The sequence below is a fragment of the Trachypithecus francoisi genome, unplaced genomic scaffold, assembly GCF_009764315.1.
Source record: "Trachypithecus francoisi isolate TF-2019V2 unplaced genomic scaffold, Tfra_2.0 Lachesis_group10, whole genome shotgun sequence".
In the NCBI taxonomy this organism is placed as follows: Eukaryota; Metazoa; Chordata; class Mammalia; order Primates; family Cercopithecidae; genus Trachypithecus; species Trachypithecus francoisi.
Window position 1 is genome coordinate 23,144,785 of NW_022681455.1, and position 72,089 is coordinate 23,216,873.

The following is a 72,089-nucleotide window of genomic DNA, read 5'->3' on the forward strand; positions in this document are numbered from 1 at the left end:
ACAAAAGTGGGCCTCTAGGGCTGAACTCCCATCACTATCCTATAATACTTCCAAAACTCCAAAGTGAGGGTGAAAGTAGGAATTGAAAAGGGAAGGACGGCCAGGCACGGTGGCTCATGCCTGTAATCCCAGCACTTTGGGAGGCCAAGGGGGATGGATCACCTGAGGTCAGGAGTTTGATACCAGCCTGGCCAACATGGTGAAACCCCGTATCTACTAAAAATGCAAAAACTAGCCAGGCATGGTGGCGGGCACCTGTAATCACAGTTACTCGGGAGGCGGAGGCAGGAGAATAGCTTAAGCCCGGGAAGTGGAGGTTGCAGTGAGCCTGGATCGTCCCATTGCACTCCAGCCTGGGCAGCAAGAGTGAGGCAGAAAAAAAAAGGGGGGCGGGGGGAGGAGATAAAAATCACCTTAAAAAAAAAAGATTGGAAGGGAAATGTAAAGGATCATGTAGTCTCTAGGTTGACAAGCTTTTTCTATAAAAGGCCAGAAAGTAAATATTTCAGGCTTTACGGGTCACACATTCTCTGTTGCAGCTACTTAACACTGCTGTTGTAGCACAAAAGCAGCACCAATAGATCATATATTAAAAAAGTGAACAAGCTTGGATTTCAATATAACTTTATTTGTGGACATGGAAATTTGAATTTCATGTAAGTTGCATAAGTCAAAAAATATTATTTTCTTTTTGATTGTTTTTCAGTCATTTAAAAATATAAAAGTCATTCTTAGCTCATGGGTCATGCAAAAATAAGTGGTGGGATGGATTTGACCCAAGTGTTGTAGTTTGCAAACCCTGATGTGATCTCTTTCTCTAGATCCTGGATTAACTGTGAGGGACAATCTAAATCTACTAGCTGCTAATTTAGCTATTAAGGAAACTTGAAAAACTAGGATAATGAGGACTTTGCAGTGAGAGAATATAATTCAAAAATCAAATAACGAAAAAATCTATTTATACAGATAATTTTAAAAAGACTTTATTTAGATAAAAGGGGTGATTTACACATACTGTGCCAAAGAAAATGAAGACATGTACTGGACCTCCACTGATAAGAATGTCCAGCTAGATTAAGAAATTTGCTAATTGACACGTGTAAGTTTAGAAAAGATAAACAGAGCTTCATCTGTAGGACACATAAGCTGTGTTGTCATGCACAGACAGACCAAGTTCACTGTTGCTAAGAATCCTGTCAGATTAAATCAACCTGCAAATATATAATTGTGACATCTTGTTCTCTTTGGTACAGTGTGTGCCACTGTAGTCATTATCTCAAAGCTCTTTCACTCTGAAGAGCATCAGTGTTTAATTATATTCTTTTATGAGAACTCATTTGTAGACATCATCCTCTTTCAGAGTTGGCTTTGCTGAGGGAAAGTAGGTCATTTTTTCAAGACTGTCCCAGTAGTGCTGAATAGTAAGCCTCTCAACAATGTCCTTTTAAATAGAGCATCTTGTGGAACCAAAACTCCTTGTTCTTGCTTTAAATTCTTTAGCTGTAAGTTGACAGATGAACTCATATCCCAATTCCTACAGGCCCTCACTGTCCACAACAAGGCCCAGGGGAAGATTATGGGCTTGTGGTCTGTTCAGTCTAGCATGTGGGTCAAACTCTTCATAACAAATGGAGAAAAACGTATTTTATTTCCATATCAAAAGCTAAAATTATGAGTTATATGAGAATAATCTCTAAGAAACTCTGTGAGAAAAGGAATAATAGTTAATATGTGATATGAGGGTTGAGAAAGACAAAAGGTTGACAAACTATGGCCCAAGGACCATATCTGACCCACTATTGTTTTAATAAATGTAGTTTTATTGGAACATAGTCATGTTTATCTATGTGCTGTCTATGGCTTTCTTGCTACAACAGCAGACTTAAGTAGTTGAAACAAAAACGTACAGCCTATAAAGTCTATAACATGTACTGGTCCATCAGAAAAATGTCTTGCTCACGCCTGCTAAAGACTGTCAAAATCACAAAGTTAAAACTATAAATGAACTTTAGTTAGCTATTCAAGTGTCGATAAAACTTTCAGAATTACATTCTATTTGTTATGCTATCTTCAACTTAAAATGAGACATAATGCCAAAAGTGCTTTTATTCCCCTTTGTTCATCTAAATTAATACATCTGGCATAGCACTACTGTGTGTTCTCCTGGTACTTCAAAAAGAAAAAAAACCACAAAGTTCTTTCTGAGTGTGTGTGTGTGTGTATGTTGTGTGTGTATGTGTCTGATTATGTATGTTTAACAAAAACACAGTTTCTGAGTTTTTTATTTTAAATTGAAATGGGAGATACAGGTTCCTGCTCTCAGCATACCCAACCTGCATGGGCCTGAATATTCATTCATAAGCACCAAACCTGGGAGGAGATGCTTCAGACCTAAGAAATTCCCCAGATTCTTGGTTAAGGAGGAACTAGTGCCCTTTACCTGATATAAGATTTCTTACCTTCCTAGAAATTTTTTTTAAGACAGGGTCTTACTCTTTTGCCCAAGCTGGAGTACCATGATGCCATCAGAGCTCACTGCAGTCCTGGACTCCTGGGCTCAAGTGATCCTCCCGCCTCAGTCTCCCAAGTAGCTTGGGACTTCAGGTGCATCACCACACCTGGTTCAATTTTTAAAAATCTTGTTGTTGTTTTTTTCATAGAGGCAGAGTTCTCCCTATGTTGCCCAGGCTGGATCAAACTCCTGGCCTCAAGTGATCTGCCCACCTTGGCCTCCCTAAGTGCTGGGATTACAGGTGTGAGCCACGGTGCCTTGCCTCCCCAGGATCACTTTAGAGTAGGAATCATATTATATACTATCCTTGTCCATATCTCCAAAAGTAGGGAGGGGCTACTCAGGAGAAGGACATTATATAGGTGCTAATCAACGTATCTCATGGATAATTCTACGAGTTAGCCAACTTCCTTATCCTTTCTTGGAGATGGTCAACACACATTACAATGTGCTTGGAGAAAGTAATAATCTGGTTTGGTAGAAGGTTGGATTTAGCAAATAAACTACTGATATTTTTTAACGAAATTAAAATACAATTGTTTTCCTTTACTTTCTCCAGGTTATTTTTACATGCATACACCATTAAAAAGTACCACCGACTCTCTCTCTCCCAGTCAGCACGCAGCTGGAAGTGGGATTTCCTTTGGCAGTTATTGAAGAACTTGTTTTAAGACTGAATATATATGAGATTTTTGAGTTCCACAAATGTGGTTGTATTTCTAAAAAGAAACTTTTCCTAACTAGAATCCGTTCACCAATGCCAAATTAAATATTTGGTCAAATATAGCACCAGGGAATTAAAGGTATATATAAGTATCTTTTCTAGAAATTCTTATTTTTATCATATGGTTTTTCTTTTGAAAGTCTAAAAGTAATCCAAATGCCCATCTCCTCACCCACTGAATACTTACCATTAGTTATGATTTACTTATAAAGGTCTTCTGTTAAGTGAACAAGGGCTTAGTATGTGGAATGGCAGCTTGATTTTTCTTCTTTTGACATCTGTTAAAAATGAGCTATGATATCATCAATCATATTAACTCTGTGGTATTGTGTTATTCCTTGGGTGTTCTGATTTCATATGACAGCTTTTTCTAGGATTCAAACCATAAACATTTCCTCTAGAGAGTGTAATGAGAGGTACAATTATAAACCCAGGGGACTGTACATGATTTAAAAAAAAATACATCCTTTTGCACACTCTTCCCTAACCCACAAAATTAACTCTTTACCATAATTTTCTACAAATAGAAGAACAAGTGGAACCACTAGAAGCTGAAAAATCTAAAGGTTTAATTGCCAAGAACAATTTGGAACCATAGTAATTGTTTCTAAATTTATATAAAGCATGTAAGAAAATATGTATTATCGATTTGAGCAGAATATACCAATCTGAAAAGTGGTAACTAAAACTGGTAAACATGGAAACTGTATCACTTCATTTAAGAATAATGAAGTATTTTATTGTCAAATTCTAGTAGTATTCTATTTATACAAAAAGGAGCATAGAAAATAATTTTGTTTAAAAAGGTAGCATTGATAGGAAAATGGTGGAGTATTTCCTCATATCTAAATTATTTATATTTCTTTTTGGATACTCATACACAACCTAATAGTTTGAAACCCAATTCTCAACTAAACGTCAAAGTAGGGTGTGTGTGTCTGTGTATGTACGTATGTGCATTTTAGGCTACTTAATGCTTATTTGTATTATAGACAACAAAATAGCATCAGATGAATTTTGTTGTTGTAATTTATACCGTGGATTTTAATGTTGCTGAATGATTTTCAAATTAGCTTACATTAAATACACTTATACCTCTTTATTGTTACTCATATCAAAAATAAGCACTAAAAGAGACTTTACCAAGAGTTTTGTGAAGGAGACTAGCTGGATTTTCATCACACTTATTTCCTCTTCCTCTTGAGCAAAGTGCAACCATGCTAGTAATTATGCCCAGCTGTGGGAATGACTTCTGCCAGTTGAATATGTATAGGTGGAAGTGATTTGTGCCATTTCTAGGCTTGGCCCATAAAAACTTCCCATTTGCAATTCTCTGTGTTATTTTTTCAGTGACCGTAGAAGCTGTGTGTGGAACGCGGTAGAGCCACAGGATGGAAAGGTATCAGTTCCCTAATCAAAGAGAAGAGCCGACTACCAATCGGGAACACCCATTTTGGACTTTAGGTGAGCAAGTAATAAACCACTGATGTTTGAGGATTTATTACAGTAGTTGGAGTTACTTTCATAAATTCAAATTTGAATTAATTTAGATGTGATTTGGAATTATTATTTTTTAAGTCTGCATGCTAACCAATCTATGGAAATGTTGGAATGAAGTTGTTTCTTAAGAATTTTCACAAAGTAACTCAAGTTACTAAAACTTCCACTTTCTGATAACCTACTAAACAGCTTTGATATAGGGAATTTGAAAACTTTAAGAATAAAAATAACACATACATAAAACAAAGCTCAGGGGCTTCTTTATACTACCAGCTACATCATATTTCCATGATAAAAATATGTTAGAAGAAATTTCAGGCACTTACAGGCTCTACTTATACATGAACATCAGGATCTCATTGAAACTTATTTATGTTCAGACACACACAGTGAGGAATGGACTCCCAAAGGAATGGTTTTCAATACTGTATAACCTTTGTATCACACTCAACCCCTAGTATAATTAATCCACTTTAGGTAACTGGGGCTAGTGACCATTGGGGAAGAAGGAAGAAACAAAACTAAAAAATATTCACATTAACTCAAGTTCCACGTCCCAGTCCACTGTCCTCCTTTTCTTGGACATCTCAAGAAACATTCACCAAATATAGAGATAAAAGCTATAGAAAACAACCTCAGCAAATTTAGGTTTGCATTGTGCAAAAGGTAACAGTGTCATGTTACATGACCACAATCTCTTAGGAGCATTCAATATAGAATTATTATAAGTTGTAGATAACTTTTGGAGCAATGCTCAACCCATGGCCTACCTATGCGAGAATGTCCTTCCCTTTCAATGGAATTTTGTTTCCAGGACTTGTATCTGTACCGTGTGATTCCATTCCTGACCACAGTGCATTGGATCAACTGGGCAAATGAGATGCTCCCTCTAGGAATTTTGGGATATAGATATAGCAACCCCAGTAAGTCTGGACTATTACTAGATATGATGAAAACTGTAATATCTTAGTACAAAATGGTGCCATTCTTCAGAGAAAAATTATTCAGACCTAAAGATGAGAGAGCCTGAGCTGGTTAAGGAGAAGGAGGAAAAAAGAAAGAGAAAGAGAGACAGAAACAGGGACAGAGACTGAGGATGAATATATGAGAGAGTGCCTAGGTTACTAGTCGCTTTCCATTTCCTGGTTCTAAACCCACTACTGAAATATGTTTAGCTTCTGGATTCACCCAGAATAAAAGTGCAAATGAATTGCACATTCAAAGCTCCCTATTATGGACCAGTTCTGGCTAATATTAAATTACATCTGTAATGGGCCTTCCTCTTTCAACCCCACCTTCCCAACATTCATATTTTTTTCCTCTGCTTTACTAATTTTTCAACAAGTTATTTTCTCCTTATCTGTAAAGATCTGGATCAAATATCACCTCCTCTGTGAAGTTTTATCCAATTCTGTTAGACAAAGTTAGTCATTACTGCACCTGTGTTTTCACAGTACTTTCCACATTCCTGAATTATAACTATTTGCTTATGAAACTCCCATCCATCAAACTAGAAGGACTTGTGGGTTCTTGAATCTCCAGCATCTAGCGGTTTCTGGCACACCGTGGGCTCTCAATAAATGTTTATTAAGTGAATGAATCAATGCAGCAATTACTTCCTCTACGATGTTTTAAAACACCAAGACACTCCTAAAATTCTGCATCTGTCCTCAACCTTTTGAAGGGAACTTTCCCTTTCTAAGCAACGATTAGCTTTCTTGCTCTCCATCCATACCCCTCTTGAGACAGGCTTGTTCTAGAATACTTATTACTCTATAACTCATATATTTTTCATAAGAAGTGACTCAATCCTGCTTATAGCTAGGGTTCATTAGCAAATGAGGCTTTCACATTGCAAATACTACTCCTAGAGTGAGTTTACACATAGTGAAGATATACAGAAAAATTAATAGAAAAGCTTCAGAAATTACTATATCTTGGATTTATTCATAGGCGGTAGCCTACTTTAGTGTTCAATGGAAAAAGATATGTTAGTTTTACCATGAAACATCAAACTGATGTGAAGAAAAGTATGAATTATAATATAGAATTATTTAGAGGCCTAAATAAGCCTATAGCATATCAGAATAGCAAGTGAAACCACTCAGATACCCTAAGTTTCAGGAATACTAACTCTTTATCACTTTGGAATCCAAATTTCCAGTCTCACTATTGTGATTTCACAGGGTAGCTACATAACTAAAACTCATATGCAGCACATGTAGCTACAGGGCTTCTGTTTTCTTCCTGTTTCAAAGAGGCATGAGCTGTTGACTCACCAGATTTTTAAATATCTATGGAGGGAAACAAGAGAGAAACAAAGCAAAGGGGTTATTTTTTAACTGCATGTGTATGTGTTCTGTCTGTTTCTCTTCCGTGTGTGTGTGTGTGTATGTATGCAAGATTATATGACATTGTATACAAGTATATATACACAACAATATATATGTATGTGTATGTTTATGTGTGTGTGTGTGTGTGTGTGTATATATATATATATACATATATATATATATATAAAAAACAGTCTGAAAGTGCTTTTTTGATTTTTTCCTCCAACCCTTCATAAGGTGAAGCTTCATCAAATCACATCATGTGACTCTCCAGGAACCTCACTGAACGGGTCTGACTCATCGTCTGGGAATTTTAAATAGGCATGTGCTTCCATGAGAGTTAATACTTAAAAATACACATACACACAAACTGGCAGTGAAAGAGAGCAAAAAAAGAAAAAAAATAAAAAGAAAAAAAACAAGTGAAGCTTTTGCTTGGCACAAACACTCAGGTCAGACACTGGCCACTCAATATTTCACAGTTAATTACCAGGTGGAATTACCTTTAGAGTGAAGGTGGTGGCTCAGTGCTCAGGGGGCAGAGGCAGTAAATCTACAGTTTATATCATTAAGTCAGCCAGGTTGGATTAAGCAGTGAAAGGGACTGCCCCTGAAATCGTTGACCCTGATTCCCCTCTGTGATATAAAATTTTCCTGAGAACCGAGGGCTGTGTCTGCCCACTAGTGGTCAGGTGGCAGAGCTGGTGGGACCCAGACATTCCCTAGAGGATTTTATGCCAAGTTCTATCTGGATCAGTTGGGAGTTGGCCCTGGCCATCCAGTCTGCTTTTTAAAAAGCATTTTGAGATCTATCAGCTCAGCCCCACAAAATAAGTCAGTAAGAATAATACAGGCTATGTCAATCTTGAGGGAAGGTTTCTGTTTGTGATAGTTAACTTAAACTCTTATTAAGGACGAGTAATTGCACTAGGAACTAACATTTCTAATCTATTACCAAAAGATCACCTGAGTCAGTAACACTAAGTAAAGACTAATCACTTTTTTCTCTCTTCCCAGACCTTCATAGAATACCACAATGATGTTTTTCTATTTGAAAACTACGAAATGTTCTCCCATCGTTAAAAGTATTAATTTAGAAAATTTTAAGTTAGAATTAAAAGTCTTTTACTTAATTGGCCCCAAACTATAATTTACTCTTAATCTTTATTAAACTCCTAAATGAAACCTGTATTCTGGCTAAACTCAAACACTATTGTTAGCTGACTTTTCAGTTTTTCCTCCATGATTTACAGCATGACTGCCTACTTGAAGCACCCACCATGTTCTAATATCTACCCACTTACCTACTTACCTATATAAATATTACCCTTGATTCAAAGCCAAATCCTATATCATCATCAAACTCTGACATGCCTGAGATTAGCATGTACTAAGTATATGAAACTTGCTATAGCCTCCTTTCATTGCCATATTTGTATCTCGAGCAATAACTTAGGTATATGTCATCCCTATAGGATTTATGTCATATACTCCTTTTAACCCTTATAATGTTTGATAAAGTTGTTTTTTTTTTTAAACCTTGGAATAGGGCGTCCACAAGTATTTGTTAAAAGTAAAACACAGAAATAAATCTGTGATTAAATTTATCAGTCGAGACTCAAATACAACACAGTTTTATTGTGGTCCAACATAATAGCACCAATAACAAAGCTACCTCTCCATGGGTTTAGTTTTCTCTATAACTCCTAGGAACATTAATCTTGCACTGTGGGTAGAAAAAGGCTGTTGGATGGAGTATTGACTCCCTGGTAAAGTATAAATTTTCTTTGACCTTCACATGAGTGTTAGACTTCATGATATGCAGATTTTCTCAATTTTAGCACATTTTAAGATAAAAATTGATTGTATGAAATGCCATTGGAAAACTTAAATTTTAAGGAAATTCAAATCCATGAGCTCATCCTTTTCTTTCACCACTTCTTTGTCCAGTGACATTAGGAACAACCAGACCATCTCATTATATTCACTAGTTTTCAAAAAATGTTCAGTCATGTCATACATAAAGTTACTGAGTTCCTTGGATTCTTTTAAGTGGGTGATTAAGAAGACCCAAAGGAGATATTTTGTGTATCTCTGTTACCAATTTATGCTATGGATTATCAATTCTCTCCTTACTACTGAAAATAGAGACATTAGCATCTTAAATTTAAACATATTAGACAGCCAATTCCAGAAACACTAGAACCAATTCAGAAGACGAGCCCTAAAATTTTCTTCCTCTAGAATTACTCTTGGTATTTATTAAAATATCTGTATTTGTTAGGGTTCTCCAGAGAAGCAGAGTCAATAGGAAATATATACGTGTGTGTGTGTGTGTGAGAGAGAGAGAGAGAGAGGGAGAGAGAGAATGAGAGAGAAAGAGATTCTTAGAATTAGTTCTCTTGATTATATACACTGAGATGTTTCATGATCAGGAATCTGCAAGTTATAGATCTAGGAGAGTCAATGGTATAGTTTTAGTCCAAGTCTAAAGACCTGAATGCCTGAAAACTGAGAGACAGTCCTAGTCCAACAGCAGGAGAAGACTGATGTTCCAGCTCAAGCAATTGTGCAGAGAAAGCAAATTCTCCCTTACTCTGCCTTTTTGTTCTACTCAAGCCCTCGACAAGTTAGATCAGGCTCACCCACACTGGGTAAGATGCAAGTGGATTGCACATTCCGTAGTTTCTTGTTCAACTTGCCTACCTAGGAGAGGCCCCTCCCGTGTCTCAGGCCCAAGTTGTCATTTTGAGTATTTAATCCTGGGTCACATCCCATTGTTGGGCTGAGTTCAAGTTGGCATGACTGCAGCCACCACCTGGCCAAGGAGGAACAAAGAAACTAGGCTCTCCTATCTAGAACAATACCCACTACACTGTCATGGGCTTCTGTGAGACTGAGACTTGACTGAACAATACTGCCCACAGCATCTTACCCATGTTGCTCATCTAAGAGGGGCTCTGCCCTCTCTGTTCATAAACCCTTGGTTTGCACCATTTTGAGAGTTTAACACTGGGCTGTGCCCCACCCTTGAGTTGAGTTTGAGCAAATGTGATTGCAGCCACCACCCAGCCAGGGAAGAGATGGGGAGACAAAGATTTCCTAAGCACATTTAGGACAATAGCCACTGCCTTGCTATGGGCAGCTGGGGGACTAGGGACTAGCCCATCCAACCCATCACAATTTTCAGCAACACCAGCATAGACTTCTTGGGTACCAGTGGGTACACCACTGCTACAACCATCACCTACACCAATTCAGCTGCCCAAGGGTCTAAGAACCAACCCACATGCCTTGTCCACCTCTTCCACTTCTAGTTTCTAAGCAAGCCACCTGAAGATTCAAGAATCAGATCTCCAGGACCCTCTAACACTAGAGCCAGTGTAAACTGCTCTGGGGCCTTAAAAGGGGCATATTTACCCCACTGCTGCCACCACCAGAGCCCAAAGATTAGCTCAGTTTACATCCAAGTCCTCCTCAAAAATTGCACCACTACTTGAACTAATGACTATACCCGAAGCAACTAAGGAAATCACAGATACCACTGACCCTGTGTATTGCCAAAGAAGTAATGCAAAGATCACAATACCACAGGCACCCAAAGTCAAAGTCAAACTACATTAATCAACAATATACATATAACCTCAAGGAAAATTTCTGCCCTATAAAAGTAATTTCAAAAAATTGGAACAAGTATCTGCTACAACAGATGCACAGATATCAGTGGAAGAACACAGGAAACATGAAAAAGCAGGGAAATATGACACAACCAAAAGACAAAACAATTGTCTAGCAACATATCCCAATCAAAAAACTCCTGCAAATGTCAGATAAAGCACTCAAAATATTGATTTTAAAGAAGCCCAATGAGATGCAAGAGAAATCTAAAAAGCAATACAAAGAAACCAGAAAATCAATTCAGGATGTGAATGAGAAATTTACCAAGGAGACAAATATCTTTAAAAAAAAAAGCACACAGAAATTCTGGAACTAGAAAATTCATTGAGGGAAATAAAAATACATTTTAAAGCTTCAATCATACACTAGATAAAGCAGAAAAAAAGACTATCAGAACTTGAAGATAGGTATTGTAAATAATCCAGTGAGAAAATAATAAGGTAAAAAATAAGAAAGAATAAACAAAGCCTTCTGGGATTACATAAAGTGATCGTAAGTACAAATTTTCAGTACTATCAAGTGGGGAGAGAGACCAACAGTTAATAAATCCATTTGAGAAAATAATTGATGGAAACGTGCCAACTCTATTAAGAGCATTAGACATCCAGATATGGGAGGCCTAGCAATCCTAAGAAAAATACATTACAGAAAGGAATTCACAAGAGTATATTATATTCGGAATGTCTAAAGTCAAAGTGAAAGAAAAAATTTTTAAATTAGCAAGAGAAAAATGTCCAGTCACTTATAAAGGAAATTCCATCAGACTAACAGCAGACTTACCAGCAGAAACCTTATAGGTCAGAAGACAATGGGATGACATTTTCAAAGGGCTGAAAGAAAACAAAGAAACAAACAAAAAACTGTCAGCTGAGAATTTTATATCCTGCTTGAATAATCTTCAACAATGAAACAGAAATAAAGTCTTTCCCAGATAAGCAAGCACTGAGGGAATTTCTCACTATGAGACTGTCCCTACAGGAAACGCACAAAGGGTTATTAAACAGAGAAACAAAATGTCAATTTTACTATCATGAACACACATAGAAATATAAAATTCACAGCTCTTATGAAACAGTGACACAAAGGAGGAAGAGGCAGGAATCAAATGGCAACATGGCAGAATTTCATCAAAACACAAAGAAGAAAAGACAGAAATGGAAATAAAGAATGTATAAAACCACTTGAAAAAAACAATATGACAGGAACAAAGCCTCACATATTAATATTAACCTTAAATGTAAATGGCTTAAATGCTCCACTAAAAGATACGGATTGGCAGAATGAATATAAAAAAACATGATCCAACTATATGCTGCCTTCAAGAAAACTTACCTTACCTAAAAAGATATGTAGACTGAAAGTGAATGAATGGAAAAAGGTATTTCATGCAAACAAAAACCAAAAGCAAACAGGAGTAGTTATACATACATTAGAATAAATAGATTTTAAATCAAAAACAGTAAAAGATGAAGGAAGTCATTATATAATGATAAAGGGATCAATTCAGCCAACAATCTTAAATATATATGCACCAAACATCACAGCACCCAAATTCACCAAACAAATATTACTAAACCTAAAGAAAGAGATAGACAGCAATGCAATAATAGTGGGTGACTTTAACACCTCATTCACAATACTAGATTGATCATCAAGACAGAAAATTAAAAAAAAATTGGACTTAAATTGGACTTTAGACCAAATGGACTTAATAGTCATTTATACAACATTCTATCCAACAACTGCAGAATATACATTCTGCAAAATATTCTGCAGAATATACATCAGCACATCAAACATTCTTCAAGATAGATTACCTCTTAGACCATTAAACAATTCTTAACAAGTTTTAAAAAATTAAAATCATATAAATTATTTCCTCAGACCACAGTGGCATAAAGCCAGAAATCAACACCAAAGGAAATTTGTAAACTAAGCAAATGAAAATTAAGCAGTATACTCTCAAACAATCACTGCATAGATGAAGAAATTCAGATGAAAATTTAAAATTCTTTTTGAAACAAATGAAAATGAAAACACAGTGTATCAAATCCTGTGGAATACAGAAAAAAAAGCACTGCTAAGAGGGAAGTTTATAGCATTAAATGCCTATATAAAAAGGTGAAATACTCACAAATATACAACCTGTCATTGCATTTCAAGGAACTAGGAAAACAAGAACAAACCAAACCTAAAGTTAAAGAAGAAAAGAAATAACAAAGATCAGAGCAGAACTAACTAAAATAGAGACCAAAAAATTACAATGGATTAATGAAAGGAAAAGCTGGTTCTCTGAAAAGATAAAATTAGCAAATCACTAACTGGACTAACCAGGAAAAGAGAGTAATCCAAATAAACACAATCAAAAATGAAAAAATACATAAGTGATAGCATAGAAATACAAAAGATTATCAGAGACTATTATCAACAATACATTCATAACCTAGACAACCTAGAGGAAATGGTTAAATTGCTGGAAATATACAGTCTCTCAAAATTGAACTAGGAAGAAATAAAACTCCTGTACAGAATAGTAATGAATAGTGAGATTGAATCAGAAATTTAAAAATCTCACAACAACAACACAAAACCAGGACCAGTTGGATTCACAGCCAAATTCTATCAAACATACAAAGAATAACTACCAGTCCTCCTGAAACTATTCAAAATAATCATGGAGGAGGGAATTCTCTGTAACTCATCCTAGGAGGCCAATGCCACCTTGATATCAAAACCAAACAAGGACCCAAAAATCAAAACTACAGACAAATGTCCCTGACAAACATAGACCCAAAAATTTTCAACAAAATACTAGCAAATGAAATCCAATATCACATCAGAAAGATAATACACCATGATTAGGTGGGATTTGTTCCAGGGATGCAAGGATGATTCAACATATACAAACTAGTAAATGTGGTACATCACATAAACAGATTAAGGACAAAAACCATATCATTATCTCAACAGACACCAAAAATGCATTCAATAAAATGCAGTATCCTTCATGGTAAAAATCCTCAACAAACTAGGCATAGAAGGATCATATCTCACCATATTAAAGGCTATATACAACAAACACACAGCCAGCATGATACTTAATAGGAAAAAGTTGAAAGCATTTCTTATAAGAACAAGTAGAAGACAAGAATCCTCACTTTTGCCACTGTTATTCAACATTGTACTGGAAATCCGTGCCAGAGCAAAACACAAGGACAAAAGACATCCAAATTGGAAAAGAGGAGGTAAAAGCTGATTAGCTCATAATATAATCTCATATCTAGAAAACTCTAAAAACTCCACTGAAAAACTCTTAAATTTGATAAATGAATTCAGAAAAGTCTCAGGGTAAAAAATTATCATACTGAAATCAGTAGTGTTTTTATACACCAATAACAATCTAGCCAAGGACCAAATCCAAAAGGCAATTCCATTTATGATAGCATCAAAAAAACAAAAAACAAACAAACAAACAAAACACACAAACCTAGGAGTATTTTTAACCAAGAAGGTGAAAGAGCTCTATAAAAACAACTGCAAAACATCAATTAAAGAAATCGTAGGTGGCACAAACAAATAGAAAAACATCCCATGCTCATAAATGGGAAGAAACCAATATTGTTAAAATGGCCATACTACCCAAAGCAATTTGCAGATTCAATGCAACCCCTATCAAATTACCAGTCATTTTTCCAGAATTAGAAAAAAAATCGTAATTTATATGCAACCGAAAAAAAAGACCCCAATTGCCAAAGCAATCCTGAGAAAAAAGAATACAGCTGGAGGCATCACATTAGCTGACTTCTAATTATACTATAAGGCTATAGTATCCCAAACAGCATGGTACTGGTATAAAAATAGACACAACAATGAATAGACAGATCAATGAACAGAATAGAGAACCCATAAATAAAACCCCATACTTACAACTAACTGATCTTAAACAAAGTCAACAAAAATATACACCAGGGAAATGACACTCTATTCAATAAATGGTCCTGGGAAAACTAGTTAGCCAATGCTAAGGATGCAGAGAAAAGGGAACGCTTATACACTGTTCAAGGGAATGCAAATTACTATAACCATTATGGAAAACAGTATGGAGATTTCTCAGAAAACTAAAAGTAGAACTACCATTTGATCCAGCAATATCACTACTGGGTATCTACTCAAAGGGAAATAAATAATTATATTAAAAAGATACCTGCATTTGTATATTTATCATGGCACCATTCCACAAAGCAAAGATATAGAATCAACCTAAGTGTCCATTAGTGAAAGACTGGATAAAGAAAATGTAGTGTACATATATGTATACTATAGAATACTACTCAGCCATAAAAAAGATAATAAAATCATGCCTTCTGCAGCAACGCAGAAGGAACTGGAGGCAATTATTTTAAGTGAAACAACTCAGACACAGAAAGGCAGATGCTGTATGTTTACACCTGTAAGGGGGAGCTAAACAAAGGGTACATATGAACAAACAGAATGGAATAATAGACATTGGAGACTACAAAAGCTGGGAAAAAGGGAGGGGAGCTTTGAGGGCTGAAAAATTACCTATTGGGTGCAATGTTCACTATTCAAGTGATGTGTACATTGTAAGCCCAGACTTCACCACTATGCAATATATGTATATAAGAAATCTGTATTTGCAATCCCTAAATATATAACTATTTAAACAAGTTTAAAGCTGGAAGAGAATCTATTTAACATTTAATCCAATTCTCGATTTTACACATGGGTAAATTGTGGATCAGTGATTTGTCAAAGTTCATATAACTAGTTATAAAAAAAATCATGGGTATAACAGATTTCTTTTGGGTCACAATCTAATATTCTTTCTATAAAATAACATTGTTGCCCTGATATTTTGGTGGTAATGATGTCTGATTTAGTATTTGGTGTGAAGGCTTTATGTAATATTATTTGATAATGCACTGACTACTATATCATAAGATACATGGCCTTTAGATCAAGCCCAATCACAAATCATACAAAATCTTCTTCAGTGGCTGGTAGTTCCTGGAATAAAGGGAGGTTTGTGTAGGTTAAAGAGATGGGGAGGTGCTACCATGTCTGTCATAGCTTGGACAGCTATGACAAATTAGCATAGGCTGAGTGTATTCAACAATAATATATTATTTCTTACAGTCCAGGAGGCTCAGAAGTCCATGATCAAGGTGTCTGTTGATTCGGTTCTATTGATGGCTCTCTTCCTGATGTGTGGGTGGCCATCTTCTCCTTGTATTTTCACACGGAGGAGAGAGAAACCTCCCGTCTCTTCCTTTTTTTATAAGGGCATTAATCCTGTCATGAGGGCTCCATTCTCATGACCTAATCTAACCCTAGTTACCTCCCAAATATCCCACCTCCAAGTACTTTGGGGATTAGGATTTCAACATATGAATTTTGGTGAGACACAAACATTCAGATCATAACTTGGCCCATGGGAAAAAATTCCAGCATAGACCAAATTCAGGGTCATGAGAGATATAGGGAAATGCTTAATGTACAAAAGTATTGCTAATGGTTACCAAGTTCATTCATTCCTGTAAACACATTGGCACTCTAACACCAATTACAAATGGCCAGAAATTCATAATGGGTGATATGGTTTGTATTTGTGTCCCCAACCAAATCTCATGTCAAATTGTAACAGTGTTGGAGAAAGGTGCCTTGTCAGAGGTGATTGGATCATGGGGGCGGATTTCCCCTTTGCTGTTCTTATAATAGTGAGAGAGTTCTCAGGAGATCTAGTAGATCTGGTTCTTTAAAAGTGTGGAGCACCTCCCCTGCTCTCTCTATCTCCTGCTCCAGCCATGGAGAATATGCCTCCTTCCTCTTTGCCCTCTGCCATAATTATAAGTTTCCTGAGGCCTTCCCAGCCATGCTTCCTGCACAGTGTGGCACTGTGAGTCAATTAAACCTCTTCTCTTTATAAATATCTAGTCTTGTCCAGGCGCTGTGGTTCACACCTGTAATCCCAGCAGTTTGGGAGGCCAAGGCGGGCGCATCACCTGAGACTAGGAGTTTGAGACCAGCCTGATCAACATGGAGAAACCCTGTCTCTACTAAAAATACAAAATTAGCTGGGTATGGTGGTGCATGCCTGTAATCCCCGCTACTGGGGAGGCTGAGGCAGGAGAATCGCTTGAACCTGGGAGGCGGAGGTTGCGGTGAGCTGAGATCGCGCCATTGCAGTCCAGCCTGGGAAACAAGAAACTCCATCTGAAAAAAAAGAAATTATCTAGTCTCAGGTAGTTCTTTATAGCAATGCAAGAATGGACTAACACAACGGTCAGGAGAGCCTTCTTTTTTCATTTGTCAAAATGTTTAAGTTCAAACGTTTATAATTATGATTTTCTTTTCTTTTTTAAAAAATAATTGCATTTACTCTTTTTTTCTGAGTATGAAAGTAACATATGCTGTCTGCAAATGTGCTGAGAAACTGAAAATGAAGAAGGAAATACTGCCCTGAGCAATACAGTGAGACCCCACCTCTAAAAAAAAAAAAAAAAAATTAGCTAGACATAGCGGTGCTTGCCTGTAGTCCCAGCTACTCAGGAGGCCAAGGTAGGAGGATCTCTTGTACTCAGGAGGTCGAGGTTGCAGTGAGCCATGATTGTGTCACTGAACTCCAGCCTGAGTGTAAGAGAGAGATTTCATCTCAAGAAAGAAAGAAAGAAAGGAAGGAAGGAAGGAAGGAAGGAAGGAAGGAAGGAAGGAAGGAAGGGAGGAAGGGAGGGAGGGAGGGAGGGAGGGAAAGGAAAGAAAGGAGAAAGAAAGGAGAAAAAAGAAAGGAGAAAGAAAGAAAATAAAAATCAGCTGTAATTTCATCACTCAAAGAAAAAACAATCGTACGGTTAAGTATTTCTAGTATTTTGGAATATGCATAGCATAAGTACATGTTCTTTTTTCCCCAAAATGACAAAATAATTCTCAGAGAGTTCAAATTAAATAAGTGTTTTATAGTAATTTAATTAACATTTCTTCATGCAGGAACTAAAGTTATAGAATATAGAAATGCTCAAAATATAACACTGAGGCTGGGCGTGGTGGCTTATGCCTGTAATCCCAGCACTTTGGGATGCCCAGTGTAGGCAGGTCTCTTCTGGCCAGGAGTTCAAGATCAGCCTGACCAACATGGTGAAACCCCATCTCTACTAAAAATACAAAAAAGTTAGCGGGCATGGTGATGTGCACCTATAGTATCAGCTACTCTGGAGGTTGAGACATGAAAATTGCTTGAACCCCAGGAGGCAGAGGTTTCATTGAGCTGAGATTACACCGCTGCACTCCAACCTGGGTGACAGCATGAGAAACAGAAACCCTGTCTCATATATGTACATATTTCATATATATGAGATAAAGGCAGATATGAACATTTCTAGAATTTTATACTTGATTCTGGTGAGAGAAAATAAAAACAAACTATTTTTGTAGCCAGCAGTTGGCTTGAGAAAGGAGACTGGAAATGTCAGGCATACTTACAGCACTGTATTAAGTGCTGTTGACCAGTCACTCCCAGATTTAGGTTTAATGGCCGCTTTTTCAATGTTTACTGGACAGATTTCTCACCAGTCAAGAGGTTTCCACCATACAAGTTATTAATGAAGTTTGCCAGTAGCAGAGTACTTATTGTATTTAGATTAGCTGCTCCACTCTGAACATATTCTCAGAGATAGATGCTATCACACATCCTCTCTTAAACAATCCAAATTACTTCCATTGGCTTAGATCCAGTTATTTCACCTCAAATAATCTTTGCACTCCTTAGAATACCTTTATAATAGACAGAATACAATTTGCTTCAAATGAGACACCTTTTGAAAGAGTACAATCTAATTTAAACTGTCTTGAATGTCTTTATTCTAGGCAGCCTCTATTACAATATCTATTTTTACATACACTTTATTTTCCCACTTTCAAGCTGATTAAAATTGTGAAGCATTAAGCAAAATTATTATACCTTTTGCTTTTCAATATTCTAGACAATTCAAATGATCAACTTATTTTTCAAAATTCATAACAAGAAGGTGAAATAAATTAATTTGTGTGTGCATATATTTTCTTCTTAAAAATGATAATATATCAGAATGCAGGACTGATGAAGTTCTGTATATTTAAAAAATGCAGATTTTTTTCAGAATATAAAAATATTCTTTTTTTCCCTTTCAGATATGACTTCCTTCAACTTTATTTTTAAAAAATATTAATTTAGTCTTTTCTTTACTTCCTTTACATTTTTAAGGCAGTGTGCTAAAATCACAAGCCATTAGAATTCACTGGATTCATTACTATGAAAGGACTGAATTCAGAATGATATAGTATAAAGTTTGGAATCAGGTTCCATTAGTGAGCTTCAGTCCTTGCCCTGTTCTTTTTATAACCCTTTCAACTTGACATCATTAATTCTCATCCTTTCTCACTTTGCCTCCAGAGAGTCAACTCCCTCTTCCAAGTTTATTTCTCCTTACAGCCCATTCCTTAAAAGGCTTAATCCATATATACATACACACACACATAGACATATACACACACACATATATACAAACACACACATGTATATTGATTGTTGTGCAATTAACACATGAATAAATTACCACTGTGAAAGATTAAAACCATATAGCACCATGTAGAATAGAATGCCTAAGTCACTCTCTCACTAGCCACAAGTTCTATTTTCTTAGCAGAGATGTGTCCTGTTAACAAACTAGGATGAAGATTTCTTTTTTCTGTTCATGTATCTATACATGTATCACTTTAAATAAAACTGAAACCATGATACATTCATTGCTCTGTGACATGTGTTTTCATTTAACAGTAAATTTTGGAGCTTGTTTCAGATTCTTACATGAGCCAGTCTCTCTTGTTTTAATTGTTATATACCATTCCATGATATCTGACATTGGATATTTTATTTAAATCTCTCCTCTTGATTTATATTTAGTTCTTTTCTGATTTTTTGATAGTTTAAATAATACACAGCCAATACTTATGTACATATATTATTATGCACATACAATTCTTTGGGATAGATTCCTTGGAGTCAAACTCTGAATCAAAACATAGATATTTACATTTTGATAACAGCTGATAAATGGTTCTCAAGTTAGTTTACATACTCATTGTCATTGTAAGACAATGCCTGTTTTCAAAAATCTTCACCAGTACCGAAGATTAACATTAGTATTAGTCACAATTCAGTCAGGATAATAGAAACCATGTCAGTTATTTAAACAGAAGGATTACAATACAAGAAATTAGTTAAACAGGTACTGGAAAACTGAAAAGGCAAAATAACAAATAGGAAGTGTTAGACACTGCAAAATGAAACTACAACCTCTTTTTAATTTTAAAGAAATGAAGGAAAGAGGTTAAAACAATTATCACCTAAGCTGGGCACCGTGGCTCACACCTGTAATCCTGGCACTTTGGGAGGCTTAGGTGGGCAGATCACTTGAGGTTGGGAGTTTGAGACCAGTCTGGCCAACATGGTGAAAACCCGTCTCTACTAAAAGTACAAAACTTAGCCAGGCATGGTGGTGCATGCCTTAATCCCAGCTACTCGGGAGGCTGAAACAGGAGAATCACTTGAACCTGGGAGGTGGCAGTTGCAGTGAGTCGAGATAGTGCCACAGTACTCCAGCCTGGGCAGCAAAGCGAGACTGTCTCAAAACAAAAACAAAAACAGAAACTATTATCACCCAACACCTTTGAGCTGGGACCGAGACCAGAATGGAGGGGGTGTCTGCTCAGTTGGTAGAAGAACATAAAACACCCAAATTGCGACATCTGAAGAGTTGAAAATGTCTGGTAAAAAATAAAAATAAAATAAATAAATAAATAAATGAGGCCGGGTGTGGTGGCTCACACTTGTAATCCCAGAACTTTGGGAGGCCAGGAGTTCGAGATCAGCCCGGCCAACATGGTGAAACCCCGTCTCTACTAAAAATACAAAAATTAGCTGGGCATGGTGATGGGTGCCTGTAATCCCAGCTACTTGGGAGGCTAAGGCAGGAGAATCACTTGAACCCGGGAGGTGGAGGTTGCAGTGAGCAGAGATTGCACCACTACACTCCAGCCTGGGTGACAAGAGCAAAACTCTGTCTCAAGAAACAAACAAAAAAACTGAAACCAAATGCTCTACTGGAACCAACTGCTCTTTCCAGAATGAAGAATTATGGTTGGAACAATGTTACAAAATACAACATGAAAGGCAAATCAATCTGAGAATAACAACTAAAATTGAAGGAAGTAGAGCAAAATCTAATTCAAGGATGAAATCAAATGAGCTGTATGACATAGGAAGGTGCTGGAGCAGTCTGAGCCCAGAAAAGGCCCAAAACTAATAATCTAAAGCCCTCTTCTAGTGAAAAGACCAATATGGAGAACTTTGTAAAAATTTAATCAAATTTGAGAAGGACAGGGTTAAAATAGGGGGCAGAAAGATGACCAAGGTAAGGGTTGTGCTAACTTTTACTGCAGAGATGAAGAGTAAATATTTCAGACTGTGCTAGCCAAAGTCTCCATCACAACTACTCAGCTCTGCAATTGCAGCCTAAAAGCTGCCAAAGGCAATAGGTAAACCACTGGCTGTGGCTGCATTTTGATAATATATTATTTACAAAGCAACTGGTGGGCTAGATTGTCCCATGGGTTAATGTGTTGGAAGGGAACAGACAAGACAGTTCTCAGGAAGTGTAAAGACATATATTGATTCTTTTTAAAGTAACAAAAGTGGAAACTCTGAAGTGGTGAAGCTAAAATTTCACTTGATCCAGTATTACCTCCTAAAAATACAAAAAAAAAAAAAAAAAAAACTCATCTCATTTTAAAACAAAGAGGAAAAAATAATAATAAAAAAGGAAGAAAGGATTGTGATCAAATTGTATATAAAGTTATAAGATAACAAGAATGAAATACATAATAATATACATCTAGATGATGGTGGAGTCCTGCTAAGTAAGCAACAATGAGGAAGGGGCCCAAGATTGGAGAGAACAATGTTTTGAGAAATGACTAATCACAGACAACCTGCTGGCACAACATCCTGTTCCCAAATACCTGCCTCCACATGTAGCCCCAGCAGCATGACCTCATTCTTCATGTAGCCCCTCCAGCATGACCCTGTAAAACTTTCCTCCAGCCCCTGCCTCTTGGCAAACAGCCTTCTCTCTGCTGTGCTGCCCACTGCACTCTTGCAGCATATCTTTGTACTTTAATAAGTCCCTCCAGCACAACTCTATAAAACTTCCTCCCAGCTCCTGCTTCTTGGCAAACAGCCTTCTCTCTGCTGTGCTGCTGCTCATTGCATTCTTGCAATGTATCTTTGTACTTTAATAAATCTGCCTTTCTTTACTCATTATTGTCTTGGTCTTTTTTTTTTTTTTTTTTTTTTTTTTGCTTTTTTCTTTTTAAAGACACAGTCTGACTCTGTCACCTAGGTTGGAGTGCAGTGTCTTGATCTTGGCTCACTGCAACCTCTACCTTCCAGGTTCAAGCAATTCTCATGCCTCAGCCTCCCGAGTAGCTGGGATTATAGGCATGTGCCACCACACCTGGCTAATATTTTTGTATTCTTAGTTGAGACAGGGTTTCACTATGTTAGTCTCAAACTCCTGACCTCAAGCAATCCACCTACCTCGGCCTCCCAAAGTGCTGGAATTATAGGCATGAGCCACTGTGCCTGGCTCTTGGCAAATTCTTTTACTGTCCGTGATGCTGGCCCCAGCCAGTTGTACCTGTGACAGCAATGAAATTACGGGGAATGATATGTTCAGAAAAATATAACCCAATACTTTTAAATGAGATAAAAGAAATTAGAAAAAAATTAAAAAGCTGTGAACACAAACAAATATCAAAATCAGAAAAATTCCAAAATAAGGCATTTGAAATAGGGAAGATGTGAAGAGATGTGATAGAATCCAAAAAAGAAATCAGAAATTAAAGAGGAAAATTCTTGCAATAAATACTAAATTAAAGGCATATAAGAGAGAATAAACAGAATGGTTGATACCTTAAAAAAAACAGAAAATGTAAATTTTTCAGTAAAAAAAAAAAAAAATTACAGAAAATGATCAGGATAAAAAATAGACCAAAAAAGAAAACAAAGACATATATATACACACACACATACATATATATGTATACACATATACATATATACATATATATATATGTGTGTGTGTGTGTGTGTGTGTTTTCTTGAAAAAGAAAACCAAAGCAATAGAACCAAACAAAAACTAAAGAGCATGATTCACAAAAATGTTGTCACCATGAAATCAATCTAAAAATACACATGGAAATGTACATTCTGTACCTTGGAAAACTGACCCAAATAACAAATACCAATATACAGTTCAGGAAATTATTGGACTTCAAGGAAAAAGTTTTATGTATATACATATGAATACATACATACACACACACACATATACGTATATAGGCACTTAGACAAAATGAAGACTAAGGCACTTACAAAAAATTCAAAAAAAAATTATATTGTCATCATGCTTTATACCATATGTCAAAGGAGTAATAATTTTAAGTTACTCAAGAAAATGTGAGCTAGAATTTTGTATCTAGTCAAAATGACCTTTGATTCTAAAAGCTATCAATGAAACTTTATGAATGTTCAATAACTCATGCAATATTGTTCCTTGTGCTCTTCTGTATTAGGGTTCTCCAAAAAAACAGAATTGAAGAAAGATATAGATAGATAGATAGATAGATAGATAGATAGATAGATAGATCAATCGATCTTCATCATGAGAAATTGGCTCACAAGATTATGAAGGCTAGGAAGTCTCACAATCTGTGATCTGCAAACTGGAGAACAAAGAAAGCTGATGGTACGATTCTGTCAGAGTCCGAAGGCCAGAAACCTAGGGCAGCTGATGGTGTAATTTCTAGTTGAGTCTGAAGGCCTGAGAACTGGAGGGAGTGGGGGAAGATAGGAGAGGATGGGGAGGGTACAAAGATATGATCTTGGTCTAAGTTTCAGAGTCTGAAGACCTGAGAACTAGGAGCTCTGATGTTCCAGGGAAGAAGATGGATGTTTGAGCTCAAGATGACAAAGAGAATTCTCCTTTCAGCCTTTTTGTTCCATCTGAACCCTCAAAAGATTGGATGAGGCCTGTCCACATTGGCGAATGTGGTCTTCCTTTACTCAGTCCATCAATTCTCTTCTTAAGACATCCTCAGAGATATCTCCAGAAATAATACTTTACTAGCTGTTTGGCCATCTCTTAGTTCACTCAAGTTAACCATAAAATTAACAGTCACACCTCCCTACAGAACCTCCTGGAGAACAAGCTTCAGGAACTGAAATGATTGGAGAGGCATTCAGCAAAGGATAGGGAGGTCTACAAATGTCACATAATTTTGAAGACCAAAGGAAAAGAGAAGTTCTTAAAAACAAACATCAAAAAGGCAGACTATTTTCAAATTTGCAATAATCAGACTAACAGCTGAATTTTTATCAGCACCAGTAGATACCAGAGATGATGGAAAAATATACTTAACGAGTTAGAGTAAAGTAATTGTAAACCATTAATTCTATCCCTAGGGGAAATAACTTTTAAGAATAATTTATAATGAAAGTAAAGACATTTTTAGGCAAACAAAACTTGAGAGTTAGCCACAAAAAGATCCTAACTAAAGGCATTTCTAAAGGCAGAAGAAAATGATTCCACATGGGTGGTCTGAGATGCAAGAAGAAATGAAGACCAAAAAAAGATGGTAAATGTGATGGTTTATCTAAACAAACATGTATGGCCTTTGAACAATATGGGTTTGAACTGCCCAGGTTCACTTATATGTAGGTTTTCTTCCACCTCTTCCACTCCCAAGACAGCAAGACCGACCCTCCTCCTCTGTTTCTCTTCTACCTCAGCCTACCCAGTGGGAAGGCAATGAGGATGAAGATATTTATGATGATCCACTTCTACTTAATAAATAGTAAATCTATCTTCTCTTCCTTATAATTTTCTTAAAAACATTTTCTTTTCTCTTGCTCATTTTATTGTAAAAATATAGTATGTAATACTTATATAATACAAAATATGTGTCAATCAATTGTTATGTTATCAATAAGGTTTCTGGTCAACAGTAGGCTCTTAGTAGTTACGTTATATGTGGATTTTTGACTACATAGGGGGTCAGTACCCCAACCCTTTGCTTTAACAGAGTACTTTAACAGGGTACTTATGGGAGTCTGCTGACAGATAGCTATACCAATTTGATAATTAACTTTTTAAGGCTAGTTCAAATTTTGTTCAAGGGTCAACTTTATAATAAAAAATTAATTGTATAATGCAATACATATTATCTCGAGTAGAAAAGAAACAGAATTTTAACATCCAAATAATACTAAAACACTGAATGAAAATAGCAACCTAAGTCAGCAGAGTTTGGAAACGTGAGGACATGAGCCACTCACTGGGGGATGGAGCAAAGCACTTTAGTATTTAAAGGCAATTGCGACATACTTGAGTTTTTGTTTTGTCAGACTGTGCATAGTGTACATATTTTATAAAATTTTATATATATATATATATCTTTGTATTAATACAAACAAATCTTTAAAGGAAAAACCACAAATCTCAATGGTTGGTTCAGATCAGTAATGGTATTCTTTAGAAAGATAACTGAAAGAGGTATTTCTTTCTGAATCTACTGTCAAATTTATCAGTTGTGATATACTAATAAGACAGTATGTTTTTTTCAAAGGTCCTGATGTGTTTCATGCTGTTCAAGCCAAGTGTAAGATAAAAACATCAATTTTATCTCTTTTTCCTTTGAAAGTTTCAGTTGGAATAAAACTCAAGTCAAAATGATGTAGAGAATTAACTACTTTCTTTATTTGATATAGGATTTCCCTAGCTAATATCTAGCCTCTTTTTTCTATATATTAAGATAATTACAGTCATTAGTAGCACATTGTGGTAGAGATACTATCACTATCATAGGTTCATATGAACATTTTCATGGTACCTAAAGTGAGAAAATGCAAAAGTTTGTCCTCAGAGAGCTTTAATGCAATATGTTAAGTCAGCACTTGGCATGAGAAGGGAGGAGCTGAGACAATGGAAAAAAGAGCTTGGAAGCTTTAAATGTAAATGAATGTTAATCATGAAAAACACTGATTAAAGTGTAATGATGTAAAAGTTAATCTAGCTACTATGCAATTAACTCAAAATTACAACCATATATTGTATGTGTAATCACATCCTAAGAAACATATTACATTTAAAAAAATGAAACTGCTTTAACAGGGTGCTTATGGGAGTCTGCTGACAGATAGCTATACCAATTTGATAATTAACTTTTTAAGGCTAGTTCACATTTTGTGTTCCTAATTAATGCCTACTTAATTTTTGATACATTCTATATTAGGTTAAGTGCCAATTAAACACTGCAGGCTCTAAGAGTAAAAATATTCTCCAAACCTCAAAAACATGTGATTTTATCCTTAGGTCGCTGAACAGAAATCTATTCAGTGACTACGAATATCACTTTCTCACTAACAACCTAATAAATTTATCCTTGAATAAAATTATTAAAAAATAAAATATGATTGGCTGTGATGACCTCATGAATTCAAGTGATTGGGATGATCACTGTGATGATAGTTTCTAATTATATAGTCACTTGTAAAAGTCTATTTAAGCAACTTTCATAAAATCCACTAATAATCTCTGCACAGTTTCATCAGACGTACTACATTATGTCTTCATCTGCAAAGGAAAGTAGTAGAGCCCAGGCTTGTAATCTTATCCAAGAACACCATGGAAGACAGCATGCCGAATGCACACCAGACCAGGAATCGGAAGACATTGAGTGAAACACTTAGCAAGTTTCTATTTAATCTTAAGCCTCAATTTCCTTATTCATGTAATGGGAATGGCAATGTCTGCCTGTTAGCGGGATTGTTAGGATTAAATAAACATGTCTGACACATAGCAGACAACACGTACAACAAACAATATTCATACTTAACATTTGCCCCAAAAGTAACGTAAGTTTTTTTAATGTACAAGCATGTCCCTGCGATTCTCATAACAGTGCTGTGATTGATACTTTTCTTTCCATTTTACAGATGAGAAATCTCAGGTACATAAAGCTTAAGTAACCTACCAAATGTCACACAGCTGGTGACTGGTAGAGCTGAGTAAAGAACCCAGGTAGTCTGGTTCCAGAACCCAGGCTCTTAATCACTATGCCGTAGAGTTCAGTAAATGTTAACTGGATTTGCAAGTAATTTTCCCATCACTGTTCTCTGCAGTGTGGCTTTGCTTCTTAAAATGGTGTGCTCTTAAGTCTACAGGATATTGAATGTTGTGTACCCTATGCTTTTATCAACTCCTGACTAATGAGGCAAATCTTCCTGACTCTGCAATTAGAGGTACCTTAAAGAAAAAAAAAATCAGGATTAACACATTGTAAGCAAATTTATTTATATATATGTCATGTATATTATATTTTTAAGTAAATTTTTATTAAAGTATCACATATATAATAAAATGCACAAATTATTAGTGTATAGCTAAGTGAATTTTAAAGTAAACACATTCAGGAACCAGCACCCACATCAAAAATAGATCAGAAGTCCACCTTTTCTCACTCACTAAATAAGGTTGATTACTATTCTCTAAGGTTGATGACTATTCTGATTCCTAACATCATATATTATTTTTTGCTTATTTTTGCAATGTATAAATAGAAACATACCTTATGAACCATCTCGTCTTTTTTTCTGATTTAATTCAGTTAATATTGAATTGATGATATTTATTCATTTAGTTGTACCTAGTTACATCTCATTTTTCTCATTGCTCTATAACATTTCATTATATGAAGATGCCACAATTTATTAATCCATTCTATATCTCAGGTATGTATATGTCCATCCTCAGTACATACTGCCACTGATTTTTACAGAAGAGTTGTACCAGTTTATATGCCCACATGCAGTTGCTCCATATCCTCATTAGCACTTACAACTGTCTTTCTTCATTGTAGTCATCATGCTTGAATTTGTGATAGCATTTTGCTGTGGCTTTAATGAATAATGGTTTGAAGAATTTACATTTTTACAGGCAACTTTGCTGTCTTCATTGTTAAGTTTTTATACAAAACTTTTCATTTTACTTGAGTGTCTAACTTATTATTGGGTAGTTGGTTGTATGTGTTGCAAATAATATTCCTCACTCTGTCTCTTACGTTTCCATTGGTTTAACAATGTGGTTTAATGAACAGTAATTACTACTTTTAATGTAATCTACTATCTTTGCGTTCATGAGTAGTGTTTTTGTTACCTGTTTTAGAAATCTTTTCCTACTCCATGACATAAAGTTACTGTCTTTGGCTACTTACTGAAAGTTTTGTTTTACCTTTCACATTTAGCTCTTCATAATACTTGAAACTGATTTTTATGTGAGGTACAGATCAAAATTTGTATTTTTAGAATGTAAATATTCAATGTGCCCAGCATCCTAAAATCCCAAAACCTCTGAAATATTGTGCAGTAAGTTAAGGGTCGATTTATATCTTTGATTTTTAGAGGCTATTCTGTTTCATTTTCTATTTACTTATCATTTGCCATTAGTCACACTATTTTTCTTAGAATAACATCTTATCTTGTTGAAAATGTTTTTCCACATGATTCGTCTTCAAAAATGTCTCATTCTAGGCATTTTGAATTTTGATACAGATTTTAGAATTATTTGCCAATTTTCACACACACAAAAACTGTGAAATTTTTATTAGAATCACATTAAATCTTTACATCAATTTGTGAATAAATGACATTGTTATAACACTGGGCTACTCAATGAGAAGAGTATTATTTCAATTTATTTATATCTTCTTTAATTCCTTACAATGAAATCTTACTTCGGTATCTAGAGCTCTTTTTTCCATCTTTTCTTAGATTCATTCCTATATATTTTGATAGTTTTGGTCCTTTTGTAAATGGTATCTTTTTTAATCAAAATTTTCTATTTGTTTGCTTCTGGTATATACAAATTAATTCAGTTTTGTATAATGAACTTATATCCAACAACCTAAGCTGTAATTAATAATTAGCATTATTATAACTTACCTGTAAATTATTTGTAAATTTTTATTAATACTATTATATAGCCTCAGAGAACTATAGTTTTATTAACTCTTTTGACTTTTTAAAACTGAAGAGACAATGTTGAATAAAACAGGTGATACTGGGCATTCCTGTTTCATTTCCGATCTCAGAGATAACAATGTAAACATTTCACTCAAGATGAAGTTTGCTGTAGGACTTTTGCTGAGAGACTTCATCAGATAGTGTATACTTTCTGTTCAAATTTAGCAGATATATGAAGATGTTTTCCAAAGTGGTTATTTTTCATTCAGTGTATGAGAATTGTCATTTTGTCATATTCTTCATAATGTTTGGCAATAATAATCTTTTTCTAGTTTTCTATGGCTCTAACTGAATACCTGAGATGGGGTCATTTATTTGAAAAAAAAAATGTCTTTCTTGTGGTTCTGGAGGCTGAGAAGTCTAAGGTCAAGGGGCTGCATCCAGTGAGGGCCTTCTTTCAATGGGAACTCTCTGCACAGTCGTGAGCAAGTGCAGGGCATCACATGGTAAGAAACAAGAGCATGTCAAACTGGCTTTTATAACAGACCCACTGTCATGATAACTAACCCAATCCCCAGATAACCCATTAATTCATTAACCCATTAATCTGTTAATTTATAAGTAGATTAATCTATTCATGAGGGGAGAGCCCTCATGACCTAGTTACCTCTTAAAAACCTCACCTCTCAATACTGCTATATTGGGGATTAAGTTTCAACACAAGTTTCCTAGGGACAAAACATTTAAGCCACAGCACATGAGTATTTATTTCTAATTCCTAATAGATCACTTTTTTCTGTATCTATTAAGATAATAATGTGACTTTTCTCCTTCATGTCATTAATCTGTTAAATTTAACTGATTGGTTTTCAAATGTTAAATCATCTTTGCATTTCTGAAACGAACTCCAATTTTTTTCCATCCCCTTTTCCTGGTAAAACCCAAATTTGTCATGATATATTATCCTTTTAATATATTCCTAGGGTTTTTGTTAATATTTTGTTTATGATTATTTCATCTATGCCATCAGTAAGATTTCCCTGTGATTATTCTTTCTTATAGTATGATTGTTAGGTTTTGATTTTAAGGTTATCCTGGACTCTTAGAACAAATAGAGAAAGGTTGTTCTTTCACTTTTTGTAAGAGTTTGTGTAGATTTGGTGTTAACTTTCGAAAATATTTGCTAGAATTCATTGAAGAAGCTCTCTGAGCTCAGGGTTTTTTTTTTTTTTTTGGAAATGGCTTGTGCTTAAAGATAAAATTTTTAAGGCAGTTGATTCAATTTTTTTCTTTTCCTTGTGTCTAAGAAGTGTTTTCAAGGACTTTTCTACTTCATTGAAATTTTCAAATGTATTACCATAAGATTTTTTAATTGAATCTTATTATGATATTTAAAAAACCATAGCCTATCTGGTGATGTCATTCTATGTTGACATTGGTCATTTGTGCATTCTCTCTCTCATACATGTGCAGGCACACACATACAAACCCAAGCATACACACATGTTCAAACACACTCCTGTAACACAGGGTATACGAATTTTATGGGTTTTTTTTGGCTTGTTGTTTCTCTTCATTGTGTTTTTTAAAAGTCTATTACATTAATCTTTGCCATTTTCTTTTATAACTTCCCTTTTACTTTTGTGGGTTTAATTTGCCCTTTTTCTTTAACTTTTTTGATGGATGCTTATTGAATTAGTTTTTCTGCCTCTGTTCATTTTCAATTACATAAACATAAGGCTATGTGTTTTCCTATAAGTACTGCATTAGCCATATCACATTTCAAATTATTATTCAGATCAAAATAACTCCTAATTTTTATTTTTATTTCTTCTTTGACACATGGTTTAGTTACAAGTATATTGTATTTCCAGATATTTGGGATTTTAGACAATTTTCTTTGTGCTATTAATTTGTAGCTAAATTCCATTGTGATTAAAGAACATAAGCATTTTATTTCAATCTTTAATCATAAGTACAGCATTCTATGTAATTTCAATCTTTAATCATAAGTACAGCATTCTATGTAAGTCAGTTTTTACTTTGTGTTTTTAAACCATGTTACATAATATGTAAAATTCAGAATTATTCTATTTCTTTATAATTTAAAGTTTTTATTCACTTTGTCTGAAATAATGCTATTTGCTTTAATGTTTATTTTGTTTTACATTAATATGTCAGCAGTGGCTTTTTAAAAGTTATTTTTAAATCAATTTCCTTAAAGTTGATTTTCCCTTAATTTTAGTTTCTGTATTTGTTATCTTTTAGATGCATTTTTGGTAAGCAACGTAGAATTATGTTTTATTTGTTTTTATCAAGTCTGATTCTTGCTTAGTTTTTAGTACACCACCATTTGGCTACTGTATTACAACATCAAATTATCTTGGCTAGTGACTTTCATATCAAACACAGACTCTCAATTCATATATTCCTTGTCTCTCTTTTATCTGACCACTTGTTATATCTTAAAGTTCCTTCTTTCCCCCATTTGTTTCAAATATGACACACTCCTCTGGTTCTTCTCTACACTTTCAACAGTTATTTTTCCAGCTATTTGTTTGGCTCTTCTTCTTGTGCCCATGCTTGAAGCAGTAGGATTTTCTAAGTGTTGCATCTATAGTCTATTGCTCTTCCCACTCAACTTGCTCTGCTGTGGAGTTTTCATTTGTGCTCACAGATTTATTTCCTCCCCGATGCTGGTAACTTCTCAACATATATCTTTACTTCTGATCTGTCCCCTAAATTTTACAAATCTTATAAAAAGTTGTGTCTGCTATCTATAAAATCTACTTGGACATTGCACAGGCATCTTATACTTAAAATGGTCATAATTATGATAATTATTATATTTTAACATCTACTCCTTCATCTTAACTTCTGATTTGATTTAATGCACCCGTAAATCTATTAATAAGTAAAACAATATATACTAAGCTTAGGTTCTTTTATAATACGCTTGGTCATGAAACTATGGAACTCTTCGTATAGGTAAATTCTTGCATGGGAACCCAATTTGAAAGTTAGGGAAAAGAAGACCTGTATGTTTTCAATGTGTTGAAGTGTGTGTTATTTGGGGAAGTGGCTGCAGAAGTGGAACATGGATTCCCATTTCTTTTGGTTTCCTTTTTACAAGTGATCACAGTAACAACTGTAAAAATGCAGTCATAAAACCACTTACCTAAAAATAATTTACTCTGGCACCATATTCTTTAATTGGGAATACCACTCAATATTTTATGATGTAATTACAGCAAATACTCCTATTTCCCCTCTCTCGCACACAACAAGCTCTTTTTCACGTAAATGTTTCTTGGTTTTTCAGTTTCCTTGGAATGCTTTTCCCTTTTTCTCAATTGGTAACTCTTTTTGACTTTTTAAAAAGTCAACTAAAGTGCAACCTTCTATAGGAAATCCTAATCCTATGTCACAGTCAAAAGGCATCTCAGTATGTTTTTATAAAAGTTTGCAGAAGCATGAAACTCACTGTTGAAATTATATTAAAATTAGGCTTCAAATTCCTCAAAGACAGGATGCAGGTCTTTGTTATTTCTTTAGTGTTCAGCAGAGTACAATAATTATGGTGAATGTCAATAAATGTTTATTGAAATGTTGAACTAACCTGCCTTGTAGCGCATAGACTTCAAAAACCAATATAAGAAAATTGAATATTTTGTAAAATTGACTTATAGATTGTAAAGAATTTTCAATTCAATTTTAAAAATTTGATCTCCACAAGAATTTTACAAAAATTGAAATACAACTATTATCCTAATTTACAGGTAAATAATAATAAAAAAAAAAGAAGCCTGGAAATGTATGAGTTTTCTACCACATATCTAGTTAAAAGCAAACCAAGTATAAAGTTCAAAACTATGTTTTTAGAACATGAAACTGAACATTTCTTAAAGTCAATCAAGTATTTAGTCATTGTAGGGTGACCAAGATTTGTGGGGAGTCTCATGTAGTATTACTTTTGCCTTCCAAACAATTCCTTGCAGTTTTTAATGATGTGTCAGTGTATTGATACTATCCAAGGAAGTCAATTAATCCTGTCTTACTATAATGTCATTGTATTAACATACAATTTTATCTTTGTGCATTCTTTAAGATCTCAAAATGCTTAATTTCCTCTTTTCAAATACTCTCACATGTGTACAATAATGAGGCCTATAGTAACTTGACTTTGTTTCTATGGAATTTACTTTCCTTATTACCTACTTCCAGCCATAAGTACCATATGGAAACTTCTTCCTGAATGTACCCACTCTGCCTCAGTCCATGTAGCTTTAAGCCCACTTAGAGCCCTTGTTTTCTTAGACCCTTTCTTTACCTTTGGTGACCAGTCTTTTTATGCTATACCTTGTCTTGGAGCTCCTCCACGTTCTTCTCCTGAATTACGCCTCTATTCATACAAGTTGTAATTTTTTCTAAAGATAAAGAACACACTTCTCTGATCTCCCCATTGGTGTTGTTTCTATATTTAAATGGGATTTTTACCTTGCTTTATTTTTTCTTGCTGTTCTTAATCACATTTATCACAAGTGGTCAAGTAATTTATGTAAACAAAAGAAAAATACTCGACTTCATTTTAAATTTGGGCATAGAATTTTAGATGGCCATAACTGTTGCTTTGGAAAGTTTTGCCCCAGAACGTTTTGAAAAAAATATTTATTGGAACCCAGATTTAGTATCTGGGTTTGGCCTGCTTTAAAGTCAAAAAATAGTGTACTGTAGATATTTTTATTTATATAAATTATCTACAATTACTGCTTTATGCATATTTTCAACATAAAACAGGAATTTTAATAATATTGAGCCATAGCATGATAAATATATCAATTTAAAATGTTTAACTTGATTTGAATCTTCTTGATTAGATAGCTTCTTGCTACTGTTGCCTTAAAAAACTTTATTACAAAGTAAAACCTCTATTAATTACTATTCAGTGCCAGGAAAATGTTCTAAGGCATTTATTTTTTTGCCATCAGGCCAAGTCCAATCATTCATTTGACTAAAGTGAACTACGCTAAAGCAGAGACTTATCTTAATGACCACAGTACTTCCATTACATAGAATAATCTGTCCCATGAAATCAGTATTCATAAAGGCTTGCACAATGAATAAATCTTAGCTTTCTAAGAAAAAGAAACAAATATCAATAATGTATAGATCTTAAGAAGTCTACTTACTAGGTTTGTCTTAAAAAGTTTCCTTTTAATTTTTATTCTATCAATTGAACTAAGTTGATGAGGGAGATGAAAGGAGAAAGGTGATAGTTTAGATCACTTCATATTGTTCATTAACCATCAAACAATTAGACTAATATTACATGTTCATACACACATGTGTGTATATATATATATATATGTATATACACATACTAGTCAAATAATTAGACTAATATTGCATATATGTTTATACACATACATATACACACACACATACATATAATATATATGTCTGATGTTGAAGAGTCAGGTTATGCTATGTTAAATAAAAATAATATGAGTTTTTTCTTTTGGAGCTAAACTGAGAATTATTACCTGATTGTATATGTCTTGTATTGAAGAGTCAGGTTGTGCTATATTTGTTTATTTTTTATTTATTTTTATTTTTATTTTTTAAGACTAGTCTCACTTGTTACCCAGGCTGGAGTGCAGTGGTACAATCTCAGTTCACTGCAACCTCCGTCTCCCGGGTTCAAGCGATTCTCCTGTCTCAGCCTCCCAAGTAGCTGGAATTACAGGGGCCCACCACCACGCCCAGCTAATTGGGGTTTCACCATGTTGGCCAGGCTGGTCTTGAACTCCTGACCTCAAGTGATCCACCCACCTCAGCCTCCCAAAGTGCTAGGATTACAGGCATGAGCCACTACGCCCGACCAGGTTATGCTATAGTAAATAAAAATACCATGATTTATTTGGAAATTGAATTGATAATTTTGACCTGATTGGTTGGATGTGTATAGTGGTAGGCTAAAGATAAAGGACAATTAAGCATGTCCTTTCTGAGTAATTATGACTTTTCAGTTCACAAAGAACAATTTTATTAATGTCACATTTGGATCAGGTTAATTAAAGAGACAGACTAAATAAGTGCTGTGCCACAGAGCATCTATATAGGCTCTGCAAGGCCCATGGTTTGCATTTGAAGAATAAGATTCAGTGTTACAGTTAATTGCAAATAATAATACCACTTTGAGGGCCATATTTGAATGAATTTTTTTTATCATAGCTTTTGTATCACCAGAGGGTCCTAGTTGCAGTAATAAAAACAAAATCATAGTCTTTGTTATCTCATAAATGTAGTTTACATCCTTTCTATATGTCTTACTAGTTGAGTGAGTTTAGCCAACTTACATAACCCCTGTAGATCCGCTTAAAAAGTGGATAAGTAAGACCAGCTTCAAAGAGTCTGAGCTGATACAGCAACAACAACGAAGTGTGGATTGGCAACTTATCCCATAGGAAAAATGTTCTATAAGTGCTGCACATTTTATTCAATAAATGTTTGTAGTAATTAATACAATTGGGAATTCTCTCATTGAACTTCTGTCCACTGTTCCCAAGTGATTTGTCACTATGCATATATTTAAGTCCTTTATTTGAACATGACATCAAGGGTTGATGTCTGCCTATCATGTGAAGGACATAAATATATAACATTGTACTGGTCTTTTATCTGGTCCTCATTTCATGTAAAACTAACCTTCTATTACTAACCTCTGGTCACATATTTTTATCTTTGTTAATGGAAGCCAAACAAGATTGAATGTGGATGTTAGGATAATATAATTAGAAAAAAGGAAGTTACTATCAGATTATTCTTCAAGCAGAATTATTCCAAATTGATTGAAAAGAGAAATGGATAGAAACAAAAAGATGAGAACAAGGACTGTAAGAGTCAAAGGGCATCCAGTATGTTTTACCGGTATTCATGCAGAGTTTTCATGATAATGTGTTAGCTTTTTACACATTTCAAGGTCCTGATGTATTTTTAATACAAATAGTCAAAAATGTATATATCCTATTGCATTGTTTTGCAGATAATTCTACAGACTTAGTGGACTGAGTCCAAGTAGGCAAGATTTGCAGCAGAAATTCAAGCATAAAAGTCCCTGTTGTTAGCATCCTCAGCAACTTTCAAAACGGGCTGTGAAATCGCAGCCCTTGTCCCAGAAAGACTATGGGTCATGGTGGAAGGAAGAAAAGGTGAGGCAACTTTATGTATCTGTGTGTGGGAGGAAGCTCTTTCTATTAATAAGCAGGCCTTTAATCTCCAGAGCCCATTTCCCCAGCAGTCAATTCACTTAGAAAAATAAAATGTCATTTAATTGGCAGAAAAATCACTTAAATTCTGTGTGACGAACTCAAAGAAATACATTCTGTAGATGGAAAAGCAAAGAGAAAAGGATACAAATTAAATGTTAATTATAAAGATGATTAAAATGTAATAATACACAAAATTCAGCTAGTTCCTTAGTAATTGACACAAAATTATATAACTTTGGGATATATAATCACAATCAAACTAATATTATAAACTTAAAAAATAAATTGCTTAAAATTGATGCTTAGGCTCCATTGTGTTGACAGCTATCTACTCAATCTGTAGAGGAATGATAATTTGATAGGAATGACTTGCATTGAAAAGTCAGTTCAGATTTTGGGTTAATTGGCATCCACTTAACTTGTGAAGTCTACCTTGTTAAATATAAATGTTTTAAAAAATTAATGCCAATAGATGTGAGAAAAGCATTTGACACAAGGCAGCAATTAACTACAGTATATAAAACCAAAATTCAAAAGTCTGGAAGTTGGTAAAGATGCAAACTTCTTTACTTGCCCTTGAATTTACAAATCAATCATACGTCAAAATGAAGTATAAGAAAATAACCTGCCAAATCGTATATAGGAGAAATCAGAAAATCCAGAGGAAATGGAAGTGCAAAGATTGTAACAGAAAAGAATGAAATAATGATGAAAGAAGTCCAGATACTCTCAAAAAAGTCATGTACCTGTTTTTAGCTTATATCAATACTTAAATTTATGATTGTTTAACATCTCTGAAGATTCATCTTTTATGCATCATACTTTTGTTAATATCAAGTCATATTACACAGGTAAATATTTTAGTCTAGAGGATTATACTAATGAAAAACTTTAGTACTAATAATTATAATAGCATGTTTCTTCTCTCTTTCTGGATCTTTCATATTTCAGCTCAGCATATACTAATTCATGGTCTCTTGAATTTGAACCAAGCACTCTAGTGGTTACTGAGCAAGTCTCTCTTCTAAATCAAATATCTACATAGATAGGAATGAAAGGGTTTAACAATTTCTGGAGGACTTATTCTGTTGACAATTTCTGAATAGCCAATGAGGACAAATGCAAGTAAGTTTAAATCAGGAAAGATGATCTGGAGCCAAGTATATAAAGGACCTTGGCAAAGAGTTCTGAGGAAGCACAGAATAGTAAAATATGGACTATAGCTGGAGCTAAGGGCCCCAAAACTTTTATTCATTTTGATGTTACCTCAGAGCCATGAGGTTGAGAGAGGTTAAAGAATTTGTGAGATGAACAAATTTGAACTGAATAAAACACAGTTCTGGTACTTAAAGAACATTTAATATCCTATTTCTTGCTATTGTAATGGTAGATGTGATCACTCGTCTTATTTAGTGCACTGTTAAGACTGTAAGTTCAAGCTTTAATCCACCTAGCATAGATCCTAACTCTGCAACTTGCTCTGGTTGACTGTGTACATTACTGAAATTGTCTGTCCTCAGTTTCCTCATGTTTAAAATGGAATTAATAATAGTACCTATCTTACAGGAATTTTATATGAAGAAAATGTGATACTGTGTCTATAGATCTTAGAGTAGTGCCTAGGATATAATGAGAAATCACTATATCATGTGTTTACCTCCCAAGCAGATTCTAGGTTCCTTTAGAAAAAGAAACCCACGTTCATTATCACCTGTATCAAAAACAGAGAAGTTACCTACTTTTGCAAGACTTATCAGTGTTTCACTCATTCAAGAACTGTTCTTTGAGTTCTCATTACCCTTCTGCAGTCGTGTTTGAGACTGGAATGCCAGACAGGCATGGCCTCTTCTCTCACTGAAACTATAATCCATTGGAGAAATACAGACAAGTCAATGAGTAATTTTAAAACAATGAGTACACATTATTGTAAGACAGGTTCACCGTATGGAAAAAATTGAAGAGATATCCAATTTAAATGTCAGTTTTCAGGAGAATCATACTGCAGAAAAGGACTTTTGACTTCAAATCTGGTAGAAAGGACAACAATGGGGAGAAAAACTATTGCAAACAGAGAGGATAGCATGCCCAAAGTGTAGGACTAAAAAAGGATTATGCTATAAGAATATGCTTGAGAAAAGTGAAGAAGTGTAAATATGAGGTGAACAGGAGAAAAAGAGGAAAAGTGGGGAATGTTATTGGAGCGGGAGGTATGACTCAGATCATTCAGGACTTTGTCAGTCACACTGAGCATCTTTGACATTATCTTAAATGAAATTAAGAATACATTAAAGAGTCTAAGCACGAGAGCTATGTGAAAAGATTTGTGTTTTCTTAAGACTATTCTTGCCGCTTATAGACAATGGAGTGAAGGGAATGTGAGTAGAAGCAAAGATGAGAAGACTCTTAAGAACTACTGGAAGGACATAATGTGTCCTTACTATAGAATGGGCAGAGGGATTAGGCAAAGTTTGGTTTTGAAACTTATTTAGGATGTCATATTATTATGTATCTTAGATTAATTTGATAAGCACAGTAACAGAACCAAGAAGGACAATCAAATGGATGATACCATTCTTCAGTATTTATTTTGCATCCAGTCACTCTATATGTATCCTTGCATTTGATCTTCAAAAACTCCACGAATGAGATAACATTATTATTTTCACTTTACAGATGAAAAAAGTGAGGTGCATGCTCTAGTTAGGTAACTTTCCTGGAATCACATAATTTGCAAATGGTGGAGGCAGGATCCAAATCCAGATGGAACAACTTCAGAGAGTATTAATTAACTTGGATAGAAAGAGACAACTTAAGAGGGGCATTATTTGGGGGCAAAGAAGATGGGTCATATTTGAGACATGACAAGTATAAGAAGGTTGTAGGTGAAGTAAGTGAAGATAAGGAGGGAGACAGCGTAGCACAGTGATAAAGACCATGGTTGTGAAATCAGACATGGATTGAGATCTCACGCTGTCAATTACCAGCTCTGACCAGGGGCAAATTACTTAATCTCTCTGGGCGTTACAGTACCTCATGTATAAAACAGAGATAACAATAGGGATGTTGGGAAGATTAAATGATAGAATTCCTGTAAAACACTTGCAAAACAGACTGGTTGGCCTATACTTCATTTTCAATTAATGTTACTACTGTACTTTCTACTATTTTGAGTAGGCTGTTAAAACATGAGTTTTGAGTTCAGGGGAAAGTCCCCCCAAAGGTATTGTCTTAGCTTATTCATTCAGGCTTCTGTAACAAAATACCATAGAGTGGGAGGCTTATAAACAACAGAAATTTAGCTCTCACAGTTGTAGAGACTGGGAAGTCAAAGACCAATGTGCCAGCAGATTCAATGTCTAATGAGGGCCCATTTTCTGACTGATAGGTGGCTGTCTCTTTTGCTGTGCTCTTTCATGGCATAATGGATGAGGGACATCTCTGGGGTCTGTTTGTAAAAGGACTAATCCCATTCTCAAGGACTTTGCTCTTATGACCCTAACACATTCCAAAGGACCCACCTCTTGATAGCATCATTTTGGAGGCTAGGATTTCAGCATGTAAATTTTGAGGGGATATTAACAATCATTGCATTGCAGGTATCATCAAGGTATAGATGGTATTTGAGAACCTGGGAGCGTAGAAAGCTATCTGGGATGATTAAGAAAGAATGAGAAGAGACCTCTGAAAATACAAATTTAATTTGAAAGAGCTCATATAAATTAATGCATTAAATAATAACATCAAAGCATAAAAAGCACAGAGAAAATGATAATACTCAAAATTACCATCTCTCAAATGTTTCCAGATTTAAAAGAAAAAAAAATGCAGCTACAAAGGAATGAGCACAAAGCTAGCAAAAGAAATCTCATCATCAGTGTGGCAGGATCCAGGAAGTGGAGGATGGGTGAAGGTGGCTCCTTAATGCACTGAAGGAAAATTATCTTCAAGTTAAAATTTTATACCCAGTCAAAATATTGGTCAAATGTGATAGTAAAGGCATTTTTGGATATGCAATGACTTCTCACATATCCTTTTATAAAGTGTATATTAAGGATCTCTTCTAGAAAAATAAGGAACAAAATAAAAAATAGAAATTCATGAAGAAAGAAATGGAACAGGAAACAAAGCAATTCAATCAAAAATTGTTTGTGGAAGGTAGGGGAGAAGGGTGGGAAAAGTTCAGAGAAAAGAAAATACAGAATGCAACCTATTTAAAAAAAATACAAGTGGATCAATAAAAGCAGAAAAATTTTAATAAAAGTTAATATCCATTTTTGCTTAAAAAAACCCTTTTACCACATTAAGGAAACAATAAATGTTATTTAATCTTCTAGACATCTGCCAACAACCTTAGTAAACATGATGCTTTTTTGGGGGGGTGGGGTGGGGACAGGGTCTTGCTCTGACACCTAGGCTGGAGTGCAGTGGAGTGATCATAGCTCACTCCAGCTTCGAACTCCTGGCCTAATACAATCTTCCCAGCCTAGCCTCCAAAAGCACTAGGATTATAGGAGTGAGTGAGTTACTGCACTTGGCCATGATTCTTAATAATGGGGAGTGGTAGAAATTTCCTTTATAGTCATGAAAAATGCTACAAGGCCATGTCACCTCTTTTTTTCTGGGTATAGCCAGTGAAAGACAAAGAAAAAAAAATGTAAGTACCAGAAAGAAAGAAAACAACCTTTAACATCTACTGGTTATTTGACTTTAAAAAGAAAAAGAAAGAATATACAACTAGATTCTTAGAATTAATAAGAATAGCATAGTAGCTAAGGTCATAAAGTAGAAAACAAGAAAGACAAGGAAAAAGAGACAGAAACACAGAGGAAGTCAGACATTGAAATTCACTTCCCTTAACATATGTCAGATCGAGTAGACAAATGTTGATATAGAAGGTTTACATAATGTGAATAATAAAGTTGCTATGATTTATATATTAAATTCTGCACTCTGAAATAGATAATATACATTGTTTTCCACAGCATAATTATAAAAATTTATCATACATTATACCATGTGGAAAACTTTAATACATTTCAAAAAGTACAGAAAACAACTCTGTTAGTCAGCTTAGGCTGCTATACCACAGGATCATAGGCCAGGAGGTTTAAACAGCAGCCATTTATTTCTTAAAGTTGTGGAGGTTGAGAAGTCCAAGATCAAGATGCCTACTGATTCAGTTCCTGGTGAGAACTCTCTTTCTAATTTGCAGATGGCCATCTTCTTGCTGTGTCCTCAAATGACAGAGTGAGACAGAGAGAGAGAGAGGAAGAGAGAGAGAGGGAGCACATGCTAACTCTCTGGTAGCTTCTTATAAGGACACTAATCTCCATGAGGACCCCAACCTCCAGACCTCAAATAAACCTAATTATTTTCCAAAGGCTCCACCTCCAAATACTATCATGTTGGAGATTAGAGGTTCAACATAGGAAGTTTGGAAGGACACAGATTTACAGTCCATAACAACATTTTCTAATTATAATGCAATACAACTAGAAATTAATAACAAAACATCTAAAAATTTATTCATGGAAAAATGTAAACAGTTTCCTTTAAACAACTCTTGGATAAAAGAGGAAATTCAAGCTGGATATGCAGAATACCAAGGAAATATTAATAAAGCTGACAGTACCTGTAAGAAGCTATGGCATATAGCGAGAGGCCATACTCAAAGGAAAATGTATAGCATTAAATACCTCAACTGAAATTGTAAGTTAAAAACAACTAAATCACAAAATTTAGAGAAAATAATAAATAATCCAAATGAAACAATAAATGTAACAATAAAAGAAGACAAAAGGAAGAAATAATCAGATAAAGCAGATACAAATGAGTTAGAAAATCAAAAAAAAATTCATAGGGTTAAAAATTTAATCATAGTTTTTTTTTGAAAAAAGTATGTAATATCAACTATCCTAATTAAGGAATAACCAGATAGTGATGAGGTAGGGGGCAGGAGAGAAGTGGAAAATGTGCCAACCAACCCAATATAAGTTTTTATGTAGAAATAACCATTAAATCTCAAGATATTTTAGGAAACAATCATCGATCACTTGTTTTCAATGGTTTACACATATGTGAACATCTTATTAAAATGGACGTAAGTCTTAGGAATTACAAACAGAACATTTCCATATATGTTTATAGAAGGCCCGGCATGGTGGTTCACCCCTGTAATCCTAGCACTTTGGGAGGCTGAGGCAGGTGGATCACTTGAGGTCAGTAGTTCAAGACCATCCTGACCAACATGGTGAAACCCCGTCTTGACTAAAAATACAAATTAGCTGGGGCTGGTGGCTTGCGCTTGTAGTCCCAGCTACTCTGGAGGCTGAGGCAAGAGAATTGCTTGAACCTGGGAGGCAGAGGTTGCAGTGAGCTGAGATCACACCACTGCACTTCAGCCTGCATGACAGAGCAAGATACTGAAACAAACAAACAAACAAACAAAAGAAACATAAAGAACTAGCTTCTCAAATATACCAGGCCAGAATGATTTCATTTTGAATTCTACCAAAACTGTTCAGAACAGGTTATTCCAGTACCATTTAAACTAATCCAGGAAGTAAGAAAAAGAAGTAAAGCTTCCAAAACTTTTCTTAGTATATTAATAAAGCTAAGAAAAAAAAATTGTGAATATTTCTGTATATGCTAAAAAAGAATTTGATAAATTTCAACAATTTTTTATTTAAAAACAATCCATCTTTTTTTTAACATGACACATTACACTTTCATTTCAGCATTTAAAGCCACTCTTATGCTTGATGGAAAAGTTCAGACACATTCACTTTAGAGTCAAGAACAAGGCAGATGACCAGCATCAGTAATACTCAACATTGTTCTTGTGATACTACTCTCCAAACTATTTGAAACAATCATGAAAATAAAGCTATGTGTAGGCCAGGTGTGGTGGCTCATGCCTGTTATCCCAGCACTTTGGGAGGCCAAGGTGGGTGGATCATTTGAAGTCAGGAGTTTGAGACCAGCCTGGGCAACATGGTGAAACCCCGTCTTGACTAAAAATACAAAAATTAGCTGGTCATGGTGGTGCATGCCTGTAATCCCAGCAACTCAGGAGGCTGAGGCAGGAGAATTACTTGAGCCTGGGAGGTGCAGTTACAGTGAGCTGAGATTGCGCCACTGCACTCCAGCCTGAGCAATAGAGAGAGACTGTCTCAAAAAAAAGAAAGAAAGAAGGAAAGAAAAGAAAAAGAAAGAAAGGAAGGAAGGAAGGAAGGAAGGAAGAAAGGAAGGAAGGAAGGAAGGAAGGAAGGAAGGAAGGAAGGAGAGAAAAGAAAAGAAGAGAAAAGAAAAGAAAAGAAAGCTGTGTGAATAGAAGTAATAAGTTTGGATACAAAATTATTAGAATACATCAGTAGTTCACATATACACAGTTGGCATTTAGGTTAACTGTTGTAATGAAAAAGAGATGTCATGTATAATTACAAGAAAAAGATAAGATTTCTTCAACTGAACCTGGGTGGGGAGGTTGCAGTGAGCCAAGATCGCTGCATCGCACTCCAGCCCAGGTGATAGGAGTGAAACTCCGTCTCAAAAAAAAAAAAAAAAAAAAAAAATTGGTAAGATTCTTAGGAATATACTGAATAAACTACATGAGAAACACCATAGAGACTTTAAAAACATGAAAAGACGGAGGTCGGTGCCAAGATGGCCGAATAGGAACAGCTCCAGCCTCCAGCTCCCAGCGTGATCAACACAGAAAACAGGTGATTTCTGCATTTCCAACTGAGGTACCAGGTTCATCTCACCGGGGCGTGTCAGACAGTGGTTACAGGACAGTGGGTGAAGCCCACCAAGGGAGAGTTGAAGCAGGGCAAGGCATCACTTCCCCTGAAAGTGCAAGGGGGAAGGGATTTCCCTTTCCTAGCCAAGGGAAACCGTGACACACAACACCTGGAAAATTGGGTCACTCCCACCCTAATACTGCGCTTTTCCAAGGGTCTTAGCAAACGGCACACCAGGAGATTATATCCCACACCCGGATTGGAGGGTCCCATGCCCAGGGAGCCTCCCTCATTGCTAGCACAGCAGTCTGAGATCTAACTGCAGGGCAGCAGCAAGGCTAGGGGAGGGGCATCCGCCATTGCTGAGGCTTAAGTAGGTAAACAAAGCAGCAGGGAAGCTCGAACTAGGTGGAGCCCACCAAACTGGGTGGAGCCCACGGCAGCTCAAGGAGGCCTGCCTGCCTCTGTAGACTCCACCTCTGGGGACAGGGTATAGCCAAACAAAAGGCAGCAGAAACCTCTGGAGATGTAAATGTCCCTGTCTGACAGCTTTGAAGAGAGTAGTGGTTCTCCCAGCATGGAGTTTGAGATGTGAGAATGAACAGACTGCCTCCTCAAGTGGGTCCCTGACCCCTGAGTAGCCTAACTGGGAGACATCCTCCACTATGGGCAGGCTGACACCTCACACCTCACACAGCTGGGTACACCTCCGAGATGAAGATTCCAGAGGAACGATCAGACAGCAACATTTGCTGTTCAGCTATACTCACTCTACTGCAGCCTCTGCTGCTGATAGCAGCCAAACAGGGTCTGGAGTAGACCTTGAGCAAACTCCAACAGACCTGCAGCTGAGGGTCCTGACTGTTAGAAGGAAAAATAACAAACAGAAAGGACATCTACACCAAAACCCCATCTGTACGTCACCATCATTGAAGACCAAAGATAGCTAAAACCACAAAGATGGGGAAAAAGCAGTGCAGAAAAGCTGGAAATTCTAAAAATCAGAGTGCCACTCCCCCTCCAAGGGAACGCAGCTCCTCACCAGCAATGGAACAAAACTGGATGGGGAATGACTCTGACGAGTTGAGAGAAGAAGGCTTCAGACAATCAAACTTCTCTGAGCTAAAGGAGGAATTACAAACCCAGAGCAAAGAAGCTAAAAACCTTGAAAAAAGATTTGATGAATGGCTAACTAGAAATGCCAATGTAGAGAAGTCCTTAAATGACCTGATAGAGATGAAAACCATGACACGAGAAATACGTGACAAATGCATAAGCTTCAGTAACCAACTCGATCAACTGGAAGAAAGGGTATCAGTGATTGAAGATCAAATGAATGAAATTAAGTGAGAAGAGAAGTTTAGAGAAAAAAGAGTAAAAAGAAATGAACAACACCTCCAAGAAATATGGGACTATGTGAAAAGACCAAATCTGCGTCTGATTGGTGTACCTTAAAGTGACAGGGAGAATGGAACCAAGTTGGAAAACACTCTGCAAGATATTATCCAGGAGAAATTCCCCAACCTAGCAAGGTAGGCCAACATTCAAATTCAGGAAATACAGAGAACACCACAAAGATACTCCTCAAGAAGAGCAACTCCAAGACACATAATTGTCAGACTCACCAAAGTTGAAATGAAGGAAAAAATGTTAAGGGCAGCCAGAGAGAAAGGTCGAGTTACTCACAAAGGGAAGCCCATCAGACTAACAGTGGATCTCTCAGTAGAAACTCTACAAGCCAGAAGAGAGTAGGGGCCAATATTCAAAATTCTTAAAGAAAAGAATTTTCAACCCAGAATTTCATATCCAGCCAAACTAAGCTTCATAAGTGAAGGAGAAATAAAATCCTTTATAGAAAAGAAAATGCTGAGAGATTTTGTCATCACCAGGCCTGCCTTACAAGAGCTCCTGAAGGAAGCACCAAACATGGAAAGGAACAACCGGTACCAGCCACTGCACAAACATACCAAATTGTAAAGCCCATCGATGCTAAGAAGAAACTACATCAACTAATGAGCAAAATAACCAGCTAACATCATAATGACAGGATCAAGTTCACACATAAAAATATCAATCTTAAATATAAATGGGCTAAATGTTCCAATTAAAAGACACAGATTGGGAAATTGGATAAAGAGTCAAGATCCATCAGTTTGCATTCAGGATACCCATCTCACAAGCAGAGACACACATAGGCTCAAAACAAAGGCATGGAGGAAGATCTACCAAGCAAATGGAAAACAAAAAAAGGCAGGGGTTGCAATCCCAGTCTCTGATAAAACAGACTTTAAACCAACAAAGATCAAAAGAGACAAAGAATGCCATTACATAATGGTAAAGGGATCAATTCAACAAGAAGACCTAACTATCCTCAATATATATGCACCCAATACAGGAGCACTCAGATTCATAAAGCAAGTCCTTAGAGACTTACGAAGAGACTTAGACTCCCACACAATAATAATGGGAGACTTTAACACCCCATTGTCAACATTAGACAGATCAATGAGACAGGAAGTTAACAAGGATATCCAGGAATTGAACTCAGCTTTGCACGAAGTAGACCTAATAGACATCTACAGAACTTTCCACTCCAAATCAACAGAATATACATTCTTCTCAGCACCACATAGCACTTATTCCAAAATTGACCACATAGTTGGAAGTAAAGCACTCCTCAGCAAATGTAAAAGAATGGAAATTATAACAAATTGTCTCTCAGACCAAGTGCAATCAAACTAGAACTCATGATAAAGAAACTGACTCAAAACTGCTCTACTAAGTGGAAACTAAACAACCTGCTCCTGAATGACTACTGGGTACATAATGAAATGAAGGCAGAAATAAAGATGTTCTTTGAAACCAATGAGAACAAAGATACAACATACCAGAATCTCTGGGACACATTTAAAGCAGTGTGTAGAGGGAAATTTATAGCACTAAATGCCCACAAGAGCAAGCAGGAAAGATATAAAATTGACATCCTAACATCACAGTTAAAAGAAGTAGAGAAGCAAGAGCAAACACATTCAAAAGCTAGCAGAAGGCAAGTAATAAGTAAGATGAGAGCAGAACTGAAGGAGATAGAGACACAAAAAACCCTTCAAAAAAATCAATGAATCCAGGAGCTGTTTTTTTTTTTGAAAAGATCAACAAAATTGATAGACCGCTAGCAAGACTAATAAAGAAGAAAAGAGAGAAGAATCAAATAGACACAACAAAAAATGATAAAGGGGATATCACCACCAACCCCACAGAAATACAAACTAGCATCAGAGAATACTATAAAAACCTATATACAAATAAACTAGAAAACCTAGAAGAAATGGATTAATTCCTGGACACACACACTCTCCCAAGACTAAACCAGGAAGAAGTTGAATCCCTGAATAGACCAATAGCAGGCTCTGAAATTGAGGCGATAATTACTAGCCTAACAACCAAAAAAAGTCCAGAACCAGACAGATTCACAGCCAAATTCTACCAGAGGTACAAGGAGGAGCTGGTACCATTCCTTCTGAAATTATTCCAATCAGTGGAAAAAGAGGGAATCCTTCCTAACTCATTTTATGCGGCCAACATCATCCTGATACCAAAGCCTGGCAGAGACACAACAAACAAAGAGAATTTTAGCACAATATCCCTGACGAACATCGATGCAAAAATCCTCAATAAAATACTGGCAAACCAAATCCAGTAGCGCATCGAAAAGCTTATCCAACATGGTCAAGTGGGCTTTATCCCTGGGATGCAAGACTGGTTCAATGTATGCAAATCAATAAATATAATCCAGCATATAAACAGAACCAAAGACAAAAACCACATGATTATCTCAATAGATGCAGAAAAGTCCTTTGACAAAATTCAACAGCCCTTCATGCTAATAACTCTCAATAAATTCAGTATTGATGGAACGTATCTCAAAATAATAAGAGCTATTTATGACAAACCTATAGCCAATATCATACTGAATGGACAAAAACTGGAAGCATTCCCCTTGAAAACTGGCACAAGACAGGGATGCCCTCTCTCACCACTCCTATTCAACATAGTGTTAGAACTTCTGGCCAGGGCAATCAGGGAAGAGAAAGAAACAAAGGTATTCAATCAGGAAAAGAGGAAGTCAAATTGTCTCTGTTTGCAGAAGACATGATTGTATATTTAGAAAACCCCATCATCTCACCCCAAAATCTCAAGCTGATAAGCAACTTCAGCAAAGTCTCAGGATACAAAATCAATGTGCAAAAATCACTAGCATTTGTATACACCAATAACAGACAGAGAGCCAAATCATGAGTGAACTCCCATTCACAATTGCTTCAAAGAGAATAAAATACCTAGGAATACCACTTAAAAGGGATGTGAAGGACCTCTTCAAGAAGAACTACAAACCACTGCTCAAGGAAATTAAAGAGGACACAAACAAATGGAAGAACATTCCATGCTCATGGATAGGAAGAATCAATATTGTGAAAATGGCCATATTGTCCTAGGTAATTTATAGATCAATGCCATCCTCATTAAGCTACCAATGACCTTCTTCACAGAATTGGAAAAAATTACTTTAAAGTTCATATGGAACCAAAACAGAGCCCACATTGCCAAGACCTTTGTAAGCCAAAAGAACAAAGCCGGATGCATCGCCCTACCTGACTTCAAACTATATACTACAAGGCTACAGTAACCAAAACAGCATGGTACTGGTACCAAAACAGAGACATAGACCAATGGAACAGAACAGAGCCCTTGGAAATAATACCACACATCTGCAACCATCTGATCTTTGACAAACCTGACAAAAACAAGAAATGGGGAAAGGATTCCCTATTTAATAAATGATGTTGGGAAAACTGGCTAGCCATAAGTAGAAAGCTGAAACTGGATTCCTTCCTTTCACCTTATACAAAAATTAATTCAAGGTGGATTAGAGACATAAATGTTAGACCTAAAACCATAAAAACCCTATAAGAAAACCTAGGCAATGCCATTCAGGACATAGGTATGGGCAAGGACTTCACGTCTAAAACACCAAAAGCAATGGTAACAGAAGCCAAAATTGACAAATGGGATCTAATTAAACTAAAGAACTTCTGCACAGCAAAAGAAACTACCATCAGAGTGAACAGGCAACCTATACAATGGGAGAAAATTTTTGCAATCTACTCATCTGACAAAGGGCTAATATCCAGAATCTACAAAGAACTCAAACAAATGTACAAGAAAAAACAACCCCATCAAAAAGTGGTCAAAGGATATGAACAGACACTTCTCAAAAGAAGACATTTATGCAGCCAACAGACACATGAAAAAAGGCTCACCATCACTAGCCATCAGAGAAATGCAAATCAAAACCACGATGAGATACCATCTCACACCAGTTAGAATGGCAATCATTAAAAAGTCAGGAAAAAACAGGTGCTGGAGAGGATGTGGAGAAATAGGAACACTTTTACACTGTTGGTGGGACTGTAAACTAGTTCAACCATTGTGGAAGACAGTGTGGTGATTCCTCAAGGATCTAGAACTAGAAATACCATTTGACCCAGCCATCCCATTACTGGGTATATACCCAAAGGATTATAAATCATGATGATATAAAAACACACGTACACATATGTTTATTGCGGCACTATTCACAATAGCAAAGACTTGGAACCAACCCAAATGTCCATCAACCCAAATGACAGAATGGATTGAGTACATGTGGCACATATACACCATGGAATACTATGCAGCCACAAAAAGGATGAGTTCATGTCCTTTGTAGGGACGTGGATGCAGCTGGAAACCATCATTCTCAGCAAACTATTGCAAGAACAGAAAACCAAACACCACATGTTCTCACTCATAGGTGGGAATTGAACAATGAGAACACTTGGACACACGAACGGGAACATCACACACCGGGGCCTGTTGTGCGGTCAGGGGAGGGGGGAGGGATTGCAATAGGCAATATACCTAATGTAAATGACAAGTTAATGGGTGCAGCACACCAACATGGCACATGTATACATATGTAACAAACCTGCATGTTGTGCACATGTATCCTAGAACATAAAGTATAAAAAAAAAAAAAAAAAAGACACACCTTGTCCTTCCCTTGGCAGATGCACCATTGGAGAGATATGTCAGGTCTCCATGAGTTTATTTATAAAATTAATGTGATTCCAGTGAAACAATATTAGGATTTTCTTTTTGGAACTAGAAAATTGATTCAAAGTTTTAGAATTTCAGGGACTTGCAGAAAAAGAAAAGAAATAGTGAAAGATATTAAAAGATATTAATAGATATAATAAGATTAAAAGATATTAAAACATAACACAAAGCATTAATAATTAAAGCAGTGTGGTAGTGATGCCGAGATAGACCTATCAATGAAACAGAAAACCCAGAAACAACACCGATGCATCTGGCTCAATACTATATAAAATGCAGAGAACATTTCAAATCATCAGGGAAAAGATGGGCTAATAAAATATTAGTGATCCAGATTCATAACTCTTACTTACTAAACTTTGATACATTTCCAAGGAATGAAATGTTTAAAAGAAAAAATTAAACAATATAATCACTAGGAAAAATAAGGACTAATCTGTTATGAGCTTAGAATGAAAAAAATCTTTCAAACTATGATTCAAACTATAATTCAAAATCCACATAAAGGAATCATAAAGGAAAAAATTGATAAATTTGCATATTTGAATATTAAAATAAAAAACTTCTAGATGAAATTAAACAACAAAAAATGCATCAGTGACAAACTAGTACTATACAAATGAATACCAGACAAACTGGTAACAATAATTGCAGCTGACACAGTAGAGAAAATTCAATAATTCTTCTTAATATATGAAAGCCTCCTAGAAATTGGAGGGAAAAAACCCAATAATCAAATAGAAAACTGGATAAGTCAAATAGAAAATTGGATAAATGTGCACAGTGAGTTCATGGAAAAGATGCTAGATATTTAACCTTATTTATAATAAAAGAAATGTGAATAAGATATGCCAATTTTAACATACAAAATTCGCAAAAATGCAAAAGTTAAATAACATATTCTGTTGACAAGGCTATGAAATCAGAGATTCCCATATGTTTCTTTTAGGAGTACAAAATCTTACAAATCTGCTGGAGGACAATTTGGCAATATCTATCACTGTTAATCAGATATATATATACCAAACAATGTTTGTAGCACTGTTTCTCATACCAAATACTGGAAATAACTTCATAACAGGCAAATGAATTAATCCCTAGTGGACAAGTTAAACACTCCATGGTACATTCCATATAATAGAACACAGCTGAAAATAAAAATATAAAAGCTCTTCCTATAGACTGACATGGAAATACCTTCTGGGAATATAAAGTGAAGAGACGAGGGACAGTGGCTATAGTATGGTATATTGTGGTGGGTGGCAGGAAAGGAGGAAAAATAAGAGTATATTTGAATTCGCTTATTTGTTCAGAAAGAAATGTTGGAAGGACACAAAAAACAATTACAATGGCTATTTGAGAACAGGAACTACAAAATAGGATCTGCTCAGATGTTAAACAAGGATTAGAAGGAGATGGCCACTTAAACATGTAAACCATATAAAGGTATTACTTATTCAAAAAACTTAAAACCAACTATAGTAATACACATGTGATAAATGTTACATCTGAGGTATAGTAAGTGCCAGGGAAAAGGTGATGAGTGGACATTCAATTATGTTTAGGTGGTAGGGAAACTTGCAGAGATAAAATCGTAATAGTACTGGTACTGGGTCTAGAATGTTGAGTAGAAACTCACCAGGAAAACAGGGTAGCAGGAGTGTGGGGGTCAGGGGAAAACTTTTCCTTCTCTCTCTGAGGGTTTGGTGAAAATCACTGAAGAAAGGCAGATTAACAGGAGAAAAGGCATGCACACTTATCAGATCTTGTTTTATGTGACACAGGAGACTTCAGAATGAACACCCAAAGACAGAGGGGGAAATTGTCCATTTTTATACTTAGGTTCAATAAAGTATGGACAGCCCTGTAGAAATATAATTAGACAAAAAGGGTATGATCTAATGCTAATAGACTATGAGGAAGCCCAGCAAGGCCTGCTTAGATCCTTCCTGGACTCTGTGCAGTATTCCATCGTTCCATCTGGATATGGGGCAGGGTCTTCTCTGGAATGGGAGGGTTATGACCTACACTCAAATAAGGTAGGTCAGATAATTTCTATACGGTTTACACAGAAAGGCCAGAGAGGAATTGGGGGAAATAAAAGTAATATTTGATGCTTTGTGACTGGCTTTGGGGAAAGGGATTCTGGTTTCCATGACCTGCCTTGAGGAAGAGGAAGTCTAGTATCCATGGCCAGCCTGGTGGCGGCGGGGAGGAGGAGAGGGGTGGAAACGAAGGACCAGAGACAGGAGGTTTGGAGAAGGTCAGAGAGAGAGCTGCTTCTGAGGACTTCATTTTGCAGTAACATTTTCTGAGACCCTACAAATGAAAATGCATTTCAGATGTCAAAAGACAAAATTACGACAAATTTAAAGATTTTAATTGGCTTTTATTTGTGATTCTAGAACTTGTCAATAGCTCATTCCATAGAATAGCACGAATGTTCCCATGAGCTTAACAGGAAGATTTGACTTTATAGTGACAGAAAAGCGCTGAGGAAAGCAGAAACAGAACAAAAGCAGATTGGTTAGTTCAAAATTAATTTCCTGGTAAAGGTTAACATGCAGGATACTTCCATATCATGCCAGCTGAAACAAGCCTGTTTGAGGTTGTGTCCATTATCTCTTCGGATATTTTGGAAGGTCAGATAAACAACTTAGTTTTGCCTTGGTGGCAGGGAATTTCAGCACGAGTAACTCCATTTTGATTTGGTCTATTTGGCCTAGTGCAAGAGCTCTGTTCAAACCAATGGCCTCCTATCAATTTTACCTTAACACAGTCATTTAGGCTGAAGCAAAACCATATATAAACATGTGGTCATTGGTGGGAGCTGAAGATTTTCCAGCCTGACACTGCCCATGAATCCTGGTGATTAGGTGGCCCTCAGTTTCTCCATAAGGAAGCAAGTAGAAAGTCCACCTTACTTTAGAAATGTCAGTCTGTGAGTTCATTTCTCATTCTTGTGGGATGAATATCAAAAGTTAGATCTTTATTCATATTCAAGTTATAATATTAGTATATGAGTGTATCAAATTCTGTCTACAAAATTAACAAAATTAGCCCTTCATTGCTAACAACTGTGCTGAGTTCTTTTGCCAAGGGTGTGAGAAATTCAAGGTCGAACAATCTTTATTTTTCCTCTGGTTCGCTTTTGTGATGGTTAGCAAATATTTGACAAATGATGGAATCAGTCCCAAATCATAGAATTATCTTTCATCCTTCTTCAAATTACACACATAATGTCTCACCAAATTCCACTCATCTGCCTTCTAAAATTTTTCTATCACTCCCCCACCTTTGCCCATTTCCACTGTTACTACCTTCTTTCACCATGGCAAAGATCCCATCCAGACCCTTCTCTCCTTTTTCTCATCCAGATTCATCATTTCCTAAGGTATTTCTGTTTCTCAGGTTTCTTCACCTTCCATTCTGAGGACGCTGTCACAGGAAATTGTAAGGAATATTGGCAAACCTACTAGGCTTAAGAATTTTTTGGAGGCATCCAGTTACTCTTTAAGGCACTTTCTCAATTCTCTTCCAGGACATATTTTTTTTTCATGTATTGACTGCCGAACAGTGCCAGTAATATTAATACGACATAAACTTGGAGTCCATTGCTTCAAAATATGTCACAATTCGAGTAGGGAATTCAGGTAGAGCTAAAGTTCCCTTTTTACTTCATATACAGAATTTTTTTTTTTTTTTTTCCCCAAACAAATCAACAGTATCATCAAGACTGCCTGGGTAATTTGTAGGCTATTTAAGAGAACAAATTGTTTTCAAGCATTGGTAGGCAGTGTAGAAGAATCTATTTACATTCAAATTATTTGCTAATTACAAATCATTATTAGCTATTAACTAAGAAAAACCACTTAAAGACAACTACTAAGCAACATTTTGTCAGACTGGTTCTATTTCTGGGGAATGGAACATGATAAAACTGAGGTTAAAAATAGTTTGGAATCCGTTTTTTATTTCCTCAATTCAAATACACCTCTGCTTATTTCTACCAGACCAAATAATATATACAAGAGAAAGCTGATAAATTGTCTGAATTCGAGAAGTCAGATCCCTGAAGGTTACTCCCCAACTAGACTATTTCTCTGGATTTTTTTTTAAGCCTATAATCAAGGAGGTAGAACAACACAATCCCAGAAAAGACAGCTGCAGAGGAAACAGGGATAAGCATTTGTTTTCACTTTGAAAACATGAGCTAACTGCCAACAGGTTTTGGGCTCCTGTACAAGTCGTTCCAGAATTACACAATGATTTCAGTACAGAAGAAGAAATGAGGGCCAGAATTACCTTTGACTTAGCACATAGTTTTTTCAAGTCTCAACACACAAAAGTCAAAATAGATGTCCTATCATCTACTGTAGAGATCAACTTAATGGAAGAAGGAAAAGAGCTCTGCTTTAATCCCTGTGATTCTGTTCCGGAGCGGTATGAGCCCAACTGATTTCAGTACAGTGCAGCAGTATCTCTGGTTCCATGTCATGGAAGACACATAGGAACACAAGCAAAATTCTGGTTTTGACACACTTAATCCCTCCAGTGGCATTCATCATTCTTAGAGAATTGGACAATTATGAGGGTGAATTCTTTATGTAAGTGGTTTGCAAACTGTAGTACTCTCTAGATGTCAAGTGAGATTATTACTGCCTGCAAATGGACACTACTAAGCATATAAACCCAGAATGATCTTTTCAGGTGGTTGTACAACGACACGTCAAGATAGTTTTTAAAAAGAGAAGGCAATAGGCCAGGTGCTGGGCTCACGCCTGTAATTCCAGCACTTTGGGAGGCTGAGGCGGGCGGATCACGAGGTCAGAAGATCTAGACCATCCTGGCTAATACAGTGAAACCCCGTCTCTACTAAAAATACAAAAAAATTAGCCGGGCGTGGTGGCTGGTGCCTGTAGTCCCAGTTACTCGGGGGCACTGAGGCAGGAGAATGGCATGAACTCGGGAGGCAGAGCTTGCAGTGAGTCGCCGAGATTGCACCACTGCACTCCAGCCTGGGCAACAGAGCCAGACTCCATCTCAAAAAAAAAAGAGAGAAGGCAATATGTGCTCCATAAACACATATTACATAAAAACACCAAAGATAGCATTTGTGCTAATGTATGTGTATAAAGTTGGGTGGAAGAAGAGAGTAAGATGGGTGAAGAAAGACCACCTAGATAAATGTATGTGTATAAAGTTGGGTGGAAGGAGAGAGTAAGATGAGTGAAGAAAGACCACCTAGATAAATGTATGTGTATAAAGTTGGGTGGAAGGAGAGAGTAAGATGAGTGAAGAAGGACCACCTAGATAAATGCATGTGTATAAAGTTGGGTGGAAGGAGAGAGTAAGATGGGTGAAGAAAGACCACCTAGATAAATATATAAGTAATCTCCAATGTTTCTGTTTCTGTGTAGAGTATTGGATTCACAGGTTTTTAATATACTTTTAAGGCAAAGAATCAAGGAACCAAATAATACCATGTATGAGATAAGCAAAACCTGCCATAAATGAAGAATTATGATTCATCTAACTCTGTACACCAAATATGTTAGCAAATAGACCCTCCAAATATGTTAGCAAATTTAAAGAGGGCATTTTTATTCTGATCAGCTGGCTCTCAACTGAGCTCAGTAAAGTCATTAGTGTCTGACAGCTGACAATGTGCATTTGAATTTCTTGAGTCTTTAATTCTTCCACCAGAGATCCCAGGCTTCACTATGCTTCCCAGGTAGATCAGCAGTTGTAATAAAATACAAGGCCTTCACAGAGGCAATGTAAACAGGAACTTACCTAATGAATGTGCGAACTGTTCTGTATCTGAAGGCATTATTAGTTTCTTGTTTGTTCTTTAGCACGATAATAAAAGACCCTGTGAATTCAGTCATGTTGATCAAGAAAAACTGTTTAATGAAGTAATGGAGTAAGCCAATTGTTTGGCATAATTTAGTGAAACAAATATTTGAACAAATGACCATTATTTTAAAAAAAGATTTCAATGGTTTCTATTGACAGTAGGCTTTGTGCTATTTAGCCTAGTGGTCATTACTGGCCAAATACTAACACCATGCATCTGTGAGCCTCTATTAGGGACATTTTATTCTTTAAAGGATAGTGTAAGAGAGCAGAGTGTTATCTGCTGTGTAACAGAGTTCTTACAACCCCTCCAAATGCATCCTGGTTGGCTGTTTGCTGCCAGGTTTAAACAACAAAACCAATACTTGCAGGTGCTTCCATTCCCTCCACTTTGCCATAGATGGCCTGACATAAAAAAATGACCCTCAAAATAACTGGGAATTTGCCCAATTTAAGAGATGATAGTCCATTTTCACACTGCTATGAAGAGATATCGGAGACTAGGTAATTTATAAAGAAAAAAGAGGTTTAATAGACTCATAGTTTCACATGGCTGGGGAGGCCTCATAATCATGGTGGAAGGTGTAGAAGGAGAAAGGCATGTCTTACATAGCAGCAGAAAGAGTTTGTGCAGGGGAACTGCCCTTTATAAAACCATCAGATCTCATGAGACGTATTCACTGTTACAAGATGGGAAAAACCTGCCCCCATGATCCAATCACCTCCCATGTAGTCCCTCCCACCACATGTGGGGATTATGGGAGCTACAATTCAAGCTAAAAATTTGGGTGGAGACACAGCCAAACCCATATTAGGTGACATTATTTTTATCTGAGTCATTTATGTCAAATTTCCATGCAAATTCTAAGACATTCCTTTATATTAACTTTCATAATATTACACAATATGTAATGTTAACTCACTTCCATAGGTGGCTGGAATGATGATGGACAATTTTTTGGACATTGCTTTATTGAAATATTGTGAAATATGTGTGGGAAGTAGGAAAAAACCATGAAACAAGAAACAACCAAATGTACCCTTCTGGCTGTTACGAGGTCTCCAAAAGCAATGCCCCAAAATGAGGGTCTCAGAAGAGTTTGACCTTCTCCTGCCCTCATAATTCTGACCCTTTCTGCTCCCCCGAGGCTAGCCATGGAAACTAGAATTCCTTTTCCATAAGGTAGGTCACAGACACCAGAACCTCTTTTTTCCAAAGCCAGCCATAAAATGTAAAAATGTCACTCTAACCTAAAAATATGACCAAAACCTACAAATATTACTCTAATCTTTGATCCCCTGCCTTTCTATGTAAAAAACAGCCATAAAGAAATTATCTGACCTACCTAGTTTGATTTTAGGTCATAAGACCCCCATTCCGGAAAGGGTCTTGCCCCACCCCAGAGGTAAGGAATTCTGCACAGAAAGGCCAAGAAGGATGTAGACAGACATGCCTCGCTTGGTTCCCCCAGACTATTAGCATTAGATTCTACACTTTTGCCCAATCATATTTCTATAGGGCTGTCCATATTTTGTTGAACCTAAGCATAATAGTGGACAGTTTCCCCTGTATCTTTAGGTTTTCATTCTGAAAGTTCCCCTGTCATGTAAGTTCCACTGTCAAGTATAATCAAATAAATTTGTATGCCCTTTCTCCTCTTAATCTGCCTTTTTAAGTGATCTTCAGTGAACTTTCAGAGGGTGAAAGGGAAGTTTTCCCTTAGCCCCTACATTGTCTGTACCATCATGAGGCAGCAGCAGAAGACACAACTCTATGACTCTTGGCTCACCCCTGAGCAGAGATTTCAAGTTGGTTCTGGAGTACCCGGCTGAGCTGTCAAGCCCACTGCCTGGCTGGCCCAGGACTTTACAATGTCCTGCCAAAGGTTTTCTGAAGGAAGAAACAAAGAATGCTTTTGGGATTTCTTTTTTGGAGCTCTGTAGTGCATAAGCTCATGAAAGACTGAGAAATCCTACATAAAGAAATGTTAAATTTTGTTTAACCCAGAGTGTTTCTAAACACATTTGAAATGGAATTCTAATTTTGAGAATATCCATTGAATTTCCATAAAACTACTCTTTGTTGGGATGTATTTTGGAAAATGTAGGTTTATACAGAGATAATTTATGTTCTTTAGTAATGATAATAAGGAAGTGTGAGAAGAAACACTCAATATGGGCAAACAGAGAGGGGTAAAAAGGGGTATATCGACAGCATCAGGTCCGTTGGTGAGAAAACCAATTAGGAAATTAGGACTGATGAACAAATAGTGTTTTGATATATATGTGAAAATTGGCATGTGTGTAAATGTGTACAACAATTTTAAGAAATTACAGGAAATGCAAGATTTTATAAATGGAGCAGGCTTTTTGAAAATATAAAATGCTATTCTCTATTTTCCCAGAAAGTTTATCTAAGAATGGATCTGGAAAGTGATTCAGAGAGAAAGACTCCTCTCTTCCTTAAAACTCATCAATACAGGCCAGGCATGGTGGCCCAAGACTGTAATCCCAGCACTTTGGGAGGCCGAAGCAGCTGGATTGCTTGAGGCCAGGAGTTTGAGACCAGCTTGGCCAACAGGGTGAAACCCCATCTCTACTAAAAACACAAAAATTAGCTGGGCATGGTGACACATGCTACACTGTAGTCCCAGCTACTCTGGAGGCTGAGGCAGGAGACTCACTTAAACTCAGGAGACAGAGGCTGCAATGAGCTGAACTTGCCCCACTGCACTCTAGCTGGGGTGACAGAGTGAGACTCCGTCTCTTTAAAAAAAAAAAAAAAAAAGGAAAACTCATCAATACACATTTATGCATAAGTAGAAACATTTCTATTTTATGCCACATCCAAATCATGTTTTGTACCAAGGGTTGCATATGACCCATTTCTCTTATCTTCCTAATATTATCCTCTTCGGGCTGCATTAGTCCATGGTAATGGAGTCTGGAGCAAGTGTGGTTTAGCAGCTTAGGTCTGTTCCCAAAAGGAATGCTAGAAGCACCAAAGAGAATGTCAAGCACTTCATTTTACATTTTCTCTGTAGATCTTGCATATTTATGTGAGCCACTGAATAGAATGCAAACAAGGGGGTAGATGGTTAGCATATTTTTGGAGTAGTTGTTTTTCTCCAAAGCAGAGGCTTAATGTCAAGGCTCCTTTTGGAATTCAGGGAGAAAAAAAAAAAAAACTCAAAAAACTAATGAGAAAATGTGCCCTGTTGTGTAAATGCGATAAATATTTAACATTACAAACGTGTCTATGAGTCACAAAACACTATGCTCAATAACAATTGCTTATTTAATCTTTTGTCAAAGATTTATTTTCTTAAAGTATGGCATGAAGGAGAGAGAGAAAGACAGCACATTTACGATCTCTTTATTACCTTACAATAATCACTTTCCATGAAAAAACCACTCAAATTCGGACTCAGAGAGGGAACAACTAAGAAGATTGCCCTTCCTGGAAGCAAAGTTTTGATGTGTTTAATAACAAAGGGTCTGTGTCTGCCATGGAACTGAAAATGATCTGAATGTCTATTGCAAGGAATAACTTCTCCACAAGCTTCAGACATTGAAAGTTCTCTATCATGAATCTCTCTCTACCTCTCTCTTAAAAATCTGTCATATATATACATAGTACTATATACTTTCATAAAATAATTTAATAATAAAATAAAATTTAATAAAATAATAGCTATTACTAACATTAAAAATGACTTAGTATAGGCAACATTGACAGATGTTAAATACATACTAGGTGAAAATTAGCTGATGATACATAACGTCATACTTATAAATGAATGCACAGACTTCCCCTCCATTCCTGTGGTCTTGATCATTTTGCTGTAGTTATCTCTTCAAAGCAAGCATTCAGCATATCATGGTCCAGTTTCCCTTTCTTTCCAGCTCTTTTACTTGCATACCTGTTTGAGTGTGTTATATGAAAATTGCACTGGAAAGCTTTGTTCCCTGAAACAGGTTGATTTCATGAATAATAAAAATGACTTGGCTACATTGCCTTAGGATTTAAACTTCCCATAACGGAACTTATTCTACATTTTTCCCTGTCCACCAGAATTGAGAGATGGCGGCAACAATATTTGGGGTCTTTTAAGACTCTGGATATTTCTTCAAAAATGATGATGCTTTATTGGTATAAGTGGAAAGCCAAAAGTTATGCATAGTGTGGGTTTGAGCAAGCAATTCTTGGAGTATCTAGTCACACTGTGTCTTTTCTGAGATATCTGGGCTATTTTAGCTTGAAGATGAACTAACTCATATGCAGTTGCAAGTCCAGGTTGGGGTCCTCTACATATTCTTCATCCACACAATATCTGGGAATGGCCTTCTCAAAACATAGACCTGTCGCTGCTAAAAATGCTCTTCCAGTTTTGCTTATATCTTTCTCTGTCACCTCAACAGGAATTTTCTTGCCCAAATATGAAGCTGTTCGTACTAAGTAGGTATCTGTTGTTAGTGGTTAAGAATATACCCCCTTCCAGAATATTGGAGTTAAAGGCATGATTGCTTTACATAATTCATAGTTGAGCCTGGGAAAGTTATTTTTTCTTCTCTGAATCTGCTTCTCTGTGTGTAAAACATGAATAAAATATTACCCACTCTATGGGGATTAATGAAAATAAAATGCATTCGACATAGTGAGCACATGCTGACATGTAGAAAAGTAAAAATTATTAGTTCTAATTGTGACTTGAACTGGATTTCGAGAAAATGTGCTAATAATTGCACTGGCAGAAGTGGATTAGTACTACGTCCTCAAATTGGGTTGGGTCCTGTTGTGTACCCACTAACAAGGCCATAATATTCTATAAAATAAAGAGGCCAACAAGAAATTTGAAATTCCTCTTTATCCGAGGATCATAACTACTCCACCTTTATTATTTACATATAGTAATAAGGATGTGATTGATTCACTGGGGACTGTTGACTATTTATTAATTGTATGTATAAATCAGGCGTAATATAATTTTCACATTTTCGGCAGTTGAAATGTCATAACTGCTATTTTTTTCGTAACTTTTCCACTGTTTCTGACATAAGTGAAATGAAAATTAGGGATTTTAAAGACTAGGATTTACCAAATGGCAAAGCAAGACCATACGCACTAGCCTGGGAAGTAACGTCATTCCTTTCATGGTTCTTTGATGCCATGTGGACACACACAAGAATCATTATGACATATAAATTATACATACTATTTTTTAATTATAATTTTTCCATGAAAAGTTTCCATAATATGCTATGCAATGCTTAATTGGACATTTTAAAGAAATAATTATTTCAGGTTTAATTAATCTTAGCCCTTGTTGGCATATGTTGCATAACTTTTAACTGGAAAGAAACTGCTAGTTCTATGACAGTAGAAACAAGCTAACAAAAGAAACGTTAAAACCACCATGAAAGCCTAATACTCACCCCTAATTTTATAAACATATCAAAATAAATGCCTTGGTTTCCTTTATGATTACTCAGTAACTGAGTTATGCATGTACAGTAGGCCTATCCCCCAGAAGATATCACTGGCTCTGAAGGGAAGCTTCAGACTCTCCTCTCAGAAAGCCAGAACATTGTTTCATAGAATTTAATCTAGTAATAGTTTTGACTACCATGGCATTCTTTGACTTCTTAACTGTGCGCTCTCTCTTTTCCCTTTGAAAGCTTGTAGAATATTTTATAATTAAAGGAACGAGCAACCTGAAAATACCTTTTCTTCAGCTTGATATTCCATACATGTATGTATAATCTCTGCCTCTGACTCACTGCCTACTTTCTGTGATACTGAGCAGAGAGAATGCTAGGACTGTAGGGAACGTACCAAAACCACTGAGGTCACTTTATAAACAGAGTGTGTTTAAAGGAGGTTTAAAGAGGTCCTAGGAAATGTGAGACCCATTGAGGTTCTGCCCAGGGAATAGATACCCCCACTCCCTCACTTACTAATTCTCTCTTGCCCAATCCATGGAAAAAGATTCAATCAGACAAGTTTCTGAGTTTAAGGTCAATTTGAAATTCTTTTCCTACCTCTTTTCATTTTTTCCAAGCCAAACATTTTACTGGCTCTAATGCAAAAGCATAGAAGTTTATCCTTACTTGCCCTAGAAACCCTGTTATTTTCATTTTAAATAACCAGTTTCTATGCTTGGAGCTTTTAACCCACTGAGCGAGGTTTCCCTGGATTTACTCTCCTCCGATTTGTATCAATTTGTACTACTTTATAGAAACACAGGGCAATGTGTCCGATTTTGCTTACCTACATGCAACCAGCCATCATACTCCACCTGTAACGGTTTCTTTCCAGCGATTGCCCTAGTTTTCACCTCTTCTTTATAGTAGAAGTACTGTAAACATTGTCTATAAAGACAGTCTCAATTCTTTTATCTCCTATTTTCTCTAATCTATTTTGACTAGGTCTTTGTTCCCACAAATTAATTGATACTCAAAAAAGTCACCAATGACTTCTATCTTACAAAATCCCATGGCCATAGGTATAAAATCTAAAGCTATAAAATTTCTAGAAGAAACATAGAAAAAAAATTAAACGTGTGTTAGTTAAGCAAAGATTTCTTAAATGTGACAGCAAAAGCAATATGAAAGAAGAAATGATATTTTGGGCTTAATCAAACTTAGATACCTCTGCTCTTTGAAGAACATTAGTAAGAAAATAAAATTAAAAAGCCACAGACTCTGAGAAAATATTTGCAAAGTAGATATCTGATAAAAGTCTGGTGGACAGAATACATACAGAATATTCATATCTCACTAATAAGGAAACAATCAATTCAATGAAAAAAAATGGATAAGTGATGTGAGTGGATAATCCACCAAAGAAGATAATAGAGTTGGAAGATAACTACGTGAAAAGATGCTCAGTATCATTAGTCATTAGGGAAATGGAAATTAAAACGACAATGATATGCCATCTTTTAGGATAGCTAAAACTAAAAGAAAAAAACCTATATAGCAACTAGAATTCACATATATTGCTGGTAGGAATAAAAAATGGTTTAACAACTTTGAAAAGCAGTTTTAACATTGAGTATTTTTTCATAAAATTAAACGTGCAATTATCATATGACCCAGGAGCTAAGTATTTACTCCAGTGAAATGAAAACCTATGTTCACACAAAAATTTCTATGTGAATATTTATTGTGAATTCATTTGTCACTTTCAAAAACTGAAAAGAATCATCAGTAGGGGAATGAATAAACAAACTGTAGTCCATCTATACAATGGAATTCTACTCATCAGTAAATAGAAAGGAATTACTGATATATGTAATAAGAAGATGAGTTTCAAAGGCTTTATACTAAGTAAAAACAGTCAGATTCAAATAGCCACACACTGAATGATTCCATTTTAGGACATATTGTGAAACTACAGAGGCAGAAAACAGATCTGTGGCTAGCTATGGGGAAAGTGTTGGTTACAAAAAGACACAGGGAATTTTGAGTCCTGATAAAAGTTCTATGTCATGATTATGGTGGAGATAACACAACTGTGTATGTTTCTGAAAACTTGCAAAACTGTAAGCCGAAAAGAGTATTTTACTTTATGTAAATTTTACCTTAGTGAAAAAAAAAAGGCCATGGACATTTACCCCATAAATACCTACGATAACTGATTATCATTCAAAAATAATCTAGGGGTTAATTCTAAGTCTGCACCTGATCTGACCTTTCAGCAGCATTTGGCAACATTGGCCGCTTCCCTCCTTTCATGAATTGCCTTTTTAATTTTTTGTTTCATACATAACACACTTTTCATGTTGGCCTTCCACCTTTACTGACTGTTTCATGTTGGCCTTCCACCTTTACTGACTGTTTCATGTTGGCCTTCCACCTTTACTGACGGCTCCTCACAGTCTCATTTCCTGACCCTTCCTCCTATTCTTTACCTCTACATGCCAGAAGGCCTTGGCTCTTTTAGGCAGGGTGGCCAGACCAGGCTTCTTTCAGGAAGGGAAAGTTGAACAGAAATCTAAACAAAGAGGAAACATAACTTTTCCTCTTAGGAATGGTTAGATAATTTGTGGGGTCTAGTGCCAAATGAAAATATAGGGCCCTCAGTTCAAAAATTCTGAATAATTCCAAGATGGCAACAGCACAACGCCAACCTAGGAGGCCCCTCTGAGTGCAGGACCCTGTGGGACTGTGCAGGTCACACACCGGATGCCAGTGAAGCTGGTCCTGCTGCTGCTTCTCAGCACATCCACTCCTAAGGCCCACATCAAAGCTGAGCTGTCTCTCACAAGACAATCTCAGTGACTTTATAGCTGGACTTCTTGCTTCTGTTCTTTATTCCTTGTAGGAAATTATTCACATAGAAGCCAGAGTAGTCTTTTAAAAATATCATTGTGCTCCTCTGCTCAAAACTTTTCAGTGGCTTTCTATCACTTTCCTATAAAATCCCAAGGCTGGCCAAGGCTACCACCCCACCAGATCTGGCCCCACCTGATTTTGTGAGCTTGTCTGTTACCACTCTCCCTTTCCATCCCTTGCTCCAGCCACTCTGGCTACCATGTTTCTCTTTAAGTCAGTCCAGTGCCTTTTCACATCATGGCCTTTACACTTGCTAGCCCATGACTATAGAACACGGCTTTCCCAGTTCTTCGTGAGATATATTCTCTTTGTTTTCAGATTTCTGTTCAACTCTCATTCATATCCTGAAAGAGGTCTTCTGTGTCCACCCTGCCTAAAAGACTTGTCCCCTCTCCCACCTGCAATACCTCCTGCTGAGTCTCTTTATGTTCTCTTTCCCTGAGTTTTCACAGAACTCATCTGGAATTCTCTCGTACACTACTTTATTATCCATTTTCCCTGCAGACCTGTAACTCCCATGAGAACAGAGGTTTAATCTGGTTTCTTGCTGTATATCCGGTGCATAAGATGTGCCTAGCACACATTAGACTGTAAATACACACCCACACCCACACACCCACACACACCCACCCATACAAACACACACACACACTTCTCCTCTTTGCTTTGGTACTTGAGTTTCTCCTCTTTGCTTTGCTACTTGCTATAAAATTATCCCTGCTCCTTCACTCTTCCATAAGTAAATCAATAGTAGGCTGAACCATATGAAATGGTGACATTGTGAATATGTGATCATTTTGGAACTACAAAATGGCAATTTCATATGGTTCAAATTAATGATATTGTATAAAAACAAAACAAAAACACATGAATGTGGCAATGACGCACTGATTAAGATAACAAAGGTATTTGATAGGAAAGGGCAAACATCATGATCAGAATATTATTACATATAAATAAAACCTGGGGCAGCCACTGTGATGCCTCTGCCTTCCTGTGAAAGTTACGAAGCCGGTTGAGAGTGACAGGATGTCTGCTTCCTGAATGATAAGAAGAAATGAATGGATTTCACACTGACAGCTCATTAATCCACTACCTGGCAACCACAACATTGGAGACCAAGCCTCAGTTTCAAAAATCCGTGTTCTCTCTTGAAGTCTCATTTAAGTAATATCTGTGCAATCTATGAATGAAGCCAGATTAGAGACATGTATAAAAATCATAATGGTATTCACTGACAGATATTAGCTCTTTCTCTGCTAATCCAGAGAAAGGGTGTTTTTTTTTTTTTTTTTTCATTTTTCTTTCCAGCACACCAGCTATTATTAAATTTAAGCAGTGCCAAAAACTAATCCTTTTTTATCTTTTTCTAACAACTGAAATATATAATACCATGGTATTTGCACATTATACTTAATTGCAAATAGTTATTGACAGCATAAATCTCACATTAGTATGCTAGCTTCAGTGAGATCTGTTTGTACTTCCTACTCTCAATACTGCGGATTGTTTAATACTGAATAATCTTTATATTTCAATACTTTCAGCTGCTTTTTATCTTTTTAGGTTTTCTTATCCAAATTTTTCCCAGCAGCTTTGTAAGTATAATAAATCTATTGGCTTCCAAAGCCCACCTGACTTGAGACGTGATGGAGTTGGTAGGTTCACCAATTGAGTATAAGATTAGATTTCTTTTCTTATTCCTTTTCTGACTTTCTCCCATTGACTAATGTAATTTATATGCATGTGTATTCTTTGAGCATATTCAAACCTGACATTTATTTTTTTGAAAAAATATAGCAATGATCAGGTTTACCTTTCTGATAACTGAATTTATACACATAATCATCAAACATTGCTAGTTCAATCTGTGCTACGCATATTCCTCCCATTAGGAAGATGTGCAAATGCTTTTGGTTATTAATCAGATACTAGATAAACAAAAATTATTAGGAGATAGAAAATCAATTAAATGAAAAGGAGTGACACCTATGCCTATGAAAGCAAGTCAGAGTTTCCTTATATGAACATAATAAATACCTAAAATTTTATCTCGACAGCTCTTTTTACCAGTTTTGAAAAAAATCCCAGCAAAATAAGTATATTGCTTAAAACTTTCATTATAAAGACATTGATAAAGGCTTACAAAAGATAAGTATACAGCATATTTTCAAGTTAATCTTATATTAACCTGTTTATGTTTTTATAGAGCATTTTTCTAAGATAGTATGTGTATTAGAGCTTGTGTGTGTGTGTGTGTGTGTGTGTGTGTGGTGTGCTTCAGTAAGAAAAGACAAATGCAAATGGTATCAGTGTAGTCCAAAACAACAATGTCCAATAATAAGGAATAATTAAGATGACTATTTCTGTTGGGAAAAAATAATGGAGACACGGTCATCTTACTTGTTATTTATTATTAGATACTGAAGAATGTTTGACCAAACTTGCAAATGTGGGTACTTTGATGGAGTAGACATTTCAACTCACATTTTTTATTTTTTTTTGAGACGGAGTCTCGCTCTGTCGCCCAGGCTAGAGTGCAGTGGCCGGATCTCAGATCACTGCAAGCTCGGCCTCCCGGGTTTACGCCATTCTCCTGCCTCAGCCTCCCGAGTAGCTGGGACTACAGGCGCCCGCCACCTCGCCCGGCTGGTTTTTTGTATTTTTAGTAGAGACGGGGTTTCACCATATTAGCCAGGATGGTCTCGATTTCCTGACCTCGTGATCCGCCCATCTCGGCCTCCCAAAGTGGTGGGATTACAGGCTTGAGCCACCGTGCCTGGCCCAACTCACATTTTTAAAAATCTTTTCAAACTACATTGTTTTTGTTGGATAAAGATGTTCAAAAAATGTAGAATGGCTTAGTAAAATAGATGTTAATAGGAATGGTCATAAAAGAAAGAAAGGTACAAAAAATATAGTGCTTTTTGAAGAACCAAATAGATCTTTAGTGAATATTTAATTCATATTTTGGGATAATCTTTACATGAAACAATGATACTCTTTCACAATCTCCACGTCTAATTATAGTACGCCTACTCAGACTTTGAATTTGGCAAATATTTCATATTTTGTTGTAAAGCATGCCTTCCTTGATTCTTTTATTTGCTGAGGTTTGGTTCTACTTTTAACAGTAGTTCCCAAGGCTGACTGCATATTAACATCACTTGAGAAGCGTTTACACAAAGCGAATGTTTGCACTCCTACACAGAGCTATTGATTCAGAATATCTGAGGGGTGAGACATGTGAATTAGTATTTGTATTAATAATACACACTTTAATTGAAGTAGAATATGCATACAGAAGAATGCAGCCATCATAAACGTACAGCTTAAGGAATTGTCACAAAGTGAACACACCTGTGTAACCACCACTCAGATTAATAGTATATCATCAGCATCCTAGGAATCCCATTCATTTCCTTTTGCAAGTAGCCATTAGTACACTGTATAAGTCCCTTAGGGGAGTCTAATGTATAGTCAACAATGAGAACCTCCATATTACATGCTAATTGTCTTGTACACCAATTTCTCTATTTTGATGGAGTTGTGAAGAAGAGGAAATGGATCAAACACATACTCTATGTTGGTGGTTCCACAAGCATTATCCTATTTTATCTTTAAAGCAACCATTTAGAATAGTTAGCATTACATTCTTTCATATAAATGAGGAAGCAGAGGCTGAAAGAAATGACATAATTTGTGAAAGTGGTACCACTGAAATGAGAACACTGGAATGCAAATCCAGGCCAGCTTAGTGGTTAAAAGATCAAACTGGATCAGGCTGACTTAGGTTTGAATACCAGCTCCGCCACTTCCTAAATGTGGAACTTCACGTCAATGAATTCAGTTTTATTATTAATGAAATGGAGATCATAATGCATTCTAACTCATCTAATTGCTATAAGGATTACATGTAAAGGACTTCAGTGCCTCATAATTATTATCACTAGCGTTAGTCTTATATCTTATACCTGATTCCAGACTTAACTTTTCACACTGCCTCAAATGGTTTCTTGTAAAAAGTCAAAGTGAAGAAGCCCCATTTGCAACTTCTTGCCATATCTCTTGGTAATTAGTTGACTTAATTTCTTTGAGAACCATCAGAATATTGAGTCACATGGAATGGGAGCCAGAGAAAAAGATGATCACAATGCATATACTAATAAAACTAGTGTGTCCCCAAATTGCAAAAACACAGGAAAAATGGAATACCTATTATGTCCTTGTCAGCTTAACAATTAGGTCCATTGATTCAAATTTAGAAGGACATCATTTGAAGAGATGTCCAGATATTAAAGAAAAACATGTTAAAATGTTAATTATAAATGAAACTTAATATGCTGCTTTATAAGTTTACATTTCTCTCCTTCAATGGAATGTAGATAGAAATATAAAAATATATGTGAGTGTATATGTATATACACATATCTTTATAAATAGGTAAATTTATAAATAGGTAAGGGAACCAGGTTAATTAAAACCAATCAAGGGGATTTCCTCTCCTTGTCCCCTGGGACTGAGCTAACCAGTTTACAGGAGCTTTAAAAAGTCAAGTGATACTTAGGTGAGGAAAATAACATTATGTCACTGTTGTCCTTTCAGGTTAGCAAACAAAAGCTGGATACCGCAAATTATGTAAGTCTCAGCCAGATACCTTTGCCTTACTAAATTACAATGTTAGGGAATTTCCACTACAGTCCTGGGATGTGCCCTGCGAATACCCTACTTCCTAATTAGACCTGTTACCTCGCTTGACCTACTCTTCCTGCTACTCATGTAATTTTATTTAAAAAAAAAAAAAAAAAACAAGAAGGAAAAGAAAAGCAATAAATGAGAGTGATTAATGATCTCGTTGGACATGTATTTACCCTTCTACTTTGTTACGTGGGGAGGCAAAGATTAACAGCTTCCTTTAAGATTTCACCAGCTAGATCAGTATTGCGCTCTAGGAATTTCGTAATTAAAACAATATATTTGTGGAAAGAGTTGTGACTAAAAATCAGCAGAGCTGTTTCACACCTGACTCTGACATTTAAGTCTGTCAAGTCCTCTGGGTTTCGGCTGTCTCATGTGTAACAATATTTCTGTTACCTCCGTTTCTGTGTGATTTGACTTTGGAAGGATGAGGATAATATCTAAGAGATGCCACAGGGTTTTGTTCTGATTATTTGTGGTGGTGTTGTTTGCTTGTTTGTCTTTAAGGCTTTAGGTTTATGTCTATGTTAAAACTGGAATTTCCCAGACAAGCAAGACAGAGAATGGCCAAATAATCACAAACTCATTGTAATCTTATGGTATCAGTACATCTTACAGATATCTACTCACATACAGCTATTAGCAAGTTTGAGTTCTGATTAAATTCCTCTTAAAAGTAAAATGTAGTCAACTTTTGGGGTCTCAATTTTTTATTATTTTAATCTAATAGATTAAATCCTAGAAAATTGCGTTTTAACATCAAGTATTTACTCTTATGTAATATTATACGTTTTAAATAATATTTATTAAATACATGCTAAAGTCTTACACAGAGCAATTGACTTTATTGAATAGATGTTTACAAGACTAATGGAAACTTTCTATTTGAATTATTCTATGAAGTTGTCAGAATAGAATCAAATTGTACTAAACATTAAAATATTCCTCTTTCAAAGCCTACGTAATTTTATCTAGTCAGTCTATGCCTCAAGGATGTGATGGAGATATAGGAAATCAGAATGGAGGTATGAAAGTTGTGTGGAAAGGAACCAGTGGTTTTCAAAATGTAAGGTATTAGTATGCGGTTGCTGCTATTTGAGAAGGTTAATTTGACTGATTTCATATAAAATATACAATAATAGATGAATGAAGGTTTTAGTATAATAATAAAGGTTTTAAACCTTTTTAATAAATATACTTTATTATAGTAACCCTGTTAAGCATATTTTGGACATATTTTAGGATTTAGCCTTGCTTTGCTTTGGTACACTTCAAATACTAAGGTGTCTATCCTCATGTTGAATAAAGGCCAAGTTAATGGTGAGCCATTGGAAAAGCAGATGATTACACCATTCTTTGGAGCTAGGAAATTTGGCATCAACTGTCTAAATCGGTGCTTCACAGAGTTAATTTCATATCATATTAATTCAAACAGGTTGTCTCAACTGTGGCACTCTTGATATTTTTGGCTGGATAATTCTCGTTTGTCTGGGGCCTGTCCTGTGCATTGCAAGATGTTTAGTATCCTGCTACTAGAGGTCAATAACACCTACCCATTTGTGGCAAGAGAAAAAGACATTCAGACATTGCCAAGTGTCTGCTGGGGGAAAACCTGCCTTCAGTTAAGAATCACTTTTCTAATGTTTTATCCCCACTAAATGATTTTATGATGAAATTTATATGACAAATTCAGCAATAATATGACTCTCTCTTAAAGATTCACTTTTAATATTAGCATGTTAAAGATTCTGAGAAGTCTTATTGCAAGGACACTAATTTACTCTGGTCTAATTTGACAGTTCCCAAATATTTCGATGACAGGATCATCTATATCTTAGTAATAGCCATTTTAGATTTCTATACCATGTTACAAAACACACTGGAAAACTGTGGTAAAATTGAAGGTCTACACAAGCATTTGATTTGCTTATAAGAAATAAGAGTTCTTATTAAATGTCTGACTTATTTCTGTATGTTTTAGTTTGTTTTTTTTTTTTAGAAGGAGTTTCACTCTTGTCGCACAGGCTGGAGTGCAATGCTATGGTCTCAGCTCACTGCAACCTCCGCCTCCTGGTTTCAAGCGATTCTCCTGAATCACCTGTAGCCTCCCAAGTAGCTGGGATTACAGGTGCCCGTCACCCTGCCCAGCTAATTTTCTATTTTTAGTAAAGACGGGATTTCACCATGTTGGCTAGGCTGGTCTTGAACTCCCGACCTCAGATGATCCACCCACCTCGGCCTCCCAAAGTGCAGGGATTACAGGCGTAAGCCACCATGCCTGGCCTATCTTTACGTTTTAAAAAATAATTTAACTAATACTAGACACAACATCAACCATAGTAAATTAATAAAATTATTTTTTAGCCTCATAGCATAGTAATTTACCAAATTACATGGCAGACATTCATCATTTCCTTTTTGAGAAAAAAGTATTAGTAGTATTCTCACTTTATGAGTCAAAGAAATAGGGTAGGAAGCAGAAATCCAAATCATATTCTCAGGAGTCCACACTTTTGGTTGCCTGCTCACCTGTCATAGTATACTTTATGGAAGTAGCCATCTCAGCATACTGTCACCCCTTTCCCACAGATTCCAGCCATGCGATTAGGATGGGATCACCTTCCCCTGCTGCATCTCCAGGGGCAATTGGCCTTATCCACTCAGCTCAAACCAATTCCATATTCACAATGACTGGCTCAGTGACAAATGCTTAACCCAGGCCTAAACTGTTCAGTGCTTGGCATTTTGATAACTCTTTCGGGACTGCCCACTTGACCTAAGTTGGTCTGGTCAGATAGAGGCCTAGGACTTCAGTGCAATAGTTGGGGAAAGAAAAGCCCCTTGGTCAGGTCAAGCAAGTGGTCGGATGAGCAGATAGTTAGGTAGCAGATATGAGGTCTGTGACTGCTGCAACCTTTTGCTGCCACATGGAAAAGTCACCTTCATGAGAAACCAAAACACGGAAGAGGATGGAACCAGAGAATTCCAGAGTGAGAGATGTAGCATCCCAATCGAACTGCCTAAAGCCAGATCATTTTCAGTTGTCCAATAGCTCCTATATTGTTTTGCCCATTTTGTGTTTAGGTTTCTGTCAATTACAATGGAAACCATTCTTAGCAATATACCTGAAAAGGAAATAGTAA